Here is a 70,002-nt window from a genome sequence, read left to right on the forward strand (position 1 = left end):
TAAGACCTTGTGTGGAGTCGGGGCCGGAACCTGAGGATTCCTCTCCAGTGCTGACATGGATCTTGGGGTACTTCTGGAGTCTCCCCAGGGGAGTCAGTCCTCGTCTCGAATGCGGGCATGCACTTGCGCTTTCCTCCAGAGCGGTAGCAGCAGTGTCACGCAGTCCGCCGCGTGGATCAAAGGATCTATGGTTTTCCCTCGAGTCTTTCCCACGAGGCTTACCCACGACGCTTTCCCATAGGGCTGTCCCACGTGCACACGTGGTGGGAGTCGATCCTCGGCTTGAACGTCAAGGCAGTGCAGGGAAAACAGGTTCCTCTTGAATGGACTGACACATCTGGGGGACTCTTGGAATGGTGGCGCGACCCTTCAGTTCCTCTCGCCTTTCCTGTGGAGAGCTCCTCCTCTTGAGATGCGCCGGGAATGCCGGGAATTCTTTTCCTACGAAACAGGGAAAGGATCCCGCATCTCGAGCTAGGAGGCGGAAACGGGGCTCCCCTGGATGTGTGCGGGACACCACGTGCTTCCTCTCGAGTGGAGACGGGTATGTCGGGGAACTTCTTGAGTTGCAGCAATGGTGTGAAGGACCCTTTGGAAGTTCCAGTGGTTAGATGTGATTGGCCTCGAGAAGCCTCAGCGGAAATGGGCCTCATCTCGCCTGGAGGGCAAAACTTCCTGGATTTTCTCGAGTTGCGGCAGGTGCTCTCGACTTACGACGGGGACCTCAGGGAACCGCTCTGGTGGCCTCAGGAAAGGCCAGTCCCCATGCGAGTTCTTCGGGGGCCTCTCGGGATTCCTCTCCCGTTGATGCCGGGGCCTAAGACCTTGTGTGGAGTCGGGGCCGGAACCTGAGGATTCCTCTCCAGTGCTGACATGGATCTTGGGGTACTTCTGGAGTCTCCCCAGGGGAGTCAGTCCTCGTCTCGAATGCGGGCATGCACTTGCGCTTTCCTCCAGAGCGGTAGCAGCAGTGTCACGCAGTCCGCCGCGTGGATCAAAGGATCTATTGTTTTCCCTCGAGTCTTTCCCACGAGGCTTTCCCACGAGGCTTTCCCACAGGGCTGTCCCACGTGCACACGTGGTGGGAGTCGATCCTCGGCTTGAACGTCAAGGCAGTGCAGGGAAAACAGGTTCCTCTGGAATGGACTGACACATCTGGGGGACTCTTGGAATGGTGTCACGAACCTGGAGTTCCTCTCGCCTTTCCTGTGGAGAGCGCCTCCTCTTGAGATGCGACGGGAACGCCGGGAATTCTTTCCCTACGAAACGGGGAAAGGATCCCTCATCTCGAGCTAGGAGGCGGAAACGGGGCTCCCCTGGATGTGTGCGGGACCCCACGTGCTTCCTCTCGAGTGGAGACGGGTATGTCGGGGAACTTCTTGAGTTGCAGCAATGGTGTGAAGGACCCTTTGGAAGTTCCAGTGGTTAGATGTGATTGGCCTCGAGAAGCCTCAGCGGAAATGGGCCTCATCTCGCCTGGAGGGCAAAACCTCCTGGATTTTCTCGAGTTGCGGCACGTGCTCTCGACTTACGACGGGGACCTCAGGGACCCGCTCTGGTGGCCTCAGGAAAGGCCAGTCCCCATGCGAGTTCCTCGGGGGCCTCTCGGGATTCCTCTCCCGTCGATGCCGGGGCCTAAGACCTTGTGTGGAGTCGGGGCCGGAACCTGAGGATTCCTCTCCAGTGCTGACATGGATCTTGGGGTACTTCTGGAGTCTCCCCAGGGGAGTCAGTCTTCGTCTCGAATGCGGGCATGCACTTGCGCTTTCCTCCAGAACGGTAGCAGCAGTGTCACGCAGTCCGCCCAATGGATCAAAGGATCTATGGTTTTCCCTCGAGTCTTTTCCACGAGGCTTTCCCACGAGGCTTTCCCACAGGGCTGTCCCACGTGCACACGTTGTGGGAGTCGATCCTCGGCTTAAACGTCAAGGCAGTGCAGGGAAAACAGGTTCCTCTGGAATGGACTGACACATTTGGGGTCTCTTGGAATGGTGGCACGACCCTGGAGTTCCTCTCGCCTTTCCTTTGGAGAGCAGCTCCTCTTGAGATGCGACGGGAACGCCGGGAATTCTTTCCCTACCAAACAGGGAAAGGATCCCTCATTTCGAGCTAGGAGGCGGAAACGGGGCTCCCCTGGAGGTGTGCGGGACCCACGTTCTTCCTCTCGAGTGGAGACGGGTATGTCGGGGAACTTCTTGAGTTGCAGCAAGGGTGTGAAGGACCCTTTGGAAGTTCCAGTGGTTAGACGTGATTAGCCTCGAGAAGCCTCAGCGGAAATGGGCCTCATCTCGCCTGGAGGGCAAAACCTCCTGGATTTTCTCGAGTTGCGGCAGGTGCTCTCGACTTACGACGGGGACCTCAGGTACCCGCTCTGGTGGCCTCAGGAAAGGCCAGTCCTGATGCGAGTTCCTCGGGGGCCTCTCGGTATTCCTCTCCCGTCGATGCCGGGGCCTAAGACCTTGTGTGGAGTCGGGGCCGGAACCTGAGGATTCCTCTCCAGTGCTGACATGGATCTTGGGGTACTTCTGGAGTCTCCCCAGGGGAGTCAGTCCTCGTCTCGAATGCGGGCATGCACTTGCGCTTTCCTCCAGAGCGGTAGCAGCAGTGTCACGCAGTCCGCCGCGTGGATCAAAGGATCTATGGTTTTCCCTCGAGTCTTTCCCACGAGGCTTACCCACGACGCTTTCCCATAGGGCTGTCCCACGTGCACACGTGGTGGGAGTCGATCCTCGGCTTGAACGTCAAGGCAGTGCAGGGAAAATAGGTTCCTCTGGAATGGACTGACACATCTGGGGGACTCTTGGAATGGTGGCACGACCCTTCAGTTCCTCTCGCCTTTCCTGTGGAGAGCGCCTCCTCTTGAGATGCGCCGGGAACTCCGGGAATTCTTTTCCTACGAAACAGGGAAAGGATCCCGCATCTCGAGCTAGGAGGCAGAAACGGGGCTCCCCTGGATGTGTGCGGGACCCACGTTCTTCCTCTCGAGTGGAGACGGGTATGTCGGCGAACTTCTTGAGTTGCAGCAAGGGTGTGAAGGACCCTTTGGAAGTTCCAGTGGTTAGACGTGATTAGCCTCGAGAAGCCTCAGCGGAAATGGGCCTCATCTCGCCTGGAGGGCAAAACCTCCTGGATTTTCTCGAGTTGCGGTAGGTGCTCTCGACCTACGACGGGGACCTCAGGGACCCGCTCTGGTGGCCTCAGGAAAGGCCAGTCCCCATGCGAGTTCCGCGGAGGCCTCTGGGGATTCATCTCCCGTCGATGCCGGGGCCTAAGTCCTTGTGTGGAGTCGGGGTCGGAACCTGAGGATTCCTCTCCAGTGCTGACATGGATCTTGGGGTACTTCTGGAGTCTCCCCAGGGGAGTCAGTCTTCGTCTCGAATGCCGGCATGCACTTGCGCTTTCCTCCAGAGCGGTAGCAGCAGTGTCACGCAGTCCGCCGCGTGGATCAAAGGATCTATGGTTTTTCCTCGAGTCTTTTCCACGAGGCTTTCCCTCGAGGCTTTCCCACAGGGCTGTCCCACGTGCACACGTGATGGGAGTCGATCCTTGGCTTGAACGTCAAGGAAGTGCAGGGAAAACAGGTTCCTCTGGAATGGACTGACACATCTGGGGGACTCTTGGAATGGTGGCACGACCCTGGAGTTCCTCTCGCTTTTCCTGTGGAGAGCGCCTCCTCTTGAGATGCGACGGGAACGCCGGGAATTCATTCCCTACGAAACAGGGAAAGGATCCCTCATCTCGAGCTAGGGGGCGGAAACGGAGCTCACCTGGATGTGGGCGGGACACCACGTGCTTCCATTCTAGTGGAGACGGGTATGTCGGGGAACTTCTTGAGTTGCAGCAATGGTGTGAAGGACCCTTTGGAAGTTCCAGTGGTTAGATGTGATTGGCCTCGAGAAGCCTCAGCGGAAATGGGCCTCATCTCGCCTGGAGGGCAAAACCTCCTGGATTTTCTCGAGTTGCGGCACGTGCTCTCGACTTACGACGTGGACCACAGGGACCCGCTCTGGTGGCCTCAGGAAAGGCCAGTCCCCATGCGAGTTCCTCGGGGGCCTCTCGGGATTCCTCTCCTGTCGATGCCGGGGCCTAAGACCTTGTGTGGAGTCGGGGCCGGAACCTGAGGATTCCTCTCCAGTGCTGACATGGATCTTGGGGTACTTCTGGAGTCTCCCCAGGGGAGTCAGTCCTCGTCTCGAATGCGGGCATGCACTTGCGCTTTCCTCCAGAGCGGTAGCAGCAGTGTCACGCAGTCCGCCGCGTGGATCAAAGGATCTATGGTTTTCCCTCGAGTCTTTCCCACGAGGCTTTCCCACGAGGCTTTCCCACAGGGCTGTCCCACGTGCACACGTGGTGGGAGTCGATCCTCGGCTTGAACGTCAAGGCAGTGCAGGGAAAACAGGTTCCTCTGGAATGGACTGACACATCTGGGGGACTCTTGGAATGGTGTCACGACCCTGATGTTCCTCTCGCCTTTCCTGTGGAGAGCGCCTCCTCTTGAGATGCGACGGGAACGCCGGGAATTCTTTCCCTACGAAACAGGGAAAGGATCCCTCATCTCGAGCTAGGAGGCGGAAACGGGGCTCCCCTGGATGTGTGCGGGACCCCACGTGCTTCCTCTCGAGTGGAGACGGGTATGTCGGGGAACTTCTTGAGTTGCAGCAAGGGTGTGAAGGACCCTTTGGAAGTTCCAGTGGTTAGATGTGATTGGCCTCGAGAAGCCTCAGCGGAAATGGGCCTCATCTCGCCTGGAGTGCAAAACCTCCTGGATTTTCTCGAGTTGCGGCACGTGCTCTCGACTTACGACGGGGACCTCAGGGACCCGCTCTGGTGGCCTCAGGAAAGGCCAGTCCCCATGCGAGTTCCTCGGGGGCCTCTCGGGATTCCTCTCCCTTCGATGCCGGGGCCTAAGACCTTGTGTGGAGTCGGGGCCGGAACCTGAGGATTCCTCTCCAGTGCTGACATGGATCTTGGGGTACTTCTGGAGTCTCCCCAGGGGAGTCAGTCCTCGTCTCGAATGCGGGCATGCACTTGCGCTTTCCTCCAGAACGGTAGCAGCAGTGTCACGCAGTCCACCCAATGGATCAAAGGATCTATGGTTTTCCCTCGAGTCTTTTCCACGAGGCTTTCCCACGAGGCTTTCCCACAGGGCTGTCCCACGTGCACACGTGGTGGGAGTCGATCCTCGGCTTGAACGTCAAGGCAGTGCAGGGAAAACAGGTTCCTCTGGAATGGACTGACACATCTGGGGGACTCTTGGAATGGTGGCACGACCCTGGAGTTCCTCTCGCCTTTCCTTTGGAGAGCGCCTCCTCTTGAGATGCGACGGGAACGCAGGGAATTCTTTCCCTACCAAACAGAGAAAGGATCCCTCATCTCGAGCTAGGAGGCGGAAACGGGGCTCCCCTGGATGTGTGCGGGACCCACCTGCTTCCTCTCGAGTGGAGACGGGTATGTCGGGGATCTTCTTGAGTTGCAGCAAGGGTGTGAAGGACCCTTTGGAAGTTCCAGTTTTTAGACGTGATTAGCGTCGAGAAGCCTCAGCGGAAATGGGCCTCATCGCGCCTGGAGGGAAAAACCTCCTGGATTTTCTCGAGTTGCGGCAGGTGCTCTCGACTTACGACGGGGACCTCAGGGACCCGCTCTGGTGGCCTCAGGAAAGGCCAGTCCCCATGCGAGTTCCTCGGGGGCCTCTCGGGATTCCTCTCCCGTCGATGCCGGGGACTAAGACCTTGTGTGGAGTCGGGGCCGGAACCTGAGGATTCCTCTCCAGTGCTGACATGGAACTTGGGGTACTTCTGGAGTCTCCCCAGGGGAGTCAGTCCTCGTCTCGAATGCGGGCATGCACTTGCGTTTTCCTCCAGAGCGGTAGCAGCAGTGTCACGCAGTCCGCCGCGTGGATCAAAGTATCTATGGTTTTCCCTCGAGTCTTTCCCACGAGGCTTACCCACGACGCTTTCCCATAGGGCTGTCCCACGTGCACACGTGGTGGGAGTCGATCCTCGGCTTGAACGTCAAGGCAGTGCAGGGAAAACAGGTTCCTCTGGAATGGACTGACACATCTGGGGGACTCTTGGAATGGTGGCACGACCCTTCAGTTCCTCTCGCCTTTCCTGTGGAGAGCGCCTCCTCTTGAAATGCGCCGGGAACGCCGGGAATTCTTTTCCTACGAAACAGGGAAAGGATCCCGCATCTCGAGCTAGGAGGCAGAAACGGGGCTCCCCTGGATGTGTGCGGGACCCACGTTCTTCCTCTCGAGTGGAGACGGGTATGTCGGGGAACTTCTTGAGTTGCAGCAAGGGTGTGAAGGACCCTTTGGAAGTTCCAGTGGTTAGATGTGATTGGCCTCGAGAAGCCTCAGCGGAAATGGGCCTCATCTCGCCTGGAGGGCAAAACCTCCTGGATTTTCTCGAGTTGCGGCACGTGCTCTCGACTTACGACGGGGACCTCAGGGACCCGCTCTGGTGGCCTCAGGAAAGGCCAGTCCCCATGCGAGTTCCTCGGGGGCCTCTCGGGATTCCTCTCCCGTCGATGCCGGGGCCTAAGACCTTGTGTGGAGTCGGGGCCGGAACCTGAGGATTCCTCTCCAGTGCTGACATGGATCTTGGGGTACTTCTGGAGTCTCCCCAGGGGAGTCAGTCCTCGTCTCGAATGCGGGCATGCACTTGCGCTTTCCTCCAGAGCGGTAGCAGCAGTGTCACGCAGTCCGCCGCGTGGATCAAAGGATCTATGGTTTTCCCTCGAGTCTTTCCCACGAGGCTTTCCCACGAGGCTTTCCCACAGGGCTGTCCCACGTGCACACGTGGTGGGAGTCGATCCTCGGCTTGAACGTCAAGGCAGTGCAGGGAAAACAGGTTCCTCTGGAATGGACTGACACATCTGGGGGACTCTTGGAATGGTGTCACGAACCTGGAGTTCCTCTCGCCTTTCCTGTGGAGAGCGCCTCCTCTTGAGATGCGACGGGAACGCCGGGAATTCTTTCCCTACGAAACGGGGAAAGGATCCCTCATCTCGAGCTAGGAGGCGGAAACGGGGCTCCCCTGGATGTGTGCGGGACCCCACGTGCTTCCTCTCGAGTGGAGACGGGTATGTCGGGGAACTTCTTGAGTTGCAGCAATGGTGTGAAGGACCCTTTGGAAGTTCCAGTGGTTAGATGTGATTGGCCTCGAGAAGCCTCAGCGGAAATGGGCCTCATCTCGCCTGGAGGGCAAAACCTCCTGGATTTTCTCGAGTTGCGGCACGTGCTCTCGACTTACGACGGGGACCTCAGGGACCAGCTCTGGTGGCCTCAGGAAAGGCCAGTCCCCATGCGAGTTCCTCGGGGGCCTCTCGGGATTCCTCTCCCGTCGATGCCGGGGCCTAAGACCTTGTGTGGAGTCGGGGCCGGAACCTGAGGATTCCTCTCCAGTGCTGACATGGATCTTGGGGTACTTCTGGAGTCTCCCCAGGGGAGTCAGTCCTCGTCTCGAATGCGGGCATGCACTTGCGCTTTCCTCCAGAACGGTAGCAGCAGTGTCACGCAGTCCGCCCAATGGATCAAAGGATCTATGGTTTTCCCTCGAGTCTTTTCCACGAGGCTTTCCCACGAGGCTTTCCCACAGGGCTGTCCCACGTGCACACGTGGTGGGAGACGATCCTCGGCTTGAACGTCAAGGCAGTGCAGGGAAAACAGGTTCCTCTGGAATGGACTGACACATTTGGGGTCTCTTGGAATGGTGGCACGACCCTGGAGTTCCTCTCGCCTTTCCTTTGGAGAGCGCCTCCTCTTGAGATGCGACGGGAACGCCGGGAATTCTTTCCCTACCAAACAGGGAAAGGATCCCTCATCTCGAGCTAGGAGGCGGAAACGGGGCTCCCCTGGAGGTGTGCGGGACCCACGTGCTTCCTCTCGAGTGGAGACGGGTATGTCGGGGATCTTCTTGAGTTGCAGCAAGGGTGTGAAGGACCCTTTGGAAGTTCCAGTGGTTAGACGTGATTAGCCTCGAGAAGCCTCAGCGGAAATGGGCCTCATCGCGCCTGGAGGGCAAAACCTCCTGGATTTTCTCGAGTTGCGGCAGGTGCTCTCGACTTACGACGGGGACCTCAGAGACCCGCTCTGGTGGCCTCAGGAAAGGCCAGTCCCCATGCGAGTTCCTCGGGGGCCTCTGGGGATTCATCTCCCGTCGATGCCGGGGCCTAAGACCTTGTGTGGAGTCGGGGCCGGAACCTGAGGATTCCTCTCCAGTGCTGACATGGATCTTGGGGTACTTCTGGAGTCTCCCCAGGGGAGTCAGTCCTCGTCTCGAATGCGGGCATGCACTTGCGCTTTCCTCCAGAGCGGTAGCAGCAGTGTCACGCAGTCCGCCGCGTGGATCAAAGGATCTATGGTTTTCCCTCGAGTCTTTCCCACGAGGCTTACCCACGACGCTTTCCCATAGGGCTGTCCTACGTGCACACGTGGTGGGAGTCGATCCTCGGCTTGAACGTCAAGGCAGTGCAGGGAAAACAGGTTCCTCTGGAATGGACTGACACATCTGGGGGACTCTTGGAATGGTGGCACGACCCTTCAGTTCCTCTCGCCTTTCCTGTGGAGAGCGCCTCCTCTTGAAATGCGCCGGGAACGCCGGGATTTCTTTTCCTACGAAACAGGGAAAGGATCCCGCATCTCGAGCTAGGAGGCAGAAACGGGGCTCCCCTGGATGTGTGCGGGACCCACGTTCTTCCTCTCGAGTGGAGACGGGTATGTCGGGGAACTTCTTGAGTTGCAGCAAGGGTGTGAAGGACCCTTTGGAAGTTCCAGTGGTTAGACGTGATTAGCCTCGAGAAGCCTCAGCGGAAATGGGCCTCATCTCGCCTGGAGGGCAAAACCTCCTGGATTTTCTCGAGTTGCGGCAGGTGCTCTCGACCTACGACGGGGACCTCAGGGACCCGCTCTGGTGGCCTCAGGAAAGGCCAGTCCCCATGCGAGTTCCTCGGGGGCCTCTGGGGATTCATCTCCCGTCGATGCCGGGGCCTAAGTCCTTGTGTGGAGTCGGGGTCGGAACCTGAGGATTCCTCTCCAGTGCTGACATGGATCTTGGGGTACTTCTGGAGTCTCCCCAGGGGAGTCAGTCTTCGTCTCGAATGCCGGCATGCACTTGCGCTTTCCTCCAGAGCGGTAGCAGCAGTGTCACGCAGTCCGCCGCGTGGATCAAAGGATCTATGGTTTTCCCTCGAGTCTTTTCCACGAGGCTTTCCCTCGAGGCTTTCCCACAGGGCTGTCCCACGTGCACACGTGATGGGAGTCGATCCTTGGCTTGAACGTCAAGGCAGTGCAGGGAAAACAGGTTCCTCTGGAATGGACTGACACATCTGGGGGACTCTTGGAATGGTGGCACGACCCTGGAGTTCCTCTCGCCTTTCCTGTGGAGAGCGCCTCCTCTTGAGATGCGACGGGAACGCCGGGAATTCTTTCCCTACGAAACAGGGAAAGGATCCCTCATCTCGAGCTAGGAGGCGGAAACGGGGCTCCCCTGGATGTGTGCGGGACCCCACGTGCTTCCTCTCGAGTGGAGACGGGTATGTCGGGGAACTTCTTGAGTTGCAGCAATGGTGTGAAGGACCCTTTGGAAGTTCCAGTGGTTAGATGTGATTGGCCTCGAGAAGCCTCAGCGGAAATGGGCCTCATCTCGCCTGGAGGGCAAAACCTCCTGGATTTTCTCGAGTTGCGGCAGGTGCTCTCGACTTACAACGGGGACCTCAGGGACCCGCTCTGGTGGCCTCAGGAAAGGCCAGTCCCCATGCGAGTTCCTCGGGGGCCTCTGGGGATTCATCTCCCGTCGATGCCAGGGCCTAAGTCCTTGTGTGGAGTCGGGGTCGGAACCTGAGGATTCCTCTCCAGTGCTGACATGGATCTTGGGGTACTTCTGGAGTCTCCCCAGGGGAGTCAGTCTTCGTCTCGAATACGGGCATGCACTTGCGCTTTCCTCCAGAGCGGTAGCAGCAGTGTCACGCTGTCCGCCGCGTGGATCAAAGGATCTATGGTTTTCCCTCGAGTCTTTTCCACGAGGCTTTCCCACGAGGCTTTCCCACAGGGCTGTCCCACGTGCACACGTGATGGGAGTCGATCCTTGGCTTGAACGTCAAGGCAGTGCAGGGAAAACAGGTTCCTCTGGAATGGACTGACACATCTGGGGGACTCTTGGAATGGTGGCACGGCCCTGGAGTTCCTCTCGCCTTTCCTGTGGAGAGCGCCTCCTCTTGAGATGCGACGGGAACGCCGGGAATTCATTCCCTACGAAACAGGGAAAGGATCCCTCATCTCGAGCTAGGAGGCGGAAACGGAGCTCCCCTGGATGTGGGCGGGACCCCACGTGCTTCCTCTCGAGTGGAGACGGGTATGTCGGGGAACTTCTTGAGTTGCAGCAATGGTGTGAAGGACCCTTTGGAAGTTCCAGTGGTTAGATGTGATTGGCCTCGAGAAGCCTCAGCGGAAATGGGCCTCATCTCGCCTGGAGGGCAAAACCTCCTGGATTTTCTCGAGTTGCGGCAGGTGCTCTCGACTTACGACGGGGACCTCAGGGACCCGCTCTGGTGGCCTCAGGAAAGGCCAGTCCCCATGCGAGTTCCTCGGGGGCCTCTCGGGATTCCTCTCCCGTCGATGCCGGGGCCTAAGACCTTGTGTGGAGTCGGGGCCGGAACCTGAGGATTCCTCTCCAGTGCTGACATGGATCTTGGGGTACTTCTGGAGTCTCCCCAGGGGAGTCAGTCCTCGTCTCGAATGCGGGCATGCACTTGCGCTTTCCTCCAGAGCGGTAGCAGCAGTGTCACGCAGTCCGCCGCGTGGATCAAAGGATCTATGGTTTTCCCTCGAGTCTTTCCCACGAGGCTTACCCACGACGCTTTCCCATAGGGCTGTCCCACGTGCACACGTGGTGGGAGTCGATCCTCGGCTTGAACGTCAAGGCAGTGCAGGGAAAACAGGTTCCTCTGGAATGGACTGACACATCTGGGGGACTCTTGGAATGGTGGCGCGACCCTTCAGTTCCTCTCGCCTTTCCTGTGGAGAGCTCCTCCTCTTGAGATGGGCCGGGAATGCCGGGAATTCTTTTCCTACGAAACAGGGAAAGGATCCCGCATCTCGAGCTAGGAGGCAGAAACGGGGCTCCCCTGGATGTGTGCGGGACCCACGTGCTTCCTCTCGAGTGGAGAATGGTATGTCGGGGAACTTCTTGAGTTGCAGCAAGGGTGTGAAGGACCCTTTGGAAGTTCCAGTGGTTAGACGTGATTAGCCTCGAGAAGCCTCAGCGGAAATGGGCCTCATCTCGCCTGGAGGGCAAAACCTCCTGGATTTTCTCGAGTTGCGGCAGGTGCTCTCGACCTACGACGGGGACCTCAGGGACCCGCTCTGGTGGCCTCAGGAAAGGCCAGTCCCCATGCGAGTTCCTCGGGGGCCCCTGGGGATTCATCTCCCGTCGATGCCGGGGCCTAAGTCCTTGTGTGGAGTCGGGGTCGGAACCTGAGGATTCCTCTCCAGTGCTGACATGGATCTTGGGGTACTTCTGGAGTCTCCCCAGGGGAGTCAGTCTTCGTCTCGAATGCGGGCATGCACTTGCGCTTTCCTCCAGAGCGGTAGCAGCAGTGTCACGCAGTCCGCCGCGTGGATCAAAGGATCTATGGTTTTCCCTCGAGTCTTTTCCACGAGGCTTTCCCACGAGGCTTTCCCACAGGGCTGTCCCACGTGCACACGTGATGGGAGTCGATCCTTGGCTTGAACGTCAAGGCAGTGCAGGGAAAACAGGTTCCTCTGGAATGGACTGACACATCTGGGGGACTCTTGGAATGGTGGCACGACCCTGGAGTTCCTCTCGCCTTTCCTGTGGAGAGCGCCTCCTCTTGAGATGCGACGGAAACGCCGGGAATTCATTCCCTACGAAACAGGGAAAGGATCCCTCATCTCGAGCTAGGAGGCGGAAACGGAGCTCCCCTAGATGTGGGCGGGACACCACGTGCTTCCATTCGAGTGGAGACGGGTATGTCGGGGAACTTCTTGAGTTGCAGCAATGGTGTGAAGGACCCTTTGGAAGTTCCAGTGGTTAGATGTGATTGGCCTCGAGAAGCCTCAGCGGAAATGGGCCTCATCTCGCCTGGAGGGCAAAACCTCCTGGATTTTCTCCAATTGCGGCAGGAGCTCTCGACTTACGACAGGGACCTCAGGGACCCGCTCTGGTGGCCTCAGGAAAGGCCAGTCCCCATTCGAGTTCCTCGGGGGCCTCTCGGGATTCCTCTCCCGTCGATGCCGGGGCCTAAGACCTTGTGTGGAGTCGGGGCCGGAACCTGAGGATTCCTCTCCAGTGCTGACATGGATCTTGGGGTACTTCTGGAGTCTCCCCAGGGGAGTCAGTCCTCGTCTCGAATGCGGGCATGCACTTGCGCTTTCCTCCAGAGCGGTAGCAGCAGTGTCACGCAGTCCGCCGCGTGGATCAAAGGATCTATGGTTTTCCCTCGAGTCTTTCCCACGAGGCTTACCCACGACGCTTTCCCATAGGGCTGTCCCACGTGCACACGTGGTGGGAGTCGATCCTCGGCTTCAACGTCAAGGCAGTGCAGGGAAAACAGGTTCCTCTGGAATGGACTGACACATCTGGGGGACTCTTGGAATGGTGGCGCGACCCTTCAGTTCCTCTCGCCTTTCCAGTGGAGAGCGCCTCCTCTTGAGATGCGCCGGGAATGCCGGGAATTCTTTTCCTACGAAACAGGGAAAGGATCCCGCATCTCGAGCTAGGAGGCAGAAACGGGGCTCCCCTGGATGTGTGCGGGACCCACGTGCTTCCTCTCGAGTGGAGAATGGTATGTCGGGGAACTTCTTGAGTTGCAGCAAGGGTGTGAAGGACCCTTTGGAAGTTCCAGTGGTTAGACGTGATTAGCCTCGAGAAGCCTCAGCGGAAATGGGCCTCATCTCGCCTGGAGGGCAAAACCTCCTGGATTTTCTCGAGTTGCGGCAGGTGCTCTCGACCTACGACGGGGACCTCAGGGACCCGCTCTGGTGGCCTCAGGAAAGGCCAGTCCCCATGCGAGTTCCTCGGGGGCATCTGGGGATTCATCTCCCGTCGATGCCGGGGCCTAAGTCCTTGTGTGGAGTCGGGGTCGGAACCTGAGGATTCCTCTCCAGTGCTGACATGGATCTTGGGGTACTTCTGGAGTCTCCCCAGGGGAGTCAGTCTTCGTCTGGAATGCGGGCATGCACTTGGGCTTTCCTCCAGAGCGGTAGCAGCAGTGTCACGCAGTCCGCCGCGTGGATCAAAGGATCTATGGTTTTCCCTCGAGTCTTTTCCACGAGGCTTTCCCACGAGGCTTTCCCACAGGGCTGTCCCACGTGCACACGTGGTGGGAGTCGATCCTTGGCTTGAACGTCAAGGCAGTGCAGGGAAAACAGGTTCCTCTGGAATGGACTGACACATCTGGGGAACTCTTGGAATGGTGGCACGACCCTGGAGTTACTCTCGCCTTTCCTTTGGAGAGCGCCTCCTCTTGAGATGCGACGGGAACGCCGGGAATTCTTTCCCTGCCAAACAGGGAAAGGATCCCTCATCTCGAGCTAGGAGGCGGAAACGGGGCTCCCCTGGATGTGTGCGGGACCCACGTGCTTCCTCTCGAGTGGAGACGGGTATGTCGGGGAACTTCTTGAGTTGCAGCAAGGGTGTGAAGGACCCTTTGGAAGTTCCAGTGGTTAGACGAGATTAGCCTTGAGAAGCTTCAGCGGAAATGGGCCTCATCTGGCCTGGAGGGCAAAACCTCCTGGATTTTCTCGAGTTGCGGCAGGTGCTCTCGACTTACGACGGGGACCTCAGGGACCCGCTCTGGTGGCCTCAGGAAAGGCCAGTCCCCATGCGAGTTCCTCGGGGGCCTCTCGGGATTCCTCTCCCATCGATGCCGGGGCCTAAGTCCTTGTGTGGAGTCGGGGCCGGAACCTGAGGATTCCTCTCCAGTGCTGACATGGATCTTGGGGTACTTCTGGAGTCTCCCCAGGGGAGTCAGTCCTCGTCTCGAATGCGGGCATGCACTTGCGCTTTCCTCCAGAACGGTAGCAGCAGTGTCACGCAGTCCACCCAATGGATCAAAGGATCTATGGTTTTCCCTCGAGTCTTTTCCACGAGGCTTTCCCACGAGGCTTTCCCACAGGGCTGTCCCACGTGCACACGTGGTGGGAGTCGATCCTCGGCTTGAACGTCAAGCAGTGCAGGGAAAACAGGTTCCTCTGGAATGGACTGACACATCTGGGGGACTCTTGGAATGGTGGCACGACCCTGGAGTTCCTCTCGCCTTTCCTTTGGAGAGCGCCTCCTCTTGAGATGCGACGGGAACGCCGGGAATTCTTTCCCTACGAAACAGGGAAAGGATCCCTCATCTCGAGCTAGGAGGCGGAAACGGGGCTCCCCTGGATGTGTGCGGGACCCACGTGCTTCCTCTCGAGTGGAGACGGGTATGTCGGGGATCTTCTTGAGTTGCAGCAAGGGTGTGAAGGACCCTTTGGAAGTTCCAGTGGTTAGACGTGATTAGCCTCGAGAAGCCTCAGCGGAAATGGGCCTCATCGCGCCTGGAGGGCAAAACCTCCTGGATTTTCTCGAGTTGCGGCAGGTGCTCTCGACTTACGACGGGGACCTCAGGGACCCGCTCTGGTGGCCTCAGGAAAGGCCAGTCCCCATGCGAGTTCCTCGGGGGCCTCTCGGGATTCCTCTCCCGTCGATGCCGGGGCCTAAGACCTTGTGTGGAGTCGGGGCCGGAACCTGCGGATTCCTCTCCAGTGCTGACATGGATCTTGGGGTACTTCTGGAGTCTCCCCAGGGGAGTCAGTCCTCGTCTCGAATGCGGGCATGCACTTGCGCTTTCCTCCAGAGCGGTAGCAGCAGTGTCACGCAGTCCGCCGCGTGGATCAAAGGATCTATGGTTTTCCCTCGAGTCTTTCCCACGAGGCTTACCCACGAGGCTTTCCCACAGGGCTGTCCCACGTGCACACGTGGTGGGAGTCGATCCTCGGCTTGAACGTAAAGGCAGTGCAGGGAAAACAGGTTCCTCTGGAATGGACTGACACATCTGGGGGACTCTTGGAATGGTGGCACGACCGTTCAGTTCCTCTCGCCTTTCCTGTGGAGAGCGCCTCCTCTTGAAATGCGCCGGGAACGCCGGGAATTCATTCCCTACGAAACAGGGAAAGGATCCCTCATCTCGAGCTAGGAGGCGGAAACGGAGCTCCCCTGGATGTGGGCGGGACACCACGTGCTTCCATTCGAGTGGAGACGGGTATGTCGGGGAACTTCTTGAGTTGCAGCAATGGTGTGAAGGACCCTTTGGAAGTTCCAGTGGTTAGATGTGATTGGCCTCAAGAAGCCTCAGCGGAAATGGGCCTCATCTCGCCTGGAGGGCAAAACCTCCTGGATTTTCTCGAGTTGCGGCAGGTTCTCTCGACTTACGACGGGGACCTCAGGGACCCGCTCTGGTGGCCTCAGGAAAGGCCAGTCCCCATGCGAGTTCCTCGGGGGCGTCTCGGGATTCCTCTCCCGTCGATGCCGGGGCCTAAGACCTTGTGTGGAGTCGGGGCCGGAACCTGAGGATTCCTCTCCAGTGCTGACATGGATCTTGGGGTACTTCTGGAGTCTCCCCAGGGGAGTCAGTCCTCGTCTCGAATGCGGGCATGCACTTGCGCTTTCCTCCAGAGCGGTAGCAGCAGTGTCACGCATTCCGCCGCGTGGATCAAAGGATCTATGGTTTTCCCTCGAGTCTTTCCCACGAGGCTATCACACGAGGCTTTCCCACAGGGCTGTCCCACGTGCACACGTGGTGGGAGTCGATCCTCGGCTTGAACGTCAAGGCAGTGCAGGGAAAACAGGTTCCTCTGGAATGGACTGACACATATGGGGGACTCTTGGAATGGTGGCACGACCCTGGAGTTCCTCTCGCCTTTCCTGTGAAGAGCGCATCCTCTTGAGATGCGACGGGAACGCCGGGAATTCTTTCCCTACGAAACAGGGAAAGGATCCCTCATCTCGAGCTAGTAGGCGGAAACGGGGCTCCCCTGGATGTGTGCGGGACCCCACGTGCTTCCTCTCGAGTGGAGACGGGTATGTCGGGGAACTTCTTGAGTTGCAGCAATGGTGTGAAGGACCCTTTGGAAGTTCCAGTGGTTAGATGTGATTGGCCTCGAGAAGCCTCAGCGGAAATGGGCCTCATCTCGCCTGGAGGGCAAAACCTCCTGGATTTTCTCGAGTTGCGGCAGGTGCTCTCGACTTACGACGGGGACCTCAGGGACCCGCTCTGGTGGCCTCAGGAAAGGCCAGTCCCCATGCGAGTTCCTCGGGGGCCTCTCGGGATTCCTCTCCCGTCGATGCCGGGGCCTAAGACCTTGTGTGGAGTCGGGGCCGGAACCTGAGGATTCCTCTCCAGTGCTGACATGGATCTTGGGGTACTTCTGGAGTCTCCCCAGGGGAGTCAGTCCTCGTCTCGAATGCGGGCATGCACTTGCGCTTTCCTCCAGAGCGGTAGCAGCAGTGTCACGCAGTCCGCCGCGTGGATCAAAGGATCTATGGTTTTCCCTCGAGTCTTTCCCAAGAGGCTTTCCCACGAGGCTTTCCCATAGGGCGGTCCCACGTGCACACGTGGTGGGAGTCGATCCTCGGCTTGAACGTCAAGGCAGTGCAGGGAAAACAGGTTCCTCTGGAATGGACTGACACATCTGGGGGACTCGTGGAATGGTGGCACGACCCTTCAGTTCCTCTCGCCTTTCCTTTGGAGAGCGCCTCCTCTTGAGATGCGACGGGAACGCCGGGAATTCTTTCCCTACCAAACAGGGAAAGGATCCCTCATCTCGAGCTAGGAGGCGGAAACGGGGCTCCCCTGGATGTGTGCGGGACCCACGTGCTTCCTCTCGAGTGGAGACGGGTATGTCGGGGAACTTCTTGAGTTGCAGCAATGGTGTGAAGGACCCTTTGGAAGTTCCAGTGGTTAGATGTGATTGGCCTCGAGAAGCCTCAGCGGAAATGGGCCTCATCTCGCCTGGAGGGCAAAACCTCCTGGATTTTCTCGAGTTGCGGCAGGTGCTCTCGACTTACGACGGGGACCTCAGGGACCCGCTCTGGTGGCCTCAGGAAAGGCCAGTCCCCATGCGAGTTCCTCGGGGGCCTCTCGGGATTCCTCTCCCATCGATGCCGGGGCCTAAGACCTTGTGTGGAGTCGGGGCCGGAACCTGAGGATTCCTCTCCAGTGCTGACATGGATCTTGGGGTACTTCTGGAGTCTCCCCAGGGGAGTCAGTCCTCGTCTCGAATGCGGGCATGCACTTGCGCTTTCCTCCAGAACGGTAGCAGCAGTGTCACGCAGTCCATCCAATGGATCAAAGGATCTATGGTTTTCCCTCGAGTCTTTTCCACGAGGCCTTCCCACGAGGCTTTCCCACAGGGCTGTCCCACGTGCACACGTGGTGGGAGTCGATCCTCGGCTTGAACGTCAAGGCAGTGCAGGGAAAACAGGTTCCTCTGGAATGGACTGACACATCTGGGGGACTCTTGGAATGGTGGCACGACCCTGGAGTTCCTCTCGCCTTTCCTTTGGAGAGCGCCTCCTCTTGAGATGCGACGGGAACGCCGGGAATTCTTTCCCTACCAAACAGGGAAAGGATCCCTCATCTCGAGCTAGGAGGCGGAAACGGGGCTCCCCTGGATGTGTGCGGGACACCACGTGCTTCCTCTCGAGTGGAGACGGGTATGTCGGGGATCTTCTTGAGTTACAGCAATGGTGTGAAGGACCCTTTGGAAGTTCCAGTGGTTAGACGTGATTAGCCTCGAGAAGCCTCAGCGGAAATGGGCCTCATCGCGCCTGGAGGGCAAAACCTCCTGGATTTTCTCGAGTTGCGGCAGGTGCTCTCGACTTACGACGGGGACCTCAGGGACCCGCTCTGGTTGCCTAAGGAAAGGCCAGTCCCCATGCGAGTTCCTCGGGGGCCTCTCGGGATTCCTCTCCCGTCGATGCCGGGGCCTAAGACCTTGTGTGGAGTCGGGGCCGGAACCTGCGGATTCCTCTCCAGTGCTGACATGGATCTTGGGGTACTTCTGGAGTCTCCCCAGGGGAGTCAGTCCTCGTCTCGAATGCGGGCATGCACTTGCGCTTTCCTCCAGAGCGGTAGCAGCAGTGTCACGCAGTCCGCCGCGTGGATCAAAGGTCTATGGTTTTCCCTCGAGTCTTTCCCACGAGGCTTACCCACGACGCTTTCCCATAGGGCTGTCCCACGTGCACACGTGGTGGGAGTCGATATTCGGCTTGAACGTCAAGGCAGTGCAGGGAAAACAGGTTCCTCTGGAATGGACTGACACATCTGGGGGACTCTTGGAATGGTGGCACGACCCTTCAGTTCCTCTCGCCTTTCCTGTGGAGAGCGCCTCCTATTGAAATGCGCCGGGAACGCCGGGAATTCATTCCCTACGAAACAGGGAAAGGATCCCTCATCTCGAGCTAGGAGGCGGAAACGGAGCTCCCCTGGATGTGGGCGGGACACCACGTGCTTCCATTCGAGTGCAGACGGGTATGTCGGGGAACTTCTTGAGTTGCAGCAATGGTGTGAAGGACCCTTTGGAAGTTCCAGTGGTCAGATGTGATTGGCCTCAAGAAGCCTCAGCGGAAATGGGCCTCATCTCGCCTGGAGGGCAAAACCTCCTGGATTTTCTCGAGTTGCGGCAGGTGCTCTCGACTTACGACGGGGACCTCAGGAACCGCTCTGGTGGCCTCAGGAAAGGCCAGTCCCCATGCGAGTTCCTCGGGGGCGTCTCGGGATTCCTCTCCCGTCGATGCCGGGGCCTAAGACCTTGTGTGGAGTTGGGGCCGGAACCTGAGGATTCCTCTCCAGTGCTGACATGGATCTTGGGGTACTTCTGGAGTCTCCCCAGGGGAGTCAGTCCTCGTCTCGAATGCGGGCATGCACTTGCGCTTTCCTCCAGAGCGGTAGCAGCAGTGTCACGCAGTCCGCCGCGTGGATCAAAGGATCTATGGTTTTCCCTCGAGTCTTTCCCACGAGGCTATCACACGAGGCTTTCCCACAGGGCTGTCCCACGTGCACACGTGGTGGGAGTCGATCCTCGGCTTGAACGTCAAGGCAGTGCAGGGAAAACAGGTTCCTCTGGAATGGACTGACACATATGGGGGACTCTTGGAATGGTGGCACGACCCTGGAGTTCCTCTCGCCTTTCCTGTGAAGAGCGCATCCTCTTGAGATGCGACGGGAACGCCGGGAATTCTTTCCCTACGAAACAGGGAAAGGATCCCTCATCTCGAGCTAGGAGGCGGAAACGGGGCTCCCCTGGATGTGTGCCGGACCCCACGTGCTTCCTCTCGAGTGGAGACGGGTATGTCGGGGAACTTCTTGAGTTGCAGCAATGGTGTGAAGGACCCTTTGGAAGTTCCAGTGGTTAGATGTGATTGGCCTCGAGAAGCCTCAGCGGAAATGGGCCTCATCTCGCCTGGAGGGCAAAACCTCCTGGATTTTCTCGAGTTGCGGCAGGTGCTCTCGACTTACGACGGGGACCTCAGGGACCCGCTCTGGTGGCCTCAGGAAAGGCCAGTCCCCATGCGAGTTCCTCGGGGGCCTCTCGGGATTCCTCTCCCGTCGATGCCGGGGCCTAAGACCTTGTGTGGAGTCGGGGCCGGAACCTGAGGATTCCTCTCCAGTGCTGACATGGATCTTGGGGTACTTCTGGAGTCTCCCCAGGGGAGTCAGTCCTCGTCTCGAATGCGGGCATGCACTTGCGCTTTCCTCCAGAACGGTAGCAGCAGTGTCACGCAGTCCGCCCAATGGATCAAAGGATCTATGGTTTTCCCTTGAGTCTTTCCCAAGAGGCTTTCCCACGAGGCTTTCCCATAGGGCTGTCCCACGTGCACACGTGGTGGGAGTCGATCCTCGGCTTGAACGTCAAGGCAGTGCAGGGAAAACAGGTTCCTCTGGAATGGACTGACACATCTGGGGGACTCTTGGAATGGTGGCACGACCCTTCAGTTCCTCTCGCCTTTCCTTTGGAGAGCGCCTCCTCTTGAGATGCGACGGGAACGCCGGGAATTCTTTCCCTACCAAACAGGGAAAGGATCCCTCATCTCGAGCTAGGAGGCGGAAACGGGGCTCCCCTGGATGTGTGCGGGACCCACGTGCTTCCTCTCGAGTGGAGACGGGTATGTCGGGGAACTTCTTGAGTTGCAGCAATGGTGTGAAGGACCCTTTGGAAGTTCCAGTGGTTAGATGTGATTGGCCTCGAGAAGCCTCAGCGGAAATGGGCCTCATCTCGCCTGGAGGGCAAAACCTCCTGGATTTTCTCGAGTTGCTGCAGGTGCTCTCGACTTACGACGGGGACCTCAGGGACCCGCTCTGGTGGCCTCAGGAAAGGCCAGTCCCCATGCGAGTTCCTCGGGGGCCTCTCGGGATTCCTCTCCCATCGATGCCGGGGCCTAAGACCTTGTGTGGAGTCGGGGCCGGAACCTGAGGATTCCTCTCCAGTGCTGACATGGATCTTGGGGTACTTCTGGAGTCTCCCCAGGGGAGTCAGTCCTCGTCTCGAATGCGGGCATGCACTTGCGCTTTCCTCCAGAACGGTAGCAGCAGTGTCACGCAGTCCATCCAATGGATCAAAGGATCTATGGTTTTCCCTCGAGTCTTTTCCACGAGGCTTTCCCACGAGGCTTTCCCACAGGGCTGTCCCACGTGCACACGTGGTGGGAGTCGATCCTCGGCTTGAACGTCAAGGCAGTGCAGGGAAAACAGGTTCCTCTGGAATGGACTGACACATCTGGGGGACTCTTGGAATGGTGGCACGACCCTGGAGTTCCTCTCGCCTTTCCTTTGGAGAGCGCCTCCTCTTGAGATGCGACGGGAACGCCGGGAATTCTTTCCCTACCAAACAGGGAAAGGATCCCTCATCTCGAGCTAGGAGGCGGAAACGGGGCTCCCCTGGATGTGTGCGGGACACCACGTGCTTCCTCTCGAGTGGAGACGGGTATGTCGGGGATCTTCTTGAGTTACAGCAATGGTGTGAAGGACCCTTTGGAAGTTCCAGTGGTTAGACGTGATTAGCCTCGAGAAGCCTCAGCGGAAATGGGCCTCATCGCGCCTGGAGGGCAAAACCTCCTGGATTTTCTCGAGTTGCGGCAGGTGCTCTCGACTTACGACGGGGACCTCAGGGACCCGCTCTGGTGGCCTAAGGAAAGGCCAGTCCCCATGCGAGTTCCTCGGGGGCCTCTCGGGATTCCTCTCCCGTCGATGCCGGGGCCTAAGACCTTGTGTGGAGTCGGGGCCGGAACCTGCGGATTCCTCTCCAGTGCTGACATGGATCTTGGGGTACTTCTGGAGTCTCCCCAGGGGAGTCAGTCCTCGTCTCGAATGCGGGCATGCACTTGCGCTTTCCTCCAGAGCGGTAGCAGCAGTGTCACGCAGTCCGCCGCGTGGATCAAAGGTCTATGGTTTTCCCTCGAGTCTTTCCCACGAGGCTTACCCACGACGCTTTCCCATAGGGCTGTCCCACGTGCACACGTGGTGGGAGTCGATATTCGGCTTGAACGTCAAGGCAGTGCAGGGAAAACAGGTTCCTCTGGAATGGACTGACACATCTGGGGGACTCTTGGAATGGTGGCACGACCCTTCAGTTCCTCTCGCCTTTCCTGTGGAGAGCGCCTCCTCTTGAAATGCGCCGGGAACGCCGGGAATTCATTCCCTACCAAACAGGGAAAGGATCCCTCATCTCGAGCTAGGAGGCGGAAACGGGGCTCCCCTGGATGTGTGCGGGACCCACGTGCTTCCTCTCGAGTGGAGACGGGTATGTCGGGGAACTTCTTGAGTTGCAGCAATGGTGTGAAGGACCCTTTGGAAGTTCCAGTGGTTAGATGTGATTGGCCTCGAGAAGCCTCAGCGGAAATGGGCCTCATCTCGCCTGGAGGGCAAAACCTCCTGGATTTTCTCGAGTTGCTGCAGGTGCTCTCGACTTACGACGGGGACCTCAGGGACCCGCTCTGGTGGCCTCAGGAAAGGCCAGTCCCCATGCGAGTTCCTCGGGGGCCTCTCGGGATTCCTCTCCCATCGATGCCGGGGCCTAAGACCTTGTGTGGAGTCGGGGCCGGAACCTGAGGATTCCTCTCCAGTGCTGACATGGATCTTGGGGTACTTCTGGAGTCTCCCCAGGGGAGTCAGTCCTCGTCTCGAATGCGGGCATGCACTTGCGCTTTCCTCCAGAACGGTAGCAGCAGTGTCACGCAGTCCATCCAATGGATCAAAGGATCTATGGTTTTCCCTCCAGTCTTTTCCACGAGGCTTTCCCACGAGGCTTTCCCACAGGGCTGTCCCACGTGCACACGTGGTGGGAGTCGATCCTCGGCTTGAACGTCAAGGCAGTGCAGGGAAAACAGGTTCCTCTGGAATGGACTGACACATCTGGGGGACTCTTGGAATGGTGGCACGACCCTGGAGTTCCTCTCGCCTTTCCTTTGGAGAGCGCCTCCTCTTGAGATGCGACGGGAACGCCGGGAATTCTTTCCCTACCAAACAGGGAAAGGATCCCTCATCTCGAGCTAGGAGGCGGAAACGGGGCTCCCCTGGATGTGTGCGGGACACCACGTGCTTCCTCTCGAGTGGAGACGGGTATGTCGGGGATCTTCTTGAGTTACAGCAATGGTGTGAAGGACCCTTTGGAAGTTCCAGTGGTTAGACGTGATTAGCCTCGAGAAGCCTCAGCGGAAATGGGCCTCATCGCGCCTGGAGGGCAAAACCTCCTGGATTTTCTCGAGTTGCGGCAGGTGCTCTCGACTTACGACGGGGACCTCAGGGACCCGCTCTGGTGGCCTAAGGAAAGGCCAGTCCCCATGCGAGTTCCTCGGGGGCCTCTCGGGATTCCTCTCCCGTCGATGCCGGGGCCTAAGACCTTGTGTGGAGTCGGGGCCGGAACCTGCGGATTCCTCTCCAGTGCTGACAAGGATCTTGGGGTACTTCTGGAGTCTCCCCAGGGGAGTCAGTCCTCGTCTCGAATGCGGGCATGCACTTGCGCTTTCCTCCAGAGCGGTAGCAGCAGTGTCACGCAGTCCGCCGCGTGGATCAAAGGTCTATGGTTTTCCCTCGAGTCTTTCCCACGAGGCTTACCCACGACGCTTTCCCATAGGGCTGTCCCACGTGCACACGTGGTGGGAGTCGATATTCGGCTTGAACGTCAAGGCAGTGCAGGGAAAACAGGTTCCTCTGGAATGGACTGACACATCTGGGGGACTCTTGGAATGGTGGCACGACCCTTCAGTTCCTCTCGCCTTTCCTGTGGAGAGCGCCTCCTCTTGAAATGCGCCGGGAACGCCGGGAATTCATTCCCTACGAAACAGGGAAAGGATCCCTCATCTCGAGCTAGGAGGCGGAAACGGAGCTCCCCTAGATGTGGGCGGGACACCACCTGCTTCCATTCGAGTGGAGACGGGTATGTCGGGGAACTTCTTGAGTTGCAGCAATGGTGTGAAGGACCCTTTGGAAGTTCCAGTGGTTAGATGTGATTGGCCTCGAGAAGCCTCAGCGGAAATGGGCCTCATCTCGCCTGGAGGGCAAAACCTCCTGAATTTTCTCGAGTTGCGGCACGTGCTCTCGACTTACGACTGGGACCTCAGGGACCCGCTTTGGTGGCCTCAGGAAAGGCCAGTCCCCATGCGAGTTCCTCGGGGGCCTCTCGGGATTCCTCTCCCGTCGATGCCGGGGCCTAAGACCTTGTGTGGAGTCGGGGCCGGAACCTGAGGATTCCTCTCCAGTGCTGACATGGATCTTGGGGTACTTCTGGAGTCTCCCCAGGGGAGTCAGTCCTCGTCTCGAATGCGGGCATGCACTTGCGCTTTCCTCCAGAGCGGTAGCAGCAGTGTCACGCAGTCCGCCGCGTGGATCAAAGGATCTATGGTTTTCCCTCGAGTCTTTCCCACGAGGCTTACCCACGAGGCTTTCCCACAGGGCTGTCCCACGTGCACACGTGGTGGGAGTCGATCCTCGGCTTGAACGTCAAGGCAGTGCAGGGAAAACAGGTTCCTCTGGAATGGACTGACACATCTGGGGGACTCTTGGAATGGTGGCGCGACCCTTCAGTTCCTCTCGCCTTTCCTGTGGAGAGCGCCTCCTCTTGAGATGCGCCGGGAATGCCGGGAATTCTTTTCCTACGAAACAGGGAAAGGATCCCTCATCTCGAGCTAGGAGGCAGAAACGGGGCTCCCCTGGATGTGTGCGGGACCCACGTGCTTCCTCTCGAGTGGAGAATGGTATGTCGGGGAACTTCTTGAGTTGCAGCAAGGGTGTGAAGGACCCTTTGGAAGTTCCAGTGGTTAGACGTGATTAGCCTCGAGAAGCCTCAGCGGAAATGGGCCTCATCTCGCCTGGAGGGAAAAACCTCCTGGATTTTCTCGAGTTGCGGCAGGTGCTCTCGACCTACGACGGGGACCTCAGGGACCCGCTCTGGTGGCCTCAGGAAAGGCCAGTCCCCATGCGAGTTCCTCGGGGGCATCTGGGGATTCATCTCCCGTCGATGCCGGGGCCTAAGTCCTTGTGTGGAGTCGGGGTCGGAACCTGAGGATTCCTCTCCAGTGCTGACATGGATCTTGGGGTACTTCTGGAGTCTCCCCAGGGGAGTCAGTCTTCGTCTCGAATGCGGGCATGCACTTGCGCTTTCCTCCAGAGCGGTAGCAGCAGTGTCACGCAGTCCGCCGCGTGGGTCAAAGGATCTATGGTTTTCCCTCGAGTCTTTTCCACGAGGCTTTCCCACGAGGCTTTCCCACAGGGCTGTCCCACGTGCACACGTGGTGGGAGTCGATCCTTGGCTTGAACGTCAAGGCAGTGCAGGGAAAACAGGTTCCTCTGGAATGGACTGACACATCTGGGGGACTCTTGGAATGGTGGCACGACCCTGGAGTTCCTCTCGCCTTTCCTTTGGAGAGCGCCTCCTCTTGAGATGCGACGGGAACGCCGGGAATTCTTTCCCTACCAAACAGGGAAAGGATCCCTCATCTCGAGCTAGGAGGCGGAATCGGGGCTCCCCTGGATGTGTGCGGGACCCACGTGCTTCCTCTCGAGTGGAGACGGGTATGTCGGGGAACTTCTTGAGTTGCAGCAAGGGTGTGAAGGACCCTTTGGAAGTTCCAGTGGTTAGACGTGATTAGTCTTGAGAAGCCTCAGCGGAAATGGGCCTCATCGCGCCTGGAGGGCAAAACCTCCTGGATTTTCTCGAGTTGCGGCAGGTGCTCTCGACTTACGACGGGGACCTCAGGGACCCGCTCTGGTGGCCTCAGGAAAGGCCAGTCCCCATGCGAGTTCCTCGGGGGCCTCTCGGGATTCCTCTCCCGTCAATGCCGGGGCCTAAGACCTTGTGTGGAGTCGGGGCCGGAACCTGAGGATTCCTCTCCAGTGCTGACATGGATCTTGGGGTACTTCTGGAGTCTCCCCAGGGGAGTCAGTCCTCGTCTCGAATGCGGGCATGCACTTGCGCATTCCTCCAGAGCGGTAGCAGCAGTGTCACGCAGTCCGCCGCGTGGATCAAAGGATCTATGGTTTTCCCTCGAGTCTTTCCCACGAGGCTTTCCCATAGGGCTGTCCCACGTGCACACGTGGTGGGAGTCGATCCTCGGCTTGAACGTCAAGGCAGTGCAGGGAAAACAGGTTCCTCTGGAATGGACTGACACATCTGGGGGACTCGTGGAATGGTGGCACGACCCTTCAGTTCCTCTCGCCTTTCATGTGGAGAGCGCCTCCTCTTGAGATGCGCCGGGAACGCCGGGAATTCTTTTCCTACGAAACAGGGAAAGGATCCCGCATCTCGAGCTAGGAGGCAGAAACGGGGCTCCCCTGGATGTGTGCGGGACCCCACGTGCTTCCTCTCGAGTGGAGACGGGTATGTCGGGGAACTTCTTGAGATGCAGCAATGGTGTGAAGGACCCTTTGGAAGTTCCAGTGGTTAGATGTGATTGGCCTCGAGAAGCCTCAGCGGAAATGGGCCTCATCTCGCCTGGAGGGCAAAACCTCCTGTATTTTCTCGAGTTGCGGCAGGTGCTCTCGACTTACGACGGGGACCTCAGGGACCCGCTCTGGTGGCCTCAGGAAAGACCAGTCCCCATGCGAGTTCCTCGGGGGCCTCTCGGGATTCCTCTCCCGTCGATGCCGGGGCCTAAGACCTTGTGTGGAGTCGGGGCCGGAACCTGAGGATTCCTCTCCAGTGCTGACATGGATCTTGGGGTACTTCTGGAGTCTCCCCAGGGGAGTCAGTCCTCGTCTCGAATGCGGGCATGCACTTGCGCTTTCCTCCAGAACGGTAGCAGCAGTGTCACGCATTCCGCCCAATGGATCAAAGGATCTATGGTTTTCCCTCGAGTCTTTTCCACGAGGCTTTCCCACGAGGCTTTCCCACAGGGCTGTCCCACGTGCACACGTGGTGGGAGTCGATCCTCGGCTTGAACGTCAAGGCAGTGCAGGGAAAACAGGTTCCTCTGGAATGGACTGACACATCTGGGGGACTCTTGGAATGGTGGCACGACCCTTCAGTTCCTCTCGCCTTTCCTGTGGAGAGCGCCTCCTCTTGAAATGCGCCGGGAACGCCGGGAATTCTTTTCCTACGAAACAGGGAAAGGATCCCGCATCTCGAGCTAGGAGGCAGAAACGGGGCTCCCCTGGATGTGTGCGGGACCCACGTTCTTCCTCCCGAGTGGAGACGGGTATGTCGGGGAACTTCTTGAGTTGCAGCAAGGGTGTGAAGGACCCTTTGGAAGTTCCAGTGGTTAGACGTGATTAGCCTCGAGAAGCCTCAGCGGAAATGGGCCTCATCTCGCCTGGAGGGCAAAACCTCCTGGATTTTCTCGAGTTGCGGCAGGTGCTCTCGACCTACGACGGGGACCTCAGGGACCCGCTCTGGTGGCCTCAGGAAAGGCCAGTCCCCATGCGAGTTCCTCGGGGGCCTCTGGGGATTCATCTCCCGTCGATGCCGGGGCCTAAGTCCTTGTGTGGAGTCGGGGTCGGAACCTGAGGATTCCTCTCCAGTGCTGACATGGATCTTGGGGTACTTCTGGAGTCTCCCCAGGGGAGTCAGTCCTCGTCTCGAATGCGGGCATGCAATTGCGCTTTCCTCCAGAGCGGTAGCAGCAGTGTCACGCAGTCCGTCGCGTGGATCAAAGGATCTATGGTTTTCCCTCGAGTCTTTTCCACGAGGCTTACCCACGACGCTTTCCCATAGGGCTGTCCCACGTGCACACGTGGTGGGAGTCGATCCTCGGCTTGAACGTCAAGGCAGTGCAGGGAAAACAGGTTCCTCTGGAATGGACTGACACATCTGGGGGACTCTTGGAATGGTGTCACGACCCTGGAGTTCCTCTCGCCTTTCCTGTGGAGAGCGCCTCCTCTTGAGATGCAACGGGAACGCCGGGAATTCTTTCCCTACGAAACAGGGAAAGGATCCCTCATCTCGAGCTAGGAGGCGGAAACGGGGCTCCCCTGGATGTGTGCGGGACCCCACGTGCTTCCTCTCGAGTGGAGACGGGTATGTCGGGGAACTTCTTGAGTTGCAGCAATGGTGTGAAGGACCCTTTGGAAGTTCCAGTGGTTAGATGTGATTGGCCTCGAGAAGCCTCAGCGGAAATGGGCCTCATCTCGCCTGGAGGGCAAAACCTCCTGGATTTTCTCGAGTTGCGGCACGTGCTCTCGACTTACGACGGGGACCTCAGGGACCCGCTCTGGTGGCCTCAGGAAAGGCCAGTCCCCATGCGAGTTCCTCGGGGGCCTCTCGGGATTCCTCTCCCGTCGATGCCGGGGCCTAAGACCTTGTGTGGAGTCGGGGCCGGAACCTGAGGATTCCTCTCCAGTGCTGACATGGATCTTGGGGTACTTCTGGAGTCTCCCCAGGGGAGTCAGTCCTCGTCTCGAATGCGGGCATGCACTTGCGCTTTCCTCCAGAGCGGTAGCAGCAGTGTCACGCAGTCCGCCGCGTGGATCAAAGGATCTATGGTTTTCCCTCTAGTCTTTCCCACGAGGCTATCACACGAGGCTTTCCCACAGGGCTGTCCCACGTGCACACGTGGTGGGAGTCGATCCTCGGCTTGAACGTCAAGGCAGTGCAGGGAAAACAGGTTCCTCTGGAATGGACTGACACATATGGGGGACTCTTGGAATGGTGGCACGACCCTGGAGTTCCTCTCGCCTTTCCGGTGAAGAGCGCCTCCTCTTGAGATGCGACGGGAACGCTGGGAATTCTTTCCCTACGAAACAGGGAAAGGATCCCGCATCTCGAGCTAGGAGGCGGAAACGGGGCCCCCTGGATGTGTGCGGGACCCCACGTGCTTCCTCTCGAGTGGAGACGGGTATGTCGGGGAACTTCTTGAGTTGCAGCAATGGTGTGAAGGACCCTTTGGAAGTTCCAGTGGTTAGATGTGATTGGCCTCGAGAAGCCTCAGCGGAAATGGGCCTCATCTCGCATGGAGGGCAAAACCTCCTGGATTTTCTCGAGTTGCGGCACGTGCTCTCGACTTACGACGGGGACCTCAGGGACCCGCTCTGGTGGCCTCAGGAAAGGCCAGTCCCCATGCGAGTTCCTCGGGGGCCTCTCGGGATTCCTCTCCCGTCGATGCCGGGGCCTAAGACCTTGTGTGGAGTCGGGGCCGGAACCTGAGGATTCCTCTCCAGTGCTGACATGGATCTTGGGGTACTTCTGGAGTCTCCCCAGGGGAGTCAGTCCTCGTCTCGAATGCGGGCATGCACTTGCGCTTTCCTCCAGAACGGTTGCAGCAGTGTCACGCAGTCCGCCCAATGGATCAAAGGATCTATGGTTTTCCCTCGAGTCTTTTCCACGAGGCTTTCCCACGAGGCTTTCCCACAGGGCTGTCCCACGTGCACACGTGGTGGGAGTCGATCCTCGGCTTGAACGTCAAGGCAGTGCAGGGAAAACAGGTTCCTCTGGAATGGACTGACACATCTGGGGGACTCTTGGAATGGTGGCACGACCCTTCAGTTCCTCTCGCCTTTCCTGTGGAGAGCGCCTCCTCTTGAAATGCGCCGGGAACGCCGGGAATTCTTTCCCCACGAAACAGGGAAAGGATCCCTCATCTCGAGCTAGGAGGCGGAAACGGGGCTCCCCTGGATGTGTGCGGGACCCCACGTGCTTCCTCTCGAGTGGAGACGGGTATGTCGGGGAACTTCTTGAGTTGCAGCAAGGGTGTGAAGGACCCTTTGGAAGTTCCAGTGGTTAGATGTGATTGGCCTCGAGAAGCCTCAGCGGAAATGGGCCTCATCTCGCCTGGAGGGCAAAACCTCCTGGATTTTCTCGAGTTGCGGCAGGTGCTCTCGACTTACGACGGGGACCTCAGGGACCCGCTCTGGTGGCCTCAGGAAAGGCCAGTCCCCATGCGAGTTCCTCGGGGGCCTCTCGGGATTCCTCTCCCGTCGATGCCGGGGCCTAAGACCTTGTGTGGAGTCGGGGCCGGAACCTGAGGATTCCTCTCCAGTGCTGACATGGATCTTGGGGTACTTCTGGAGTCTCCCCAGGGGAGTCAGTCCTCGTCTCGAATGCGGGCATGCACTTGCGCTTTCCTCCAGAACGGTAGCAGCAGTGTCACGCAGTCCGCCCAATGGATCAAAGGATCTATGGTTTTCCCTCGAGTCTTTTCCACGAGGCTTTCCCACGAGGCTTTCCCATAGGGCTGTCCCACGTGCACACGTGGTGGGAGTCGATCCTCGGCTTGAACGTCAAGGCAGTGCAGGGAAAACAGGTTCCTCTGGAATGGACTGACACATCTGGGGGACTCTTGGAATGGTGGCACGACCCTGGAGTTCCTCTCGCCTTTCCTTTGGAGAGCGCCTCCTCTTGAGATGCGACGGGAACGCCGGGAATTCTTTCCCTACCAAACAGGGAAAGGATCCCTCATCTCGAGCTAGGAGGCGGAAACGGGGCTCCCCTGGATGTGTGCGGGACCCACGTGCTTCCTCTCGAGTGTAGACGGGTATGTCGGGGAACTTCTTGAGTTGCAGCAAGGGTGTGAAGGACCCTTTGGAAGTTCCAGTGGTTAGACGTGATTAGCCTCGAGAAGCCTCAGCGGAAATGGGCCTCATCGCGCCTGGAGGGCAAAACCTCCTGGATTTCTCGAGTTGCGGCAGGTGCTCTCGACTTACGACGGGGACCTCAGGGACCCGCTCTGGTGGCCTCAGGAAAGGCCAGTCCCCATGCGAGTTCCTCGGGGGCCTCTCGGGATTCCTCTCCCGTCGATGCCGGGGCCTAAGACCTTGTGTGGAGTCGGGGCCGGAACCTGAGGATTCCTCTCCAGTGCTGACATGGATCTTGGGGTACTTCTGGAGTCTCCCCAGGGGAGTCAGTCCTCGTCTCGAATGCGGGCATGCACTTGCGCTTTCCTCCAGAGCGGTAGCAGCAGTGTCACGCAGTCCGCCGCGTGGATCAAAGGATCTATGGTTTTCCCTCGAGTCTTTCCCACGAGGCTTACCCACGACGCTTTCCCACAGGGCTGTCCCACGTGCACACGTGGTGGGAGTCGATCCTCGGCTTGAACGTCAAGGCAGTGCAGGGAAAACAGGTTCCTCTGGAATGGACTGACACATCTGGGGGACTCTTGGAATGGTGTCACGAACCTGGAGTTCCTCTCGCCTTTCCTGTGGAGAGCGCCTCCTCTTGAGATGCGACGGGAACGCCGGGAATTCTTTCCCTACGAAACGGGGAAAGGATCCCTCATCTCGAGCTAGGAGGCGGAAACGGGGCTCCCCTGGATGTGTGCGGGACCCCACGTGCTTCCTCTCGAGTGCAGACGGGTATGTCGGGGAACTTCTTGAGTTGCAGCAATGGTGTGAAGGACCCTTTGGAAGTTCCAGTGGTTAGATGTGATTGGCCTCGAGAAGCCTCAGCGGAAATGGGCCTCATCTCGCCTGGAGGGCAAAACCTCCTGGATTTTCTCGAGTTGCGGCACGTGCTCTCGACTTACGACGGGGACCTCAGGGACCCGCTCTGGTGGCCTCAGGAAAGGCCAGTCCCCATGCGAGTTCCTCGGGGGCCTCTCGGGATTCCTCTCCCGTCGATGCCGGGGCCTAAGACCTTGTGTGGAGTCGGGGCCGGAACCTGAGGATTCCTCTCCAGTGCTGACATGGATCTTGGGGTACTTCTGGAGTCTCCCCAGGGGAGTCAGTCCTCGTCTCGAATGCGGGCATGCACTTGCGCTTTCCTCCAGAGCGGTAGCATCAGTGTCACGCAGTCCACCGCGTGGATCAAAGGATCTATGGTTTTCCCTCGAGTCTTTCCCACGAGGCTTTCCCACGAGGCTTTCCCACAGGGCTGTCCCACGTGCACACGTGGTGGGACTCGATCCTCGGCTTGAACGTCAAGGCAGTGCAGGGAAAACAGGTTCCTCTGGAATGGACTGACACATCTGGGGGACTCTTGAAATGGTGGCACGACCCTGGAGTTCCTCTCGCCTTTCCTGTGGAGAGCGCCTCCTCTTGAGATGCGACGGGAACGCCGGGAATTCTTTCCCTACGAAACAGGGAAAGGATCCCTCATCTCGAGCTAGGAGTCGGAAACGGGGCTCCCCTGGATGTGTGCGGGACCCCACGTGCTTCCTCTCGAGTGGAGACTGGTATGTCGGGGAACTTCTTGAGTTGCAGCAATGGTGTGAAGGACCCTTTGGAAGTTTCAGTGGTTAGATGTGATTGGCCTCGAGAAGCCTCAGCGGAAATGGGCCTCATCTCGCCTGGAGGGTAAAACCTCCTGGATTTTCTCGAGTTGCAGCAGGTGCTCTCGACTTACGACGGGGACCTCAGGGACCCGCTCTGGTGGCCTCAGGAAAGGCCAGTCCCCATGCGAGTTCCTCGTGGGCCTCTCGGGGTTCCTCTCCCGTCGATGCCGGCGCCTAAGACCTTGTGTGGAGTCGGGGCCGGAACCTGAGGATTCCTCTCCAGTGCTGACATGGATCTTGGGGTACTTCTGGAGTCTCCCCAGGGGAGTCAGTCCTCGTCTCGAATGCGGGCATGCACTTGCGCGTTCCTCCATAGCGGTAGCAGCAGTGTCACGCAGTCTGCCGCGTGGATCAAAGGATCTATGGTTTTCCCTCGAGTCTTTCCCACGAGGCTTTCCCACGAGGCTTTCCCACAGGGCTGTCCCACGTGCACACGTGGTGGGAGTCGATAATCGGCTTGAAAGTCAAGGCAGTGCAGGGAAAACAGGTTCCTCTGGAATGGACTGACACATCTGGGGGACTCTTGGAATGGTGGCACGACCCTGGAGTTCCTCTCGCCTTTCCTGTGGAGAGCGCCTCCTCTTGAGATGCGACGGGAACGCCGGGAATTCTTTCCCTACGAAACAGGGAAAGGATCCCTCATCTCGAGCTAGGAGGCGGAAACGGGGCTCCCCTGGATGTGTGCGGGACCCCACGTGCTTCCTCTCGAGTGGAGACGGGTATGTCGGGGAAGTTCTTGAGTTGCAGCAAGGGTGTGAAGGACCCTTTGGAAGTTCCAGTGGTTAGACGTGATTAGCCTCGAGAAGCCTCAGCGGAAATGGGCCTCATCTCGCCTGGAGGGCAAAACCTCCTGGATTTTCTCTAGTTGCAGCAGGTGCTCTCGACTTACGACGGGGACCTCAGGGACCCGCTCTGGTGGCCTCAGGAAAGGCCAGTTCCCATGCGAGTTCCTCGGGGGCCTCTGGGGATTCCTCTCCCGTCGATGCCGGGGCCTAAGTCCTTGTGTGGAGTCGGGGCCGGAACCTGAGGATTCCTCTCCAGTGCTGACATGGATCTTGGGGTAATTCTGGAGTCTCCCCAGGGGAGTCAGTCTTCGTCTCGAATGCGGGCATGCACTTGCGCTTTCCTCCAGAGCGGTAGCAGCAGTGTCACGCAGTCCGCCTCGTGGATCAAAGGATCTATGGTTTTCCCTCGAGTCTTTCCCACGAGGCTTTCCCACAGGGATGTCCCACGTGCACACGTGGTGGGAGTCGATCCTTGGCTTGAACGTCAAGGCAGTGCAGGGAAAACAGGTTCCTCTGGAATGGACTGACACATCTGAGGGACTCTTGGAATGGTGGCACGACCCTGGAGTTCCTCTCGCCTTTCCTGTGGAGAGCGCCTCCTCTTGAGATGCGACGGGAACGCCGGGAATTCTTTCCCTACGAAACAGGGAAAGGATCCCTCATCTCGAGCTAGGAGTCGGAAACGGAGCTCCCCTGGATGTGGGCGGGACCCCACTTGCTTCCTCCGAGTGCAGACGGGTATGTCGGGGAACTTCTTGAGTTGCAGCAAGGGTGTGAAGGACCCTTTGGAAGTTCCAGTGGTTAGATGTGATTGGCCTCGAGAAGCCTCAGCGGAAATGGGCCTCATCTCGCCTGGAGGGCAAAACCTCCTGGATTTTCTCGAGTTGCGGCAGGTGCTCTCGACTTACGACGGGGACCTCAGGGACCCGCTCTGGTGGCCTCAGGAAAGGCCAGTCCCCATGCGAGTTCCTCGGGGGCCTCTGGGGATTCCTCTCCCGTCGATGCCGGGGCCTAAGTCCTTGTGTGGAGTCGGGGCCGGAACCTGAGGATTCCTCTCCAGTGCTGACATGGATCTTGGGGTACTTCTGGAGTCTCCCCAGGGGAGTCAGTCCTCGTCTCGAATGCGGGCATGCACTTGTGCTTTCCTCCAGAGCAGTAGCAGCAGTGTCACGCAGTCCGCCGCATGGATCAAAGGATCCATGGTTTTCCCTCGAGTCTTTCCCACGAGGCTTTCCCACAATGCTGTCCCACGTGCACACGTGGTGGGAGTCGATCCTTGGCTTGAACGTCAAGGCAGTGCAGGGAAAACAGGTTCCTCTGGAATGGACTGACACATCAGGGGGACTCTTGGAATGGTGGCACGACCCTGTAGTTCCTCTCGCCTTTCCTGTGGAGAGCGCCTCCTCTTGAGATCGACGGGAACGCCGGGAATTCTTTCCCTACGAAACAGGGAAAGGATCCCTCATCTCGAGCTAGGAGGCGGAAACGGGGCTCCCCTGGATGTGTGCGGGACACCACGTGCTTCCTTTCGCGTGGAGACGGGTATGTCGGGAAACTTCTTGAGTTGCAGCAAGGGTGTGAAGGACCCTTTGGAAGTTCCAGTGGTTAGATGTGATTGGCCTCGAGAAGCCTCAGCGGAAATGGGCCTCATCTGGCCTGGAGGGCAAAACCTCCTGGATTTTCTCGAGTTGCGGCAGGTGCTCTCGACTTACGACGGGGACCTCAGGGACCCGCTCTGGTGGCCTCAGGAAAGGCCAGTCCCGATGCGAGTTCCTCGGGGGATTCCTCTCCCGTCGATGCCGGGGCCTAAGACCTTGTGTGGAGTCGGGGCCGGAACCTGAGGATTCCTCTCCAGTGCTGACATGGATCTTGGGGTTCTTCTGAAGTCTCCCCAGGGGAGTCAGTCCTCGTCTCGAATTCGGGCATGCACTTACGCTTTCCTCCAGAGCGGTAGCAGCAGTGTCACGCAGTCCGCCGCATGGATCAAAGGATCCATGGTTTTCCCTCGAGTCTTTCCCACGAGGCTTTCCCACGAGGCTTTCCCACAGGGCTGTCCCACGTGCACACGTTGTGGGGGTTCGATCCTTGGCTTGAACGTCAGGGCAGTCCAGGGAAAACAGGTTCCTCTGGAATGGACTGACACATCTGGGGAACTCTTGAAATGGTGGCACGACCCTGGAGTTCCTCTCGCCTTTCCTGTGGAGAGCGCCTCCTCTTAAGATGCGACGGGAAAGCCTGGAATTCTTTCCGTACGAAACAGGAAAAGGATCCCTCATCTCGAGCTAGGAGGCGGAAACGGGGCTCCCCTGGTTGTGTGCGGGACACCACGTGCTTCCTTTCGAGTGGAGACGGGTATGTCGGGAAACTTCTTGAGTTGCAGCAAGGGTGTGAAGGACCCTTTGGAAGTTCCAGTGTTTAGACGTGATTAGCCTCGAGAAGCCTCAGCAGAAATGAGCCTCATCTCGCCTGGAGGGCAAAACCTCCTGGATTTTCTCGAGTTGCGGCAGGTGATCCCGACTGACGATGGGGACCTCAGGGACCCGCTCTGGTGGCCTCAGGAAAAGCCAGTCCCCATGCGAGTTCGTCGGGGGCCTCTCGGGATCCCTATCCCGTCGATGCCGGGGCCTAAGACCTTGTGTGGAGTCGGGGCCGGAACCTGAGGATTCCTTTCCAGTGCTGACATGGATCTTGGGGTACTTCTGGAGTCTCCCCAGGGGAGTCAGTCCTCGTCTCGAATGCGGGCATGCACTTGAGCTTTCCTCCAGAGCGGAAGCAGCAGTGTCACACAGTCCGCCGCGTGGATCAAAGGATCTATGGATTTCCCTCGAGTCTTTCCCACGAGGCTTTCCCACGAGGCTTTCCCACAGGGCTGTCTCACGTGCACACGTGGTGGGAGTCGATCCTCGGCTTGAACGTCAAGGCAGTGCAGGGAAAACAGGTTCCTCTGGAATGGACTGACACATCTGGGGGACTCTTGGAATGGTGGCACGACCCTGGAGTTCCTCTCGCCTTTCCTGTGGAGAGCGCCTCCTCTTGAGATGCGACGGGAACGACGGGAATTCTTTCCCTACGAAACATGGAAAGGATCCCTCATCTCGAGCTATGAGGCAGAAACGGGGCTCCCCTCGATGTGTGCGGGACCCCACGTGCTTCCTCTCGAGTGGAGACGGGTATGTCGGGGACCTTCTTGAGTTGCAGCAAGGGTGTGAAGGACCCTTTGGATGTTCTAGTGGTTAGATGTGATTAGCCTCGAGAAGCCTCAGCGGAAATGGGCCTCATCTCGCCTGGAGGGAAAAAACCTCCTGGATTTTCTCGAGTTGCGGCAGGTGCTCTCGACTTACGTCGGGGACCTGATGGACCCGCTCTGGTGGCCTCAGAAAAGGCCAGTCCCCATGCGAGTTCATCGGGGGCCTCTCGGGATTCCTCTCCCGTCGATGCCGGGGCCTAAGACCTTGTGTGGAGTCGGGGCCGGAACCTGAGGATTCCTCTCCAGTGCTGACATGGATCTTGGGATACTTCTGGAGTCTCCCCAGGGGAGTCAGTCCTCGTCTCGAATGCGGGCATGCACTTGCGCTTTCCTGCAGAGCGGTAGCAGCAGTGTCACGCTGTCCGCCGCGTGGATCAAAGGATCTATAGTTTTCCCTCGAGTCTTTCCCACGAGGCTTTCCAACGAGGCTTTCCCACAGGGCTGTCCCACGTGCACACGTGGTGGGAGTCGATCCTCGGCTTGAACGTCAAGGCAGTTCAGGGAAAACAGGTTCCTCTGGAATGGACTGACACATCTGGGGGACTCTTGGAATGGTGGCACGACCCTGGAGTTCCTCTCGCCTTTCCTGTGGAGAGCGCCTCCTCTTGAGATGCGACGGGAACGCCGGGAAATCTTTCTCTACGAAACAGGGAAAGGATCACTCATCTCGAGGTAGGAGGCGAAACGGGGCTCCCCTGGATGTGTGCGGGACACCACGTACTTCCTCTCGAGTGGAGACGGGTATGTCGGGGAACTTCTTGAGTTGCAGCAAGGGTGTGAAGGACCCTTTGGAAGTTCCAGTGGTTAGAAGTGATTGGCCTCGAGAAGCCTCAGTGGAAATGGGCCTCATCTCGCCTGGAGGGCAAAACCTCCTGGATTTTCTCGAGTTGCGGCAGGTGCTCTCGACTTACGACGGGGACCTCAGGGACCCGCTCTGGTGGCCTCAGGAAAGGCCAGTCCCCATGCGAGTTCCTCGGGGGCCTCTCGGGATTCCTCTCCCGTCGATGCCGGGGCCTAAGACCTTGTGTGGAGTCGGGGCCGGAACCTGAGGATTCCTCTCCAGTGCTGACATGGATCTTCGGGTACTTCTGGAGTCTCCCCAGGGGAGTCAGTCCTCGTCTCGAATGCGGGCATGCACTTGCGCTTTCCTCCAGAGCGGTAGCAGCAGTGTCACGCAGTCCGCCGCGTGGATCAAAGGATCTATGGTTTTCCCTCGAGTCTTTCCCACGAGGCTTTCCCACGAGGCTTTCCCACAGGGCTGTCCCACGTGCACACGTGGTGGGAGTCGATCCTCGGCTTGAACGTCAAGGCAGTGCAGGGAAAACAGGTGCCTCTGGAATGGACTAACCCATCTGTGGGATTCTTGGAATGGTGGCACGACCCTGGAGTTCCTCTCGCCTTTCCTGTGGAGAGGGCCTCCTCTTGAGATGCGACGGGAACGCCGGGAATTCTTTCTCTATGAAACAGGGAAAGGATCCCTCATCTCGAGCTAGGAGGCAGAAACGGGGCTCCCCTGGATGTGTGCGGGACACCACGTGCTTCCTCTCGAGTGGAGACGGGTATGTCGGAGAACTTCTTGAGTTGCAGCAATGGTGAGAAGGACCCTTTGGAAGTTCCAGTGGTTAGATGTGATTGGCCTCGAGAAGCCTCAGCGGAAATGGGCCTCATCTCGCCTGGAGGGCAAAACCTCCTGGATTTTCTCGAGTTGCGGCAGGTGCTCTCGACTTACGACGGGGACCTGAAGAACCGCTCTGGTGGCCTCAGGAAAGGCCAGTCCCCATGCGAGTTCCTCGGGGGCCTCTCGGGATTCCTCTCCAATCGATGCCAGGGCCTAAGACCTTGTGTGGAGTCGGGGCCGGAACCTGAGGATTCCTCTCCAGTGCTGACATGGATCTTGGGGTACGTCTGGAGTCTCCCCAGGGGAGTCAGTCCTCGTCTCGAATGCGGTCATGCACTTGCGCTTTCCTCCAGAGCGGTAGCAGCAGTGTCACGCAGTCCGCCGCGTGGATCAAAGGATCTATGGTTTTCCCTCGAGTCTTTCCCACGAGGCTTTCCCACGAGGCTTTCCCACAGGGCTGTCCCACGTGCACCCGTGGTGGGAGTCGATCCTCGGCTTGAACGTCAAGGCAGTGCAGGGAAAACAGGTTCCTCTGGAATGGACTGACACATCTGGGGGACTCTTGGAATGGTGGCACGACCCTGGAGTTCCTCTCGCCTTTCCTGTGGAGAGCGCCTCCTCTTGAGATGCGACGGGAACGCCGGGAAATCTTTCTCTACGAAACAGGGAAAGGATCACTCATCTCGAGGTAGGAGGCGAAACGGGGCTCCCCTGGATGTGTGCGGGACACCACGTACTTCCTCTCGAGTGGAGACGGGTATGTCGGGGAACTTCTTGAGTTGCAGCAAGGGTGTGAAGGACCCTTTGGAAGTTCCAGTGGTTAGAAGTGATTGGCCTCGAGAAGCCTCAGCGGAAATGGGCCTCATCTCGCCTGGAGGGCAAAACCTCCTGGATTTTCTCGAGTTGCGGCAGGTGCTCTCGACTTACGACGGGGACCTCAGGGACCCGCTCTGGTGGCCTCAGGAAAGGCCAGTCCCCATGCGAGTTCCTCGGGGGCCTCTCGGGATTCCTCTCCCGTCGATGCCGGGGCCTAAGACCTTGTGTGGAGTCGGGGCCGGAACCTGAGGATTCCTCTCCAGTGCTGACATGGATCTTCGGGTACTTCTGGAGTCTCCCCAGGGGAGTCAGTCCTCGTCTCGAATGCGGGCATGCACTTGCGCTTTCCTCCAGAGCGGTAGCAGCAGTGTCACGCAGTTCGCCGCGTGGATCAAAGGATCTATGGTTTTCCCTCGAGTCTTTCCCACGAGGCTTTCCCACGAGGCTTTCCCACAGGGCTGTCCCACGTGCACACGTGGTGGGAGTCGATCCTCGGCTTGAACGTCAAGGCAGTGCAGGGAAAACAGGTTCCTCTGGAATGGACTGACACATCTGGGGGACTCTTGGAATGGTGTCACGACCCTGGAGTTCCTCTCGCCTTTCCTGTGGAGAGCGCCTCCTCTTGAGATGCGACGGGAACGCCGGGAATTCTTTCCCTACGAAACAGGGAAGGATCCCTCATCTCGAGCTAGGAGGCGGAAACGGGGCTCCCCTGGATGTGTGAGGGACCCCACGTGCTTCCTCTCGAGTGGAGACGGGTATGTTGGGGAACTTCTTGAGTTGCAGCAATGGTGTGAAGGACCCTTTGGAAGTTCCAGTGGTTAGATGTGATTGGCCTCGAGAAGCCTCAGCGGAAATGGGCCTCATCTCGCCTGGAGGGCAAAACCTCCTGGATTTTCTCGAGTTGCGGCAGGTGCTCTCGACTTACGACGGGGACCTCAGGGAACCGCTCTGGTGGCCTCAGGAAAGGCCAGTCCCCATGCGAGTTCCTCGGGGGCCTCTCGGGATTCCTCTCCCGTCGATGCCGGGGCCTAAGACCTTGTGTGGAGTCGGGCCGGAACCTGAGGATTCCTTTCCAGTGCTGACATGGATCTTGGGGTACTTCTGGAGTCTCCCCAGGGGAGTCAGTCCTTGTCTCGAATGGGGGCATGCACTTGCGCTTTCCTCCAGAGCGTTAGCAGCAGTGTCACGCAGTCCGCCGCGTGGATCAAAGGATCTATGGTTTTCCCTCGAGTCTTTCCCACGAGGCTTTCCCACGAGGCTTTCCCACAGGGCTGTCCCACGTGCACACGTGGTGGGAGTCGATCCTCGGCTTGAACGTCAAGGCAGTGCAGGGAAAACAGGTTCCTCTGGAATGGACTAACCCATCTGTGGGATTCTTGGAATGGTGGCACGACCCTGGAGTTCCTCTCGCCTTTCCTGTGGAGAGGGCCTCCTCTTGAGATGCGACGGGAACGCCGGGAATTCTTTCTCTATGAAACAGGGAAAGGATCCCTCATCTCGAGCTAGGAGGCGAAACGGGGCTCCCCTGGATGTGTGCGGGACACCACGTGCTTCCTCTCGAGTGGAGACGGGTATGTCGGAGAACTTCTTGAGTTGCAGCAATGGTGAGAAGGACCCTTTGGAAGTTCCAGTGGTTAGATGTGATTGGCCTCGAGAAGCCTCAGCGGAAATGGGCCTCATCTCGCCTGGAGGGCAAAACCTCCTGGATTTTCTCGAGTTGCGGCAGGTGCTCTCGACTTACGACGGGGACCTGAAGAACCGCTCTGGTGGCCTCAGGAAAGGCCAGTCCCCATGCGAGTTCCTCGGGGGCCTCTCGGGATTCCTCTCCCATCGATGCCAGGGCCTAAGACCTTGTGTGGAGTCGGGGCCGGAACCTGAGGATTCCTCTCCAGTGCTGACATGGATCTTGGGGTACTTCTGGAGTCTCCCCAGGGGAGTCAGTCCTCGTCTCGAATGCGGTCATGCACTTGCGCTTTCCTCCAGAGCGGTAGCAGCAGTGTCACGCAGTCCGCCGCGTGGATCAAAGGATCTATGGTTTTCCCTCGAGTCTTTCCCACGAGGCTTTCCCACGAGGCTTTCCCACAGGGCTGTCCCACGTGTACACGTGGTGGGAGTCGATCCTCGGCTTGAACGTCAAGGCAGTGCAGGGAAAACAGGTTCCTCTGGAATGGACTGACACATCTGGGGGACTCTTGGAATGGTGGCACGACCCTGGAGTTCCTCTCGCCTTTCCTGTGGAGAGCGCCTCCTCTTGAGATGCGACGGGAACGCCGGGAAATCTTTCTCTACGAAACAGGGAAAGGATCACTCATCTCGAGGTAGGAGGCGAAACGGGGCTCCCCTGGATGTGTGCGGGACACCACGTACTTCCTCTCGAGTGGAGACGGGTATGTCGGGGAATTTCTTGAGTTGCAGCAAGGGTGTGAAGGACCCTTTGGAAGTTCCAGTGGTTAGAAGTGATTGGCCTCGAGATGCCTCAGCGGAAATGGGCCTCATCTCGCCTGGAGGGCAAAACCTCCTGGATTTTCTCGAGTTGCGGCAGGTGCTCTCGACTTACGACGGGGACCTCAGGGACCCGCTCTGGTGGCCTCAGGAAAGGCCAGTCCCCATGCGAGTTCCTCGGGGGCCTCTCGGGATTCCTCTCCCGTCGATGCCGGGGCCTAAGACCTTGTGTGGAGTCGGGGCCGGAACCTGAGGATTCCTCTCCAGTGCTGACATGGATCTTCGGGTACTTCTGGAGTCTCCCCAGGGGAGTCAGTCCTCGTCTCGAATGCGGGCATGCACTTGCGCTTTCCTCCAGAGCGGTAGCAGCAGTGTCACGCAGTTCGCCGCGTGGATCAAAGGATCTATGGTTTTCCCTCGAGTCTTTCCCACGAGGCTTTCCCACGAGGCTTTCCCACAGGGCTGTCCCACGTGCACACGTGGTGGGAGTCGATCCTCGGCTTGAACGTCAAGGCAGTGCAGGGAAAACAGGTTCCTCTGGAATGGACTGACACATCTGGGGGACTCTTGGAATGGTGTCACGACCCTGGAGTTCCTCTCGCCTTTCCTGTGGAGAGCGCCTCCTCTTGAGATGCGACGGGAACGCCGGGAATTCTTTCCCTACGAAACAGGGAAGGATCCCTCATCTCGAGCTAGGAGGCGGAAACGGGGCTCCCCTGGATGTGTGAGGGACCCCACGTGCTTCCTCTCGAGTGGAGACGGGTATGTTGGGGAACTTCTTGAGTTGCAGCAATGGTGTGAAGGACCCTTTGGAAGTTCAAGTGGTTAGATGTGATTGGCCTCGAGAAGCCTCAGCGGAAATGGGCCTCATCTCGCCTGGAGGGCAAAACCTCCTGGATTTTCTCGAGTTGCGGCAGGTGCTCTCGACTTACGACGGGGACCTCAGGGAACCGCTCTGGTGGCCTCAGGAAAGGCCAGTCCCCATGCGAGTTCCTCGGGGGCCTCTCGGGATTCCTCTCCCGTCGATGCCGGGCCTAAGACCTTGTGTGGAGTCGGGGCCGGAACCTGAGGATTCCTCTCCAGTGCTGACATGGATCTTGGGGTACTTCTGGAGTCTCCCCAGGGGAGTCAGTCCTCGTCTCGAATGCGGGCATGCACTTGCGCTTTCCTCCAGAGCGGTAGCAGCAGTGTCACGCAGTCCGCCGCGTGGATCAAAGGATCTATGGTTTTCCCTCGAGTCTTTCCCACGAGGCTTTCCCACGAGGCTTTCCCACAGGGCTGTCCCACGTGCACACGTGGTGGGAGTCGATCCTCGGCTTGAACGTCAAGGCAGTGCAGGGAAAACAGGTTCCTCTGGAATGGACTGACACATCTGGGGTACTCTTGGAATGGTTGCACGACCCTGGAGTTCCTCTCGCCTTTCCTGTGGAGAACGCCTCCTCTTGAGATGCGACGGGAACGCCGGGAAATCTTTCCCTACGAAACAGGGAAAGGATCCCACATCTCGAGGTAGGAGGCGAAACGGGGCTCCCCTGGATGTGTGCGGGACACCACGTACTTCCTCTCGAGTGGAGACGGGTATGTCGGGGAACTTCTTGAGTTGCAGCAATGGTGTGAAGGACCCTTTGGAAGTTCCAGTGGTTAGAAGTGATTGGCCTCGAGAAGCCTCAGCGGAAATGGGCCTCATCTCGCCTGGAGGGCAAAACCTCCTGGATTTTCTCGAGTTGCGGCAGGTGCTCTCGACTTACGACGGGGACCTCAGGGACCCGCTCTGGTGGCCTCAGGAAAGGCCAGTCCCCATGCGAGTTCCTCGGGGGCCTCTCGGGATTCCTCTCCCGTCGATGCCGGGGCCTAAGACCTTGTGTGGAGTCGGGGCCGGAACCTGAGGATTCCTCTCCAGTGCTGACATGGATCTTGGGGTACTTCTGGAGTCTCCCCAGGGGAGTCAGTCCTCGTCTCGAATGCGGTCATGCACTTGCGCTTTCCTCCAGAGCGGTAGCAGCAGTGTCACGCAGTCCGCCGCGTGGATCAAAGGATCTATGGTTTTCCCTCGAGTCTTTCCCACGAGGCTTTCCCACGAGGCTTTCCCACAGGGCTGTCCCACGTGTACACGTGGTGGGAGTCGATCCTCGGCTTGAACGTCAAGGCAGTGCAGGGAAAACAGGTTCCTCTGGAATGGACTGACACATCTGGGGGACTCTTGGAATGGTGGCACGACCCTGGAGTTCCTCTCGCCTTTCCTGTGGAGAGCGCCTCCTCTTGAGATGCGACGGGAACGCCGGGAAATCTTTCTCTACGAAACAGGGAAAGGATCACTCATCTCGAGGTAGGAGGCGAAACGGGGCTCCCCTGGATGTGTGCGGGACACCACGTACTTCCTCTCGAGTGGAGACGGGTATGTCGGGGAATTTCTTGAGTTGCAGCAAGGGTGTGAAGGACCCTTTGGAAGTTCCAGTGGTTAGAAGTGATTGGCCTCGAGATGCCTCAGCGGAAATGGGCCTCATCTCGCCTGGAGGGCAAAACCTCCTGGATTTTCTCGAGTTGCGGCAGGTGCTCTCGACTTACGACGGGGACCTCAGGGACCCGCTCTGGTGGCCTCAGGAAAGGCCAGTCCCCATGCGAGTTCCTCGGGGGCCTCTCGGGATTCCTCTCCCGTCGATGCCGGGGCCTAAGACCTTGTGTGGAGTCGGGGCCGGAACCTGAGGATTCCTCTCCAGTGCTGACATGGATCTTCGGGTACTTCTGGAGTCTCCCCAGGGGAGTCAGTCCTCGTCTCGAATGCGGGCATGCACTTGCGCTTTCCTCCAGAGCGGTAGCAGCAGTGTCACGCAGTTCGCCGCGTGGATCAAAGGATCTATGGTTTTCCCTCGAGTCTTTCCCACGAGGCTTTCCCACGAGGCTTTCCCACAGGGCTGTCCCACGTGCACACGTGGTGGGAGTCGATCCTCGGCTTGAACGTCAAGGCAGTGCAGGGAAAACAGGTTCCTCTGGAATGGACTGACACATCTGGGGGACTCTTGGAATGGTGTCACGACCCTGGAGTTCCTCTCGCCTTTCCTGTGGAGAGCGCCTCCTCTTGAGATGCGACGGGAACGCCGGGAATTCTTTCCCTACGAAACAGGGAAGGATCCCTCATCTCGAGCTAGGAGGCGGAAACGGGGCTCCCCTGGATGTGTGAGGGACCCCACGTGCTTCCTCTCGAGTGGAGACGGGTATGTTGGGGAACTTCTTGAGTTGCAGCAATGGTGTGAAGGACCCTTTGGAAGTTCAAGTGGTTAGATGTGATTGGCCTCGAGAAGCCTCAGCGGAAATGGGCCTCATCTCGCCTGGAGGGCAAAACCTCCTGGATTTTCTCGAGTTGCGGCAGGTGCTCTCGACTTACGACGGGGACCTCAGGGAACCGCTCTGGTGGCCTCAGGAAAGGCCAGTCCCCATGCGAGTTCCTCGGGGGCCTCTCGGGATTCCTCTCCCGTCGATGCCGGGCCTAAGACCTTGTGTGGAGTCGGGGCCGGAACCTGAGGATTCCTCTCCAGTGCTGACATGGATCTTGGGGTACTTCTGGAGTCTCCCCAGGGGAGTCAGTCCTCGTCTCGAATGCGGGCATGCACTTGCGCTTTCCTCCAGAGCGGTAGCAGCAGTGTCACGCAGTCCGCCGCGTGGATCAAAGGATCTATGGTTTTCCCTCGAGTCTTTCCCACGAGGCTTTCCCACGAGGCTTTCCCACAGGGCTGTCCCACGTGCACACGTGGTGGGAGTCGATCCTCGGCTTGAACGTCAAGGCAGTGCAGGGAAAACAGGTTCCTCTGGAATGGACTGACACATCTGGGGTACTCTTGGAATGGTTGCACGACCCTGGAGTTCCTCTCGCCTTTCCTGTGGAGAACGCCTCCTCTTGAGATGCGACGGGAACGCCGGGAAATCTTTCCCTACGAAACAGGGAAAGGATCCCTCATCTCGAGGTAGGAGGCGAAACGGGGCTCCCCTGGATGTGTGCGGGACACCACGTACTTCCTCTCGAGTGGAGACGGGTATGTCGGGGAACTTCTTGAGTTGCAGCAATGGTGTGAAGGACCCTTTGGAAGTTCCAGTGGTTAGAAGTGATTGGCCTCGAGAAGCCTCAGCGGAAATGGGCCTCATCTCGCCTGGAGGGCAAAACCTCCTGGATTTTCTCGAGTTGCGGCAGGTGCTCTCGACTTACGACGGGGACCTCAGGGACCCGCTCTGGTGGCCTCAGGAAAGGCCAGTCCCCATGCGAGTTCCTCGGGGGCCTCTCGGGATTCCTCTCCCGTCGATGCCGGGGCCTAAGACCTTGTGTGGAGTCGGGGCCGGAACCTGAGGATTCCTCTCCAGTGCTGACATGGATCTTGGGGTACTTCTGGAGTCTCCCCAGGGGAGTCAGTCCTCGTCTCGAATGCGGGCATGCACTTGCGCTTTCCTCCAGAGCGGTAGCAGCAGTGTCACGCAGTCCGCCGCGTGGATCAAAGGATCTATGGTTTTCCCTCGAGTCTTTCCCACGAGGCTTTCCCACGAGGCTTTCCCACAGGGCTGTCCCACGTGCACACGTGGTGGGAGTCGATCCTCGGATTGAACGTCAAGGCAGTGCAGGGAAAACAGGTTCCTCTGGAATGGACTGACACATCTGGGGGACTCTTGGAATGGTGTCACGACCCTGGAGTTCCTCTCGCCTTTCCTGTGGAGAGCGCCTCCTCTTGAGATGCGACGGGAACGCCGGGAATTCTTTCCCTACGAAACAGGGAAAGGATCCATCAACTCGAGCTAGGAGGCGGAAACGGGGCTCCCCTGGATGTGTGAGGGACACCACGTGCTTCCTCTCGAGTGCAGACGGGTATGTCGGGGAACTTCTTGAGTTGCAGCAATGGTGTGAAGGACCCTTTGGAAGTTCCAGTTGTTAGATGTGATTGGCCTCGAGAAGCCTCAGCGGAAATGGGCCTCATCTCGCCTGGAGGGAAAAACCTCCTGGATTTTCTCGAGTTGCGGCAGGTGCTCTCGACTTACGACGGGGACCTCAGGGAACCGCTCTGGTGGCCTCAGGAAAGGTCAGTCCCCATGCGAGTTCCTCAGGGGCCTCTCGGGATTCCTCTCCCGTCGATGCCGGGGCCTAAGACCTTGTGTGGAGTCGGGGCCGGAACCTGAGGATTCCTCTCCAGTGCTGACATGGATCTTGGGGTACTTCTGGAGTCTCCCCAGGGGAGTCAGTCCTCGTCTCGAATGCGGGCATGCACTTGCGCTTTCCTCCAGAGCGGTAGCAGCAGTGTCACGCAGTCCGCCGCGTGGATCAAAGGATCCATGGTTTTCCCTCGAGTCTTTCCCACGAGGCTTTCCCACGAGGCTTTCCCACAGCCTGTCCCACGTGCACACGTGGTGGGAGTCGATCCTCGGCTTGAACGTCAAGGCAGTGCAGGGAAAACAGGTTCCTCTGGAATGGACTGACACATCTGGGGGACTCTTGGAATGGTGGCACGACCCTGGAGTTCCTCTCGCCTTTCCTGTGGAGAGCGCCTCCTCTTGAGATGCGACGGGAACGTCTGGAATTCTTTCCCTACGAAACAGGGATAGGATCCCTCATCTCGAGCTAGGAGGCGGAAACGGGGCTCCCCTGGATGTGTGCGGGACCCCACGTGCTTCCTCTCGAGTGGAGACGGGTATGTCGGGAAACTTCTTGAGTTGCACCAAGGGTGTGAAGGACCCTTTGGAAGTTCCAGTGGTTAGACGTGATTGGCCTCGAGAACCCTCATCGGAAATGGGCCTCATCTCGCCTGGAGGGCAAAACCTCCTGGATTTTCTCGAGTTCCGGCAGGTGACCTCGACTTACGACGGGGACCTCAGGGACCCGCTCTGGTGGCCTCGGGAAAGGCCAGTCCCCATGCGAGTTCCTCTGGGGCCTCTCGGGATTCCTCTCCCGTCTATGCCGGGGCCTAAGACCTTGTGTGGAGTCGGGGCCGGAACCTGAGGATTCCTCTCCAGTGCTGACATGGACCTTGAGGTACTTCTGGAGTCTCCCCAGGGGAGTCAGTCCTCGTCTCGAATGCGGGCATGCACTTGCGCTTTCCTCCAGAGCGGTAGCAGCAGTGTCACGCAGTCCGCCACGTGGATCAAAGGATCTATGGTTTTCCCTCGAGTCTTTCCCACGAGGCTTTCCCACGAGGCTTTCCACAGGACTGTCCCACGTGCACACGGGGTGGGAGTCGATCCTCGGCTTGAACGTCAAGGCAGTGCAGGGAAAACAGGTTCCTCTGGAATGGACTGACACATCTGGGGGACTCTTGGAATGGTGTCACGACCCTGGAGTTCCTCTCGCCTTTCCTGTGGAGAGCGCCTCCTCTTGAGATGCGACGGGAACGCCGGGAATTCTTTCCCTACGAAACAGGGAAAGGATCCCTCATCTCGAGCTAGGAGGCGGAAACGGGGCTCCCCTGGATGTGTTCGGGACACCACGTGCTTCCTCTCGAGTGCAGACGGGTATGTCGGGGAACTTCTTGCGTTGCAGCAAGGGTGTGAAGGACCCTTTGGAAGTTCCAGTGGTTAGATGTGATTGGCCTCGAGAAGCCTCAGCGGAAATGGGCCTCATCTCGCCTGGAGGGCAAAACCTCCTGGATTTTCTCGAGTTGCGGCAGGTGCTCTCGACTTACGACGGGGACCTCAGGGACCCGCTCTGGTGGCCTCAGGAAAGGCCAGTCCCGATGCGAGTTCCTCGGGGTCCTCTCGGGATTCCTCTCCCGTCGATGCCGGGGCCTAAGACCTTGTGTGGAGTCGGGGCCGGAACCTGAGGATTCCTCTCCAGGGCTGACATGGATCTTGGGGTACTTCTGGAGTCTCCCCAGGGGAGTCAGTCCTCGTCTCGAATGCGGGCATGCACTTGCGCTTTCCTCCAGAGCGGTAGCAGCAGTGTCACGCAGTCCGCCGCGTGGATCAAAGGATCTATGGTTTTCCCTCGAGTCTTTCCCACGAGGCTTTCCCACGAGGCTTTCCCACAGGGCTGTCCCACGTGCACACGTGGTGGGAGTCGATCCTCGGATTGAACGTCAAGGCAGTGCAGGGAAAACAGGTTCCTCTGGAATGGACTGACACATCTGGGGGACTCTTGGAATGGTGTCACGACCCTGGAGTTCATCTCGCCTTTCCTGTGGAGAGCGCCTCCTCTTGAGATGCGACGGGAACGCAGGGAATTCTTTCCCTACGAAACAGGGAAAGGATCCATCAACTCGAGGTAGGAGGCGGAAACGGGGCTCCCCTGGATGTGTGAGGGACACCACGTGCTTCCTCTCGAGTGCAGACGGGTATGTCGGGGAACTTCTTGAGTTGCAGCAATGGTGTGAAGGACCCTTTGGAAGTTCCAGTGGTTAGATGTGATTGGCCTCGAGAAGCCTCAGCGGAAATGGGCCTCATCTCGCCTGGAGGGCAAAACCTCCTGGATTTTCTCGAGTTGCGGCAGGTGCTCTCGACTTACGACAGGGACCTCAGGGACCCGCTCTGGTGGCCTCAGGAAAGGCCAGTCCCCATGCGAGTTCCTCAGGGGCCTCTCGGGATTCCTCTCCCGTCGATGCCGGGGCCTAAGACCTTGTGTGGAGTCGGGGCCGGAACCTGAGGATTACTCTCCAGTGCTGACATGGATCTTGGGGTACTTCTGGAGTCTCCCCAGGGGAGTCAGTCCTCGTCTCGAATGCGGGCATGCACTTGCGCTTTCCTCCAGAGCGGTAGCAGCAGTGTCACGCAGTCCGCCGCGTGGATCAAAGGATCCATGGTTTTCCCTCGAGTCTTTCCCACGAGGCTTTCCCACGAGGCTTTCCCACAGCCTGTCCCACGTGCACACGTGGTGGGAGTCGATCCTCGGCTTGAACGTCAAGGCAGTGCAGGGAAAACAGGTTCCTCTGGAATGGACTGACACATCTGGGGGACTCTTGGAATGGTGTCACGACCCTGGAGTTCCTCTCGCCTTTCCTGTGGAGAGCGCCTCCTCTTGAGATGCGACGGGAACGCCGGGAATTCTTTCCCTACGAAACAGGGATAGGATCCCTCATCTCGAGCTAGGAGGCGGAAACGGGGCTCCCCTGGATGTGTGCGGGACCCCACGTGCTTCCTCTCGAGTGGAGACGGGTATGTCGGGAAACTTCTTGAGTTGCACCAAGGGTGTGAAGGACCCTTTGGAAGTTCCAGTGGTTAGACGTGATTGGCCTCGAGAACCCTCATCGGAAATGGGCCTCATCTCGCCTGGAGGGCAAAACCTCCTGGATTTTCTCGAGTTGCGGCAGGTGATCTCGACTTACGACGGGGAGCTCAGGGACCCGCTCTGGTGGCCTCAGGAAAGGCCAGTCCCCATGCGAGTTCCTCGGGGGCCTCTCGGGATTCCTCTCCCGTCTATGCCGGGGCCTAAGACCTTGTGTGGAGTCGGGGCCGGAACCTGAGGATTCCTCTCCAGTGCTGACATGGACCTTGAGGTACTTCTGGAGTCTCCCCAGGGGAGTCAGTCCTCGTCTCGAATGCGGGCATGCACTTGAGCTTTCCTCCAGAGCGGTAGCAGCAGTGTCACGCAGTCCGCCACGTGGATCAAAGGATCTATGGTTTTCCCTCGAGTCTTTCCCACGAGGCTTTCCCACGAGGCTTTCCACAGGACTGTCCCACGTGCACACGGGGTGGGAGTCGATCCTCGGCTTGAACGTCAAGGCAGTGCAGGGAAAACAGGTTCCTCTGGAATGGACTGACACATCTGGGGGACTCTTGGAATGGTGTCACGACCCTGGAGTTCCTCTCGCCTTTCCTGTGGAGAGCGCCTCCTCTTGAGATGCGACGGGAACGCCGGGAATTCTTTCCCTACGAAACATGGAAAGGATCCCTCATCTCGAGCTAGGAGGCGGAAACGGTGCTCCCCTGGATGTGTGCGGGACACCACGTGCTTCCTCTCGAGTGCAGACGGGTATGTCGGGGAACTTCTTGCGTTGCAGCAAGGGTGTGAAGGACCCTTTGGAAGTTCCAGTGGTTAGATGTGATTGGCCTCGAGAAGCCTCAGCGGAAATGGGCCTCATCTCGCCTGGAGGGCAAAACCTCCTGGATTTTCTCGAGTTGCGGCAGGTGCTCTCGACTTACGACGGGGACCTCAGGGACCCGCTCTGGTGGCCTCAGGAAAGGCCAGTCCCGATGCGAGTTCCTCGGGGTCCTCTCGGGATTCCTCTCCCGTCGATGCCGGGGCCTAAGACCTTGTGTGGAGTCGGGGCCGGAACCTGAGGATTCCTCTCCAGGGCTGACATGGATCTTGGGGTACTTCTGGAGTCTCCCCAGGGGAGTCAGTCCTCGTCTCGAATGCGGGCATGCACTTGCGCTTTCCTTCAGAGCGGTAGCAGCAGTGTCACGCAGTCCGCCGCGTGGATCAAAGGATCTATGGTTTTCCCTCGAGGCTTTCCCACGAGGCTTTCCCACAGGGCTGTCCCACGTGCACACGTGGTGGGAGTCGATCCTCGGCTTGAACGTCAAGGCAGTGCAGGGAAAACAGGTTCCTCTGGAATGGACTGACACATCTGGGGGACTCTTGGAATGGTGTCACGACCCTGGAGTTCCTCTCGCCTTTCCTGTGGAGAGCGCCTCCTCTTGATATGCGCCTGGAACGCCGGGAATTCTACCCTACGAAACAGGGAAAGGATCCCTCATCTCGAGCTAGGAGGCGGAAACGGGGCTCCCCTGGATGTGTTCGGGACACCACGTGCTTCCTCTCGAGTGCAGACGGGTATGTCGGGGAACTTCTTGAGTTGCAGCAAGGGTGTGAAGGACCCTTTGGAAGTTCCAGTGGTTAGATGTGATTGGCCTCGAGAAGCCTCAGCGGAAATGGGCCTCATCTCGCCTGGAGGGCAAAACCTCCTGGATTTTCTCGAGTTGCGGCAGGTGCTCTAGACTTACGACGGGGACCTCAGGGACCCGCTCTGGTGGCCTCAGGAAAGGCCAGTCCCCATGCGAGTTCCTCGGGGCCCTCTCGTGATTCCTCTCCCGTCGATGCCGGGGCCTAAGACCTTGTGTGGAGTCGGGGCCGGAACCTGAGGATTCCTCTCCAGTGCTGACATGGATCTTGGGGTACTTCTGGAGTCTCCCCAGGGGAGTCAGTCCTCGTCTCGAATGCGGGCATGCACTTGCGCTTTCCTCCAGAGAGGTAGCAGCAGTGTCACGCAGTCCGCCGCGTGGATCAAAGGATCTATGGTTTTCCCTCGAGTCTTTCCCACGAGGCTTTCCCACGAGGCTTTCCCACAGGGCTGTCCCACGTGCACACGTGGTGGGAGTCGATCCTCGGCTTGAACGTCAAGGCAGTGCAGGGAAAACAGGTTCCTCTGTAATGGACTGACACATCTGGGGGTCTCTTGGAATGGTGGCACGACCCTGGACTTCCTCTCGCCTTTCCTGTGGAGAGCGCCTCCTCTGGAAATGCGACGGGAACGCCGGGAATTCTTTCCCTACGAAACAGGGAAAGGATCCCTCATCTCGAGCTAGGAGGCGGAAACGGGGCTCCCCTGGATGTGTGCGGGACCCCACGTGCTTCCTCTCGAGTGGAGACGGGTATGTCGGGGAAGTTCTTGAGTTGCAGCAATGGTGTGAAGGACCCTTTGGAAGTTCCAGTGGTTAGACGTGATTAGCCTCGAGAAGCCTCAGCGGAAATGGGCCTCATCTCGCCTGGAGGGCAAAACCTCCTGGATTTTCTCGAGTTGCGGCAGGTGATCTCGACTTACGACGGGGACCTCAGGGACCCGCTCTGGTGGCCTCAGGAAAGGCCAGTCCCCATGCGAGTTCCTCGGGGGCCTCTCGGGATTCCTCTCCCGTCGATGCCGGGGCCTAAGACCTTGTGTGGAGTCGGGGCCGGAACCTGAGGATTCCTCTCCAGTGCTGACATGGACCTTGGGGTACTTCTGGAGTCTCCCCAGGGGAGTCAGTCCTCGTCTCGAATGCGGGCATGCACTTGCGCTTTCCTCCAGAGCGGTAGCAGCAGTGTCACGCAGTCCGCCACGTGGATCAAAGGATCTATGGTTTTCCCTCGAGTCTTTCCCACGAGGCTTTCCCACGAGGCTTTCCACAGGACTGTCCCACGTGCACACGGGGTGGGAGTCTATCCTCGGCTTGAACGTCAAGGCAGTGCAGGGAAAACAGGTTCCTCTGGAATGGACTGACACATCTGGGGGACTCTTGGAATGGTGGCACGACCCTGGAGTTCCTCTCGCCTTTCCTGTGGAGAGCGCCTCCTCTTGAGATGCGACGGGAACGCCGGGAATTCTTTCCCTACGAAACAGGGAAAGGATCCCTCATCTCGAGCTAGGAGGCGGAAACGGGGCTCCCCTGGATGTGTGCGGGACCCCACGTGCTTCCTCTCGAGTGGAGACGGGTATGTCGGGGAACTTCTTGAGTTGCAGCAATGGTGTGAAGGACCCTTTGGAAGTTCCAGTGGTTAGATGTGATTGGCCTCGAGAAGCCTCAGCGGAAATGGGCCTCATCTCGCCTGGAGGGCAAAACCTCCTGGATTTTCTCGAGTTGCGGCAGGTGCTCTCGACTTACGACGGGGACCTCAGGGACCCGCTCTGGTGGCCTCAGGAAAGGCCAGTCCCCATGCGAGTTCCTCGGGGGCCTCTCGGGATTCCTCTCCCGTCGATGCCGGGGCCTAAGACCTTGTGTGGAGTCGGGGCCGGAACCTGAGGATTCCTCTCCAGTGCTGACATGGATCTTGGGGTACTTCTGGAGTCTCCCCAGGGGAGTCAGTCCTCGTCTCGAATGCGGGCATGCACTTGCGCTTTCCTCCAGAGCGGTAGCAGCAGTGTCACGCAGTCCGCCGCGTGGATCAAAGGATCTATGGTTTTCCCTCGAGTCTTTCCCACGAGGCTTTCCCACGAGGCTTTCCCACAGCCTGTCCCACGTGCACACGTGGTGGGAGTCGATCCTCGGCTTGAACGTCAAGGCAGTGCAGGGAAAACAGGTTCCTCTGGAATGGACTGACACATCTGGGGGACTCTTGGAATGGTGGCACGACCCTGGAGTTCCTCTCGCCTTTCCTGTGGAGAGCGCCTCCTCTTGAGATGCGACGGGAACGCCGGGAATTCTTTCCCTACGAAACAGGGAAAGGATCCCTCATCTCGAGCTAGGAGGCGGAAACGGGGCTCCCCTGGATGTGTGCGGGACCCCACGTGCTTCCTCTCGAGTGGAGACGGGTATGTCGGGGAACTTCTTGAGTTGCAGCAAGGGTGTGAAGGACCCTTTGGAAGTTCCAGTGGTTAGACGTGATTGGCCTCGAGAAGCCTCAGCGGAAATGGGCCTCATCTCGCCTGGAGGGCAAAACCTCCTGGATTTTCTCGAGTTGCGGCAGGTGCTCTCGACTTACGACGGGGACCTCAGGGACCCGCTCTGGTGGCCTCAGGAAAGGCCAGTCCCCATGCGAGTTCCTCGGGGGCCTCTCGGGATTCCTCTCCCGTCGATGCCGGGGCCTAAGACCTTGTGTGGAGTCGGGGCAGGAACCTGAGGATTCCTCTCCAGTGCTGACATGGATCTTGGGGTACTTCTGGAGTCTCCCCAGGGGAGTCAGTCCTCATCTCGAATGCGGGCATGCACTTGCGCTTTCCTCCAGAGCGGTAGCAGCAGTGTCACGCAGTCCGCCGCGTGGATCAAAGGATCTATGGTTTTCCCTCGAGTCTTTCCCACGAGGCTTTCCCACGAGGCTTTCCCACAGGGCTGTCCCACGTGCACACGTGGTGGGAGTCGATCCTCGGCTTGAACGTCAAGGCAGTGCAGGGAAAACAGGTTCCTCTGGAATGGACTGACACATCTGGGGGACTCTTGGAATGGTGTCACGACCCTGGAGTTCCTCTCGCCTTTCCTGTGGAGAGCGCCTCCTCTTGAGATGCGACGGGAACACCGGGAATTCTTTCCCTACGAAACAGGGAAAGGATCCATCAACTCGAGCTAGGAGGCGGAAACGGGGCTCCCCTGGATGTGTGAGGGACACCACGTGCTTCCTCTCGAGTGCAGACGGGTATGTCGGGGAACTTCTTGAGTTGCAGCAATGGTGTGAAGGACCCTTTGGAAGTTCCAGTGGTTAGATGTGATTGGCCTCGAGAAGCCTCAGCGGAAATGGGCCTCATCTCGCCTGGAGGGCACAACCTCCTGGATTTTCTCGAGTTGCGGCAGGTGCTCTCGACATACGACGGGGACCTCAGGGAACCGCTCTGGTGGCCTCAGGAATGGCCAGTCCCCATGCGAGTTCCTCGGGGGCCTCTCGGGATTCCTCTCCCGTCTATGCTGGGGCCTAAGACCTTGTGTGGAGTCGGGGCCGGAACCTGAGGATTCCTCTCCAGTGCTGACATGGATCTTGGGGTACTTCTGGAGTCTCCCCAGGGGAGTCAGTCCTCGTCTCGAATGCGGGCATGCACTTGCGCTTTCCTCCAGAGCGGTAGCAGCAGTGTCACGCAGTCCGCCGCGTGGATCAAAGGATCTATGGTTTTCCCTCGAGTCTTTCCCACGAGGCTTTCCCACGAGGCTTTCCCACAGGGCTGTCCCACGTGCACACGTGGTGGGAGTCGATCCTCGGCTTGAACGTCAAGGCAGTGCAGGGAAAACAGGTTCCTCTGGAATGGACTGACACATCTGGGGGACTTTGGAATGGTGTCACGACCCTGGAGTTCCTCTCGCCTTTGCTGTGGAGAGCGCCTCCTCTTGAGATGCGACGGGAACGCCGGGAATTCTTTCCCTTCGAAACAGGGAAAGGATCCCTCATCTCGAGCTAGGAGTCGGAAACGGGGCTCCCCTGGATGTGTGCGGGACCCCACGTGCTTCCTCTCGAGTGGAGACGGGTATGTCGGGGAATTTCTTGAGTTGCAGCAATGGTGTGAAGGACCCTTTGGAAGTTCCAGTGGTTAGATGTGATTGGCCTCGAGAAGCCTCAGCGGAAATGGGCCTCATCTCGCCTGGAGGGCAAAACCTCCTGGATTTTCTCGAGTTGCGACAGGTGCTCTCGACTTACGACGGGGATCTCAGGGAACCGCTCTGGTGGCCTCAGGAAAGGCCAGTCCCCATGCGAGTTCCTCGGGGGCCTCTCGGGATTCCTCTCCCGTCGATGCCGGGGCCTAAGACCTTGTGTGGAGTCGGGGCCGGAAACTGAGGATTCCTCTCCAGTGCTGACATGGATCTTGGGGTACTTCTGGAGTCTCCCCAGGGGAGTCAGTCCTCGTCTCGAATGCGGGCATGCACTTGCGCTTTCCTCCAGAGCGGTAGCAGCAGTGTCACGCAGTCCGCCGCGTGGATCAAAGGATCTATGGTTTTCCCTCGAGTCTTTCCCACGAGGCTTTCCCACGAGGCTTTCCCACAGCCTGTCCCACGTGCACACGTGGTGGGAGTCGATCCTCGGCTTGAACGTCAAGGCAGTGCAGGGAAAACAGGTTCCTCTGGAATGGACTGACACATCTGGGGGACTCTTGGAATGGTGTCACGACCCTGGAGTTCCTCTCGCCTTTCCTGTGGAGAGCACCTCCTATTGAGATGCGACGGGAACGCCGGGAATTCTTTCCCTACGAAACAGGGAAAGGATCCCTCATCTCGAGCTAGGAGGCGGAAACGGGGCTCCCCTGGATGTGTGCGGGACCCCACGTGCTTCCTCTCGAGTGGAGACGGGTATGTCGGGGAACTTCTTGAGTTGCAGCAAGGGTGTGAAGGACCCTTTGGAAGTTCCAGTGGTTAGACGTGATTGGCCTCGAGAAGCCTCAGCGGAAATGGGCCTCATCTCGCCTGGAGGGCAAAACCTCCTGGATTTTCTCGAGTTGCGGCAGGTGCTCTCGACTTACGACGGGGACCTCAGGGACCCGCTCTGGTGGCCTCAGGAATGGCCAGTCCCCATGCGAGTTCCTCGGGGGCCTCTCGGGATTCCTCTACCGTCTATGCCGGGGCCTAAGACCTTGTGTGGAGTCGGGGCCGGAACCTGAGGATTCCTCTCCAGTGCTGACATGGATCTTGGGGTACTTCTGGAGTCTCCCCAGGGGAGTCAGTCCTCGTCTCGAATGCGGGCATGCACTTGCGCTTTCCTCCAGAGCGGTAGCAGCAGTGTCACGCAGTCCGCCGCGTGGATCAAAGGATCTATGGTTTTCCCTCGAGTCTTTCCCACGAGGCTTTCCCACGAGGCTTTCCCACAGGGCTGTCCCACGTGCACACGTGGTGGGAGTCGATCCTCGGATTGAACGTCAAGGCAGTGCAGGGAAAACAGGTTCCTCTGGAATGGACTGACACATCTGGGGGACTCTTGGAATGGTGGCACGACCCTGGAGTTCCTCTCGCCTTTCCTGTGGAGAGCGCCTCCTCTTGAGATGCGACGGGAACGCCGGGAATTCTTTCCCTACGAAACAGGGAAAGGATCCATCAACTCGAGCTAGGAGGCGGAAACGGGGCTCCCCTGGATGTGTGAGGGACACCACGTGCTTCCTCTCGAGTGCAGACGGGTATGTCGGGGAACTTCTTGAGTTGCAGCAATGGTGTGAAGGACCCTTTGGAAGTTCCAGTGGTTAGATGTGATTGGCATCGAGAAGCCTCAGCGGAAATGGGCCTCATCTCGCCTGGAGGGCAAAACCTCCTGGATTTTCTCGAGTTGCGGCAGGTGCTCTCGACTTACGACGGGGACCTCAGGGAACCGCTCTGGTGGTCTCAGGAATGGCCAGTCCCCATGCGAGTTCCTCGGGGGCCTCTCGGGATTCCTCTCCCGTCTATGCCGGGGCCTAAGACCTTGTGTGGAGTAGGGGCCGGAACCTGAGGATTCCTCTCCAGTGCTGACATGGATCTTGGGGTACTTCTGGAGTCTCCCCAGGGGAGTCAGTCCTCGTCTCGAATGCGGGCATGCACTTGCGCTTTCCTCCAGAGCGTTAGCAGCAGTGTCACGCAGTCCGCCGCGTGGATCAAAGGATCTATGGTTTTCCCTCGAGTCTTTCCCACGAGGCTTTCCCACGAGGCTTTCCCACAGGGCTGTCCCACGTGCACACGTGGTGGGAGTCGATCCTCGGCTTGAACGTCAAGGCAGTGCAGGGAAAACAGGTTCCTCTGGAATGGACTGACACATCTGGGGGACTCTTGGAATGGTGGCACGACCCTGGAGTTCCTCTCGCCTTTCCTGTGGAGAGCGCCTCCTCTTGAGATGCGACGGGAACGCCGGGAATTCTTTCCCTACGAAACAGGGAAAGGATCCCTCATCTCGAGCTAGGAGGCGGAAACGGGGCTCCCCTGGATGTGTGCGGGACCCCACGTGCTTCCTCTCGAGTGGAGACGGGTATGTCGGGGAAGTTCTTGAGTTGCAGCAAGGGTGTGAAGGACCCTTTGGAAGTTCCAGTGGTTAGACGTGATTGGCCTCGAGAAGCCTCAGCGGAAATGGGCCTCATCTCGCCTGGAGGGCAAAACCTCCTGGATTTTCTCGAGTTGCGGCAGGTGCTCTCGACTTACGACGGGGACCTCAGGGACCCGCTCTGGTGGCCTCAGGAATGGCCAGTCCCCATGCGAGTTCCTCGGGGGCCTCTTGGGATTCCTCTCCCGTCTATGCCGGGGCCTAAGACCTTGTGTGGAGTCGGGGCCGGAACCTGAGGATTCCTCTCCAGTGCTGACATGGATCTTGGGGTACTTCTGGAGTCTCCCCAGGGGAGTCAGTCCTCGTCTCGAATGCGGGCATGCACTTGCGCTTTCCTCCACAGCGGTAGCAGCAGTGTCACGCAGTCCGCCGCGTGGATCAAAGGATCTATGGTTTTCCCTCGAGTCTTTCCCACGAGGCTTTCCCACGAGGCTTTCCCACAGCCTGTCCCACGTGCACACGTGGTGGGAGTCGATCCTCGGCTTGAACGTCAAGGCAGTGCAGGGAAAACAGGTTCCTCTGGAATGGACTGACACATCTGGGGGACTCTTGGAATGGTGTCACGACCCTGGAGTTCCTCTCGCCTTTCCTGTGGAGAGCGCCTCCTCTTGAGATGCGACGGGAACGCCGGGAATTCTTTCCCTACGAAACAGGGAAAGGATCCCTCATCTCGAGCTAGGAGTCGGAAACGGGGCTCCCCTGGATGTGTGCGGGACCCCACGTGCTTCCTCTCGAGTGGAGACGGGTATGTCGGGGAACTTCTTGAGTTGCAGCAATGGTGTGAAGGACCCTTTGTAAGTTCCAGTGGTTAGATGTGATTGGCCTCGAGAAGCCTCAGCGGAAATGGGCCTCATCTCGCCTGGAGGGCAAAACCTCCTGGATTTTCTCGAGTTGCGGCAGGTGCTCTCGACTTACGACGGGATCTCAGGGAACCGCTCTGGTGGCCTCAGGAAAGGCCAGTCCCCATGCGAGTTCCTCGGGGGCCTCTCGGGATTCCTCTCCCGTCTATGCCGGGGCCTAAGACCTTGTGTGGAGTCGGGGCCGGAACCTGAGGATTCCTCTCCAGTGCTGACATGGATCTTGGGGTACTTCTGGAGTCTCCCCAGGGGAGTCAGTCCTCGTCTCAAATGCGGGCATGCACTTGCGCTTTCCTCCAGAGCGGTAGCAGCAGTGTCACGCAGTCCGCCGCGTGGATCAAAGGATCTATGGTTTTCCCTCGAGTCTTTCCCACGAGGCTTTCCCACGAGGCTTTCCCACAGGGCTGTCCCACGTGCACACGTGGTGGGAGTCGATCCTCGGCTTGAACGTCAAGGCAGTGCAGGGAAAACAGGTTCCTCTGGAATGGACTGACACATCTGGGGGACTCTTGGAATGGTGTCACGACCCTGGAGTTCCTCTCGCCTTTCCTGTGGAGAGCGCCTCCTCTTGAGATGCGACGGGAACGTCGGGAATTCTTTCCCTACGAAACAGGGAAAGGATCCATCAACTCGATCTAGGAGGCGGAAACGGGGCTCCCCTGGATGTGTGAGGGACACCACGTGCTTCCTCTCGAGTGCAGACGGGTATGTCGGGGAACTTCTTGAGTTGCAGCAATGGTGTGAAGGACCCTTTGGAAGTTCCAGTGGTTAGATGTGATTGGCCTCGAGAAGCCTCAGCGGAAATGGGCCTCATCTCGCCTGGAGGGCAAAACCTCCTGGATTTTCTCGAGTTGCGGCAGGTGCTCTCGACTTACGACGGGGACCTCAGGGAACCGCTCTGGTGGCCTCAGGAAAGGCCAGTCCCCATGCGAGTTCCTCAGGGGCCTCTCGGGATTCCTCTCCCGTCGATGCCGGGGCCTAAGACCTTGTGTGGAGTCGGGGCCGGAACCTGAGGATTCCTCTCCAGTGCTGACATGGATCTTGGGGTACTTCTGGAGTCTCCCCAGGGGAGTCAGTCCTCGTCTCGAATGCGGGCATGCACTTGCGCTTTCCTCCAGAGCGGTAGCAGCAGTGTCACGCAGTCCGCCGCGTGGATCAAAGGATCCATGGTTTTCCCTCGAGTCTTTCCCACGAGGCTTTCCCACGAGGCTTTCCCACAGGGCTGTCCCACGTGCACACGTGGTGGGAGTCGATCCTCGGATTGAACGTCAAGGCAGTGCAGGGAAAACAGGTTCCTCTGGAATGGACTGACACATCTGGGGGACTCTTGGAATGGTGTCACGACGCTGGAGTTCCTCTCGCCTTTCCTGTGGAGAGCGCCTCCTCTTGAGATGCGACGGGAACGCCGGGAAATCTTTCCCTACGAAACAGGGAAAGGATCCATCAACTCGAGCTAGGAGGCGGAAACGGGGCTCCCCTGGATGTGTGAGGGACACCACGTGCTTCCTCTCGAGTGCAGACGGGTATGTCGGGGAACTTCTTGAGTTGCAGCAATGGTGTGAAGGACCCTTTGGAAGTTCCAGTGGTTAGATGTGATTGGCCTCGAGAAGCCTCAGCGGAAATGGGCCTCATCTCGCCTGGAGGGCAAAACCTCCTGGATTTTCTCGAGTTGCGGCAGGTGCTCTCGACTTACGACGGGGACCTCAGGGAACCGCTCTGGTGGCCTCAGGAATGGCCAGTCCCCATGCGAGTTCCTCGGGGGCCTCTCGGGATTCCTCTCCCGTCTATGCCGGGGCCTAAGACCTTGTGTGGAGTAGGGGCCGGAACCTGAGGATTCCTCTCCAGTGCTGACATGGATCTTGGGGTACTTCTGGAGTCTCCCCAGGGGAGTCAGTCCTCGTCTCGAATGCGGGCATGCACTTGCGCTTTCCTCCAGAGCGGTAGCAGCAGTGTCACGCAGTCCGCCGCGTGGATCAAAGGATCTATGGTTTTCCCTCGAGTCTTTCCCACGAGGCTTTCCCACGAGGCTTTCCCACAGGGCTGTCCCACGTGCACACGTGGTGGGAGTCGATCCTCGGCTTGAACGTCAAGGCAGTGCAGGGAAAACAGGTTCCTCTGGAATGGACTGACACATCTGGGGGACTCTTGGAATGGTGTCACGACCCTGGAGTTCCTCTCGCCTTTCCTGTGGAGAGCGCCTCCTCTTGAGATGCGACGGGAACGCCGGGAATTCTTTCCCTACGAAACAGGGAAAGGATCCCTCATCTCGAGCTAGGAGTCGGAAACGGGGCTCCCCTGGATGTGTGCGGGACCCCACGTGCTTCCTCTCGAGTGGAGACGGGTATGTCGGGGAACTTCTTGAGTTGCAGCAATGGTGTGAAGGACCCTTTGTAAGTTCCAGTGGTTAGATGTGATTGGCCTCGAGAAGCCTCAGCGGAAATGGGCCTCATCTCGCCTGGAGGGCAAAACCTCCTGGATTTTCTCGAGTTGCGGCAGGTGCTCTCGACTTACGACGGGATCTCAGGGAACCGCTCTGGTGGCCTCAGGAAAGGCCAGTCCCCATGCGAGTTCCTCGGGGGCCTCTCGGGATTCCTCTCCCGTCTATGCCGGGGCCTAAGACCTTGTGTGGAGTCGGGGCCGGAACCTGAGGATTCCTCTCCAGTGCTGACATGGATCTTGGGGTACTTCTGGAGTCTCCCCAGGGGAGTCAGTCCTCGTCTCAAATGCGGGCATGCACTTGCGCTTTCCTCCAGAGCGGTAGCAGCAGTGTCACGCAGTCCGCCGCGTGGATCAAAGGATCTATGGTTTTCCCTCGAGTCTTTCCCACGAGGCTTTCCCACGAGGCTTTCCCACAGGGCTGTCCCACGTGCACACGTGGTGGGAGTCGATCCTCGGCTTGAACGTCAAGGCAGTGCAGGGAAAACAGGTTCCTCTGGAATGGACTGACACATCTGGGGGACTCTTGGAATGGTGTCACGACCCTGGAGTTCCTCTCGCCTTTCCTGTGGAGAGCGCCTCCTCTTGAGATGCGACGGGAACGTCGGGAATTCTTTCCCTACGAAACAGGGAAAGGATCCATCAACTCGAGCTAGGAGGCGGAAACGGGGCTCCCCTGGATGTGTGAGGGACACCACGTGCTTCCTCTCGAGTGCAGACGGGTATGTCGGGGAACTTCTTGAGTTGCAGCAATGGTGTGAAGGACCCTTTGGAAGTTCCAGTGGTTAGATGTGATTGGCCTCGAGAAGCCTCAGCGGAAATGGGCCTCATCTCGCCTGGAGGGCAAAACCTCCTGGATTTTCTCGAGTTGCGGCAGGTGCTCTCGACTTACGACGGGGACCTCAGGGAACCGCTCTGGTGGCCTCAGGAAAGGCCAGTCCCCATGCGAGTTCCTCAGGGGCCTCTCGGGATTCCTCTCCCGTCGATGCCGGGGCCTAAGACCTTGTGTGGAGTCGGGGCCGGAACCTGAGGATTCCTCTCCAGTGCTGACATGGATCTTGGGGTACTTCTGGAGTCTCCCCAGGGGAGTCAGTCCTCGTCTCGAATGCGGGCATGCACTTGCGCTTTCCTCCAGAGCGGTAGCAGCAGTGTCACGCAGTCCGCCGCGTGGATCAAAGGATCCATGGTTTTCCCTCGAGTCTTTCCCACGAGGCTTTCCCACGAGGCTTTCCCACAGGGCTGTCCCACGTGCACACGTGGTGGGAGTCGATCCTCGGATTGAACGTCAAGGCAGTGCAGGGAAAACAGGTTCCTCTGGAATGGACTGACACATCTGGGGGACTCTTGGAATGGTGTCACGACGCTGGAGTTCCTCTCGCCTTTCCTGTGGAGAGCGCCTCCTCTTGAGATGCGACGGGAACGCCGGGAAATCTTTCCCTACGAAACAGGGAAAGGATCCATCAACTCGAGCTAGGAGGCGGAAACGGGGCTCCCCTGGATGTGTGAGGGACACCACGTGCTTCCTCTCGAGTGCAGACGGGTATGTCGGGGAACTTCTTGAGTTGCAGCAATGGTGTGAAGGACCCTTTGGAAGTTCCAGTGGTTAGATGTGATTGGCCTCGAGAAGCCTCAGCGGAAATGGGCCTCATCTCGCCTGGAGGGCAAAACCTCCTGGATTTTCTCGAGTTGCGGCAGGTGCTCTCGACTTACGACGGGGACCTCAGGGAACCGCTCTGGTGGCCTCAGGAATGGCCAGTCCCCATGCGAGTTCCTCGGGGGCCTCTCGGGATTCCTCTCCCGTCTATGCCGGGGCCTAAGACCTTGTGTGGAGTAGGGGCCGGAACCTGAGGATTCCTCTCCAGTGCTGACATGGATCTTGGGGTACTTCTGGAGTCTCCCCAGGGGAGTCAGTCCTCGTCTCGAATGCGGGCATGCACTTGCGCTTTCCTCCAGAGCGGTAGCAGCAGTGTCACGCAGTCCGCCGCGTGGATCAAAGGATCTATGGTTTTCCCTCGAGTCTTTCCCACGAGGCTTTCCCACGAGGCTTTCCCACAGGGCTGTCCCACGTGCACACGTGGTGGGAGTCGATCCTCGGCTTGAACGTCAAGGCAGTGCAGGGAAAACAGGTTCCTCTGGAATGGACTGACACATCTGGGGGACTCTTGGAATGGTGTCACGACCCTGGAGTTCCTCTCGCCTTTCCTGTGGAGAGCGCCTCCTCTTGAGATGCGATGGGAACGCCGGGAATTCTTTCCCTACGAAACAGGGAAAGGATCCCTCATCTCGAGCTAGGAGTCGGAAACGCGGCTCCCCTGGATGTGTGCGGGACCCCACGTGCTTCCTCTCGAGTGGAGACGGGTATGTCGGGGAACTTCTTGAGTTGCAGCAATGGTGTGAAGGACCCTTTGTAAGTTCCAGTGGTTAGATGTGATTGGCCTCGAGAAGCCTCAGCGGAAATGGGCCTCATCTCGCCTGGAGGGCAAAACCTCCTGGATTTTCTCGAGTTGCGGCAGGTGCTCTCGACTTACGACGGGATCTCAGGGAACCGCTCTGGTGGCCTCAGGAAAGGCCAGTCCCCATGCGAGTTCCTCGGGGGCCTCTCGGGATTCCTCTCCCGTCGATGCCGGGGCCTAAGACCTTGTGTGGATTCGGGGCCGGAACCTGAGGATTCCTCTCCAGTGCTGACATGGATCTTGGGGTACTTCTGGAGTCTCCCCAGGGGAGTCAGTCCTCGTCTCGAATGCGGGCATGCACTTGCGCTTTCCTCCAGAGCGGTAGCAGCAGTGTCACGCAGTCCGCCGCGTGGATCAAAGGATCTATGGTTTTCCCTCGAGTCTTTCCCACGAGGCTTTCCCACGAGGCTTTCCCACAGCCTGTCCCACGTGCACACGTGGTGGGAGTCGATCCTCGGCTTGAACGTCAAGGCAGTGCAGGGAAAACAGGTTCCTCTGGAATGGACTGACACATCTGGGGGACTCTTGGAATGGTGGCACGACCCTGGAGTTCCTCTCGCCTTTCCTGTGGAGAGCGCCTCCTCTTGAGATGCGACGGGAACGCCGGGAATTCTTTCCCTACGAAACAGGGAAAGGATCCCTCATCTCGAGCTAGGAGGCGGAAACGGGGCTCCCCTGGATGTGTGCGGGACCCCACGTGCTTCCTCTCGAGTGGAGACGGGTATGTCGGGGAACTTCTTGAGTTGCAGCAAGGGTGTGAAGGACCCTTTGGAAGTTCCAGTGGTTAGACGTGATTGGCCTCGAGAAGCCTCAGCGGAAATGGGCCTCATCTCGCCTGGAGGGCAAAACCTCCTGGATTTTCTCGAGTTGCGGCAGGTGCTCTCGACTTACGACGGGGACCTCAGGGAACCGCTCTGGTGGCCTCAGGAATGGCCAGTCCCCATGCGAGTTCCTCGGGGGCCTCTCGGGATTCCTCTCCCGTCTATGCCGGGGCCTAAGACCTTGTGTGGAGTCGGGGCCGGAACCTGAGGATTCCTCTCCAGTGCTGACATGGATCTTGGGGTACTTCTGGAGTCTCCCCAGGGGAGTCAGTCCTCGTCTCGAATGCGGGCATGCACTTGCGCTTTCCTCCAGAGCGGTAGCAGCAGTGTCACGCAGTCCGCCGCGTGGATCAAAGGATCTATGGTTTTCCCTCGAGTCTTTCCCACGAGGCTTTCCCACGAGGCTTTCCCACAGGGCTGTCCCACGTGCACACGTGGTGGGAGTCGATCCTCGGATTGAACGTCAAGGCAGTGCAGGGAAAACAGGTTCCTCTGGAATGGACTGACACATCTGGGGGACTCTTGGAATGGTGTCACGACTCTGGAGTTCCTCTCGCCTTTCCTGTGAAGAGCGCCTCCTCTTGAGATGCGACGGGAACGACGGGAATTCTTTCCCTACGAAACAGGGAAAGGATCCATCAACTCGAGCTAGGAGGCGGAAACGGGGCTCCCCTGGATGTGTGAGGGACACCACGTGCTTCCTCTCGAGTGCAGACGGGTATGTCGGGGAACTTCTTGAGTTGCAGCAATGGTGTGAAGGACCCTTTGGAAGTTCCAGTGGTTAGATGTGATTGGCCTCGAGAAGCCTCAGCGGAAATGGGCCTCATCTCGCCTGGAGGGCAAAACCTCCTGGATTTTCTCGAGTTGCGGCAGGTGCTCTCGACTTACGACGGGGACCTCAGGGAACCGCTCTGGTGGCCTCAGGAAAGGCCAGTCCCCATGCGAGTTCCTCGGGGGCCTCTCGGGATTCCTCTCCCGTCTATGCCGGGGCCTAAGACCTTGTGTGGAGTCGGGGCCGGAACCTGAGGATTCCTCTCCAGTGCTGACATGGATCTTGGGGTACTTCTGGAGTCTCCCCAGGGGAGTCAGTCCTCGTCTCAAATGCGGGCATGCACTTGCGCTTTCCTCCAGAGCGGTAGCAGCAGTGTCACGCAGTCCGCCGCGTGGATCAAAGGATCTATGGTTTTCCCTCGAGTCTTTCCCACGAGGCTTTCCCACGAGGCTTTCCCACAGGGCTGTCCCACGTGCACACGTGGTGGGAGTCGATCCTCGGCTTGAACGTCAAGGCAGTGCAGGGAAAACAGGTTCCTCTGGAATGGACTGATACATCTGGGGGACTCTTGGAATGGTGTCACGACCCTGGAGTTCCTCTCGCCTTTCCTGTGGAGAGCGCCTCCTCTTCAGATGCGACGGGAACGCCGGGAATTCTTTCCCTACGAAACAGGGAAAGGATCCATCAACTCGAGCTAGGAGGCGGAAACGGGGCTCCCCTGGATGTGTGAGGGACACCACGTGCTTCCTCTCGAGGGCAGACGGGTATGTCGGGGAACTTCTTGAGTTGCAGCAATGGTGTGAAGGACCCTTTGGAAGTTCCAGTGGTTAGATGTGATTGGCCTCGAGAAGCCTCAGCGGAAATGGGCCTCATCTCGCCTGGAGGGCAAAACCTCCTGGATTTTCTCGAGTTGCGGCAGGTGCTCTCGACTTACGACGGGGACCTCAGGGAACCGCTCTGGTGGCCTCAGGAAAGGCCAGTCCCCATGCGAGTTCCTCAGGGGCCTCTCGGGATTCCTCTCCCGTCGATGCCGGGGCCTAAGACCTTGTGTGGAGTCGGGGCCGGAACCTGAGGATTCCTCTCCAGTGCTGACATGGATCTTGGGGTACTTCTGGAGTCTCCCCAGGGGAGTCAGTCCTCGTCTCGAATGCGGGCATGCACTTGCGCTTTCCTCCAGAGCGGTAGCAGCAGTGTCACGCAGTCCGCCGCGTGGATCAAAGGATCCATGGTTTTCCCTCGAGTCTTTCCCACGAGGCTTTCCCACGAGGCTTTCCCACAGGGCTGTCCCACGTGCACACGTGGTGGGAGTCGATCCTCGGCTTGAACATCAAGGCAGTGCAGGGAAAACAGGTTCCTCTGGATTGGACTGACACATCTGGGGGACTCTTGGAATGGTGGCACGACCCTGGAGTTCCTCTCGCCTTTCCTGTGGAGAGCGCCTCCTCTTGAGATGCGACGGGAACGCCGGGAATTCCTTCCCTACGAAACAGGGAAAGGATCCCTCATCTCGAGCTAGGAGGCGGAAACGGGGCTCCCCTGGATGTGTGCGGGACACCACATGCTTCCTCTCGAGTGGAGACGGGTATGTCGGGGAACTTCTTGAGTTGCAGCAAGGGTGTGAAGGACCCTTTGGAAGTTCCAGTGGTTAGACCTGATTTGCCTCGAGAAGCCTCGGCAGAAATGGGCCTCATCTCGCCTGGAGGGCAAAACCTCCTGGATTTTCTCGAGTTGCGGCAGGTGCTCTCGACTTACGAAGGGGACCTCAGGGACCCGCTCTGGTGGCCTCAGGAAAGGCCAGTCCCCATGCGAGTTCCTCGGGGGCCTCTCGGGATTCCTCTCCCGTCGATGCCGGGGCCTAAGACCTTGTGTGGAGTCGGGGCCGGAACCTGAGGATTCCTCTCCAGTGCTGACATGGATCTTGGGGTACTTCTGGAGTCTCCCCAGGGGAGTCAGTCCTCGTCTCGAATGCGGGCATGCACTTGCGCTTTCCTCCAGAGCGGTAGCAGCAGTGTCACGCAGTCCGCCGCGTGGATCAAAGGATCTATGGTTTTCCCTCGAGACTTTCCCACTTAGCTTTCCCACGAGGCTTTCCCACAGGGCTGTCCCACGTGCACACGTGGTGGGAGTCGATCCTCGGCTTGAACGTCAAGGTAGTGCAGGGAAAACAGGTTCCTCTGGAATGGACTGACACATCTGGGGGACTCTTGGAATGGTGGCATGACCCTGGAGTTCCTCTCGCCTTTCCTGTGGAGAGCGCCTCCTCTTGAGATGCGACGGGAAGGCCGGGAATTCTTTCCCTACGAAACAGGGAAAGGATCCCTCATCTCGAGCTAGGAGGCGGAAACGGGGCTCCCCTGGATGTGTGCGGGACACCACGTGCTTCCTCTCGAGTGCAGACGGGTATGTCGGGGAACTTCTTGAGTTGCAGCAAGGGTGTGAAGGACCCTTTGGAAGTTCCAGTGGTTAGATATGATTGGCCTCGAGAAGCCTCAGCGGAAATGGGCCTCATCTCGCCTGGAGGGCAAAACCTCCTGGATTTTCTCGAGTTGCGGCAAGTGCTCTCGACTTACGACCGGGACCTCAGGGACCCGCTCTGGTGGCCTCAGGACAGGCCAGTCCCCATGCGAGTTCCTCGGGGGCCTCTCGGGATTCCTCTCCCGTCGATGCCGGGGCCTAAGACCTTGTGTGGAGTCGGGGCCGGAACCTGAGGATTCCTCTCCAGTGCTGACATGGATCTTGGGGTACTTCTGGAGTCTCCCCAGGGGAGTCAGTCCTCGTCTCGAATGCGGGCATGCACTTGCGCTTTCCTCCAGAGCGGTAGCAGCAGTGTCACGCAGTCCACCGCGTGGATCAAAGGATCTATGGTTTTCCCTCGAGTCTTTCCCACGAGGCTTTCCCACGAGGCTTTCCCACAGGGCTGTCCCACGTGCACACGTGGTGGGACTCGATCCTCGGCTTGAACGTCAAGGCAGTGCAGGGAAAACAGGTTCCTCTGGAATGGACTGACACATCTGGGGGACTCTTGGAATGGTGGCACGACCCTGGAGTTCCTCTCGCCTTTCCTGTGGAGAGCGCCTCCTCTTGAGATGCGACGGGAACGCCGGGAATTCTTTCCCTACGAAACAGGGAAAGGATCCCTCATCTCGAGCTAGGAGGCGGAAACGGGGCTCCCCTGGATGTGTGCGGGACCCCACGTGCTTCCTCTCGAGTGGAGACGGGTATGTCGGGGATCTTCTTGAGTTGCAGCAAGGCTGTGAAGGACCCTTTGGAAGTTCCAGTGGTTAGATGTGATTGGCCTCGAGAAGCCTCAGCGGAAATGGGCCTCATCTCGCCTGGAGGGCAAAACCTCCTGGATTTTCTCGAGTTGCGGCAGGTGCTCTCGACTTACGACGGGGACCTCAGGGACCCGCTCTGGTGGCCTCAGGAAAGGCCAGTCCCCATGCGAGTTCCTCTGGGGATTCCTCTCCCGTCGATGCCGGGGCCTAAGACCTTGTGTGGAGTCGGGGCCGGAACCTGAGGATTCCTCTCCAGTGCTGACATGGATCTTGGGGTACTTCTGGAGTCTCCCCAGGGGAGTCAGTCCTCGTCTCGAATGCGGGCATGCACTTGCGCTTTCCTCCAGAGCGGTAGCAGCAGTGTCACGCAGTCCGCCGCGTAGATCAAAGGATCTATGGTTTTCCCTCGAGTCTTTCCCACGAGGCTTTCCCACGAGGCTTTCCCACAGGGCTGTCCCACGTGCACACGTGGTGGGAGTCGATCCTCGGCTTGAACGTCAAGGCAGTGCAGGGAAAACAGGTTCCTCTGGAATGGACTGACACATCTGGGGGACTCTTGGAATGGTGTCACGACCCTGGAGTTCCTCTCGCCTTTCCTGTGGAGAGCGCCTCCTCTTGAGATGCGACGGGAACGCCGGGAATTCTTTCCCTACGAAACAGGGAAAGGATCCCTCATCTCGAGCTAGGAGGCGGAAACGGGGCTCCCCTGGATGTGTGCGGGACCCCACGTGCTTCCTCTCGAGTGGAGACGGGTATGTCGGGGAACTTCTTGAGTTGCAGCAAGGGTGTGAAGGACCCTTTGGAAGTTCCAGTGGTTAGACGTGATTGGCCTCGAGAAGCCTCAGCGGAAATGGGCCTCATCTCGCCTGGAGGGCAAAACCTCCTGGATTTTCTCGAGTTGCGGCAGGTGCTCTCGACTTACGACGGGGACCTCAGGGACCCGCTCTGGTGGCCTCAGGAAAGGCCAGTCCCCATGCGAGTTCCTCGGGGGCCTCTCGGGATTCCTCTCCCGTCGATGCCGGGGCCTAAGACCTTGTGTGGAGTCGGGGCCGGAACCTGAGGATTACTCTCCAGTGCTGACATGGATCTTGGGGTTCTTCTGGAGTGTCCCCAGGGGAGTCAGTCCTCGTCTCGAATTCGGGCATGCACTTGCGCTTACCTCCAGAGCGGTAGCAGCAGTGTCACGCAGTCCACCGCGTGGATCAAAGGATCTATGATTTTCCCTCGAGTCTTTCCCACGAGGCTTTCCCACGAGGCTTTCCCACAGGGCTGTCCCACGTGCACACGTGGTGGGAGTCGATCCTCGGCTTGAACGTCAAGGCAGTGCAGGGAAAACAGCTTCCTCTGTAATGGACTGACACATCTGGGGGTCTCTTGGAATGGTGGCACGACCCTTGAGTTCCTCTCGCCTTTCCTGTGGAGAGCGCCTCCTCTTGAGATGCGACGGGAACGCCGGGAATTCTTTCCCTACGAAACAGGGAAAGGATCCCTCATCTCGAGCTAGGAGGCGGAAACGGGGCTCCCCTGGATGTGTGCGGGACCCCACGTGCTTCCTCTCGAGTGGAGACGGGTATGTCGGGGAACTTCTTGAGTTGCAGCAAGGGTGTGAAGGACCCTTGGGAAGTTCCAGTGTTTAGACGTGATTAGCCTCCAGAAGCCTCAGCGGAAATGGGCCTCATCTCGCCTGGAGGGCAAAAACTCCTGGATTTTCTCGAGTTGCGGCAGGTGCTCTCGACTTACGACGGGGACCTCAGGGACCCGCTCTGGTGGCCTCAGGAAAGGCCAGTCCCCATGCGAGTTCCTCGGGGGCCTCTCGGGATTCCTCTCCCGTCGATGCCGGGGCCTAAGACCTTGTGTGGAGTCGGGGCCGGAACCTGAGGATTACTCTCCAGTGCTGACATGGATCTTGGGGTTCTTCTGGAGTCTCCCCAGGGGAGTCAGTCCTCGTCTCGAATTCGGGCATGCACTTGCGCTTACCTCCAGAGCGGTAGCAGCAGTGTCACGCAGTCCACCGCGTGGATCAAAGGATCTATGGTTTTCCCTCGAGTCTTTCCCACGAGGCTTTCCCACGAGGCTTTCCCACAGGGCTGTCCCACGTGCACACGTGGTGGGAGTCGATCCTCGGCTTGAACGTCAAGGCAGTGCAGGGAAAACAGGTTCCTCTGGAATGGACTGACACATCTGGGGGACTCTTGGAATGGTGGCACGACCCTGGAGTTCCTCTCGCCTTTCCTGTGGAGAGCGCCTCCTCTTGAGATGCGACGGGAACGCCGGGAATTCTTTCCCTAGGAAACAGGGAAAGGATCCCTCATCTCGAGATAGGAGGCGGAAACGGGGCTCCCCTGGATGTGTGCGGGACCATCGTGCTTCCTCTCGAGTGGAGACGGGTATGTCGGGGAACTTCTTGAGTTGCAGCAAGGTTGAGAAGGACCCTTTGGATG

Source organism: Ovis canadensis, chromosome 17 (assembly GCF_042477335.2).
Source record: "Ovis canadensis isolate MfBH-ARS-UI-01 breed Bighorn chromosome 17, ARS-UI_OviCan_v2, whole genome shotgun sequence".
Taxonomy (NCBI): Eukaryota; Metazoa; Chordata; class Mammalia; order Artiodactyla; family Bovidae; genus Ovis; species Ovis canadensis.